The following is a 72,089-nucleotide window of genomic DNA, read 5'->3' as shown; positions in this document are numbered from 1 at the left end:
TATAACACTCAGTGATCTCTGTGCCAGGTAGTTACATTGTATAACACTCAGTGATCTCTGCGCCACGTAGTTACACTGTATAACACTCAGAGATCTCTGCGCCAGGGTGTTACACTGTATAACACTCAGTGATCTCTGCGCCAGGTAGTTACACTGTATAACACTCAGTGATCTCTGCGCCAGGTAGTTACACTGTATAACACTCAGTGTTCTCTGCGCCAGGTAGTTACACTGTATAACACTCAGTGATCTCTGCGCCAGGTAGTTACACTGTATAACACTCAGTGATCTCTGCGCCAGGTAGTTACACTGTATAACACTCAGTGATCTCTGCGCCACGTAGTTACACTGTATAACACTCAGTGTTCTCTGCGCCAGGTAGTTACACTGTATAACACTCAGTGATCTCTGCGCCAGGTAGTTACACTGTATAACACTCAGTGATCTCTGCGCCAGGTAGTTACACTGTATAACACTCAGTGATCTCTGCCCCAGGTAGTTACACTGTATAACACTCAGTGATCTCTGCCCCAGGTTGTTACTCTGTATAACACTCAGTGATCTCTGCGCCAGGTAGTTACACTGTATAACACTCAGTGATCTCTGCGCCAGGTAGTTACACTGTATAACACTCAGTGATCTCTGCGCCAGGTAGTTACACTGTATAACACTCAGTGATCTCTGCGCCAGGTAGTTACACTGTATAACACTCAGTGATCTCTGCGCCAGGTAGTTACACTGTATAACACTCAGTGATCTCTGCGCCAGGTAGTTACACTGTATAATACTCAGTGATGTCTGCGCCAGGTAGTTACACTGTATAACACTCAGTGATGTCTGCGCCAGGTAGTTACACTGTATAACACTCAGTGATCTCTGCACCAGGTAGTTACACTGTATAACACTCAGTGATCGCTGTACTAGGTAGTTACACTGTATAACACTCTGTGATCTCTGCGCCAGGTAGTTACACTGTATAACACTCTGTGATCTCTGCGCCAGGTAGTTACACTGTATAACACTCTGTGATCTCTGCGCCAGGTAGTTACACTGTATAACACTCTGTGATCTCTGCGCCAGGTAGTTACACTGTATAACACTCAGTGATCTCTGCACCAGGTAGTTACACTGTATAACACTCAGTGATCTCTGCATCAGGTAGTTACACTGTATAACACTCTGTGATCTCTGCACCAGGTAGTTACACTGTATAACACTCAGTGATCTCTGCATCAGGTTACACTGTATAACACTCAGTGATCTCTGCACCAGGTAGTTACACTGTATAACACTCAGTGATCTCTGCGCCACGTAGTTACACTGTATAACACTCAGTGATCTCTGCGCCACGTAGTTACACTGTATAACACTCAGTGATCTCTGCGCCACGTAGTTACACTGTATAACACTCAGTGATCTCTGCGCCAGGTAGTTACACTGTATAGCACTCAGTGATCTCTGCGCCAGGTAGTTACACTGTATAACACTCAGTGATCTCTGCATCAGGTAGTTACACTGTATAACACTCAGTGATCTCTGCATCAGGTTACACTGTATAACACTCAGTGATCTCTGCGCCAGGTAGTTACACTGTATAACACTCAGTGATCTCTGCATCAGGTTACACTGTATAACACTCAGTGATCTCTGCGCCAGGTAGTTACACTGTATAACACTCAGTGATCTCTGCGCCAGGTAGTTACACTGTATAACACTCAGTGATCGCTGCACTAGGTAGTTACACTGTATAACACTCAGTGATCTCTGCATCAGGTAGTTACACTGTATAACACTCAGTGATCTCTGCATCAGGTTACACTGTATAACACTCAGTGATCTCTGCGCCAGGTAGTTACACTGTATAACACTCAGTGATCTCTGCATCAGGTTACACTGTATAACACTCAGTGATCTCTGCATCAGGTTACACTGTATAACACTCAGTGATCTCTGCACCAGGTAGTTACACTGTATAACACTCAGTGATCTCTGCATCAGGTAGTTACACTGTATAACACTCAGTGATCTCTGCATCAGGTTACACTGTATAACACTCAGTGATCTCTGCGCCAGGTAGTTACACTGTATAACACTCAGTGATCTCTGCGCCAGGTAGTTACACTGTATAACACTCAGTGATCTCTGCATCAGGTTACACTGTATAACATTCAGTGATCTCTGCATCAGGTTACACTGTATAACACTCAGTGATCTCTGCATCAGGTTACACTGTATAACACTCAGTGATCTCTGCATCAGGTTACACTGTATAACACTCAGTGATCTCTGCATCAGGTTACACTGTATAACACTCAGTGATCTCTGCACCAGGTAGTTACACTGTATAACACTCAGTGATCTCTGCACCATGTAGTTACACTGTATAACACTCAGTGATCTCTGCACCAGGTTGTTACACTGTATAACACTCAGTGATCTCTGCACCAGGTAGTTACACTGTATAACACTCAGTGATCTCTGCATCAGGTAGTTACACTGTATAACACTCAGTGATCTCTGCGCCAGGTAGTTACACTGTATAACACTCAGTGATCTCTGCATCAGGTTAAACTGTATAACACTCAGTGAGCTCTGCACCAGGTAGTTACACTGTATAACACTCAGTGATCTCTGCACCAGGTAGTTACACTGTATAACACTCAGTGATCTCTGCATCAGGTAGTTACACTGTATAACACTCAGTGATCTCTGCGCCAGGTAGTTACACTGTATAACACTCAGTGATCTCTGCATCAGGTTAAACTGTATAACACTCAGTGAGCTCTGCACCAGGTAGTTACACTGTATAACACTCAGTGATCTCTGCGCCAGGAAGTTACACTGTATAACACTCAGTGATCTCTGCATCAGGTTACACTGTATAACACTCAGTGATCTCTGCATCAGGTTACACTGTATAACACTCAGTGATCTCTGCACCAGGTAGTTACACTGTATAACACTCAGTGATCTCTGCACCAGGTAGTTACACTGTATAACACTCAGTGATCTCTGCATCAGGTAGTTACACTGTATAACACTCAGTGATCTCTGCATCAGGTTACACTGTATAACACTCAGTGATCTCTGCGCCAGGTAGTTACACTGTATAACACTCAGTGATCTCTGCGCCAGGTAGTTACACTGTATAACACTCAGTGTTCTCTGCGCCAGGTAGTTACACTGTATAGCACTCAGTGATCTCTGCACCAGGTAGTTACACTGTATAACACTCAGTGATCTCTGCGCCAGGTAGTTACACTGTATAACACTCAGTGATCTCTGCGCCAGGTAGTTACACTGTATAACACTCAGTGATCGCTGCACTAGGTAGTTACACTGTATAACACTCAGTGATCTCTGCATCAGGTAGTTACACTGTATAACACTCAGTGATCGCTGCACTAGGTAGTTACACTGTATAACACTCAGTGATCTCTGCATCAGGTTACACTGTATAACACTCAGTGATCTCTGCGCCAGGTAGTTACACTGTATAACACTCAGTGATCTCTGCATCAGGTTACACTGTATAACACTCAGTGATCTCTGCATCAGGTTACACTGTATAACACTCAGTGATCTCTGCACCAGGTAGTTACACTGTATAACACTCAGTGATCTCTGCACCAGGTAGTTACACTGTATAACACTCAGTGATCTCTGCATCAGGTTACACTGTATAACACTCAGTGATCTCTGCGCCAGGTAGTTACACTGTATAACACTCAGTGATCTCTGCATCAGGTTACACTGTATAACATTCAGTGATCTCTGCATCAGGTTACACTGTATAACACTCAGTGATCTCTGCACCAGGTAGTTACACTGTATAACACTCAGTGATCTCTGCACCATGTAGTTACACTGTATAACACTCAGTGATCTCTGCACCAGGTTGTTACACTGTATAACACTCAGTGATCTCTGCACCAGGTAGTTACACTATATAACACTCAGTGATCTCTGCATCAGGTAGTTACACTGTATAACACTCAGTGATCTCTGCGCCAGGTAGTTACACTGTATAACACTCAGTGATCTCTGCATCAGGTTAAACTGTATAACACTCAGTGAGCTCTGCACCAGGTAGTTACACTGTATAACACTCAGTGATCTCTGCACCAGGTAGTTACACTGTATAACACTCAGTGATCTCTGCACCAGGTAGTTACACTGTATAACACTCAGTGTTCTCTGCGCCAGGTAGTTACACTGTATAACACTCAGTGATCTCTGCGCCAGGTAGTTACACTGTATAACACTCAGTGATCTCTGCGCCAGGTAGTTACACTGTATAACACTCAGTGTTCTCTGCGCCAGGTAGTTACACTGTATAGCACTCAGTGATCTCTGCACCAGGTAGTTACACTGTATAACACTCAGTGATCTCTGCGCCAGGTAGTTACACTGTATAACACTCAGTGATCTCTGCGCCAGGTAGTTACACTGTATAACACTCAGTGATCTCTGCGCCAGGTAGTTACACTGTATAACACTCAGTGATCTCTGCGCCAGGTAGTTACACTGTATAACACTCAGTGTTCTCTGCGCCAGGTAGTTACACTGTATAGCACTCAGTGATCTCTGCACCAGGTAGTTACACTGTATAACACTCAGTGATCTCTGCGCCAGGTAGTTACACTGTATAACACTCAGTGATCTCTGCGCCAGGTAGTTACACTGTATAACACTCAGTGATCTCTGCGCCAGGTAGTTACACTGTATAACACTCAGTGTTCTCTGCGCCAGGTAGTTACACTGTATAACACTCAGTGATCTCTGCGCCAGGTAGTTACACTATATAACACTTAGTGATCTCTGCGCCATGTAGTTACACTGTATAACACTCAGTGATCTCTGCGCCAGGTAGTTACACTGTATAACACTCAGTGATCTCTGCGCCAGGTAGTTACACTGTATAACACTCAGTGATCTCTGCGCCAAGTAGTTACACTGTATAACACTCAGTGATCTCTGCGCCAGGTAGTTACACTGTATAACACTCAGTGATCTCTGCGCCAGGTAGTTACACTGTATAACACTCAGTGATCTCTGCGCCAGGTAGTTACACTGTATAACACTCAGTGATCTCTGCGCCAGGTAGTTACATTGTATAACACTCAGTGATCTCTGCGCCACGTAGTTACACTGTATAACACTCAGAGATCTCTGCGCCAGGTAGTTACACTGTATAACACTCAGTGATCTCTGCGCCAGGTAGTTACACTGTATAACACTCAGTGATCTCTGCGCCAGGTAGTTACACTGTATAACACTCAGTGTTCTCTGCGCCAGGTAGTTACACTGTATAACACTCAGTGATCTCTGCGCCAGGTAGTTACACTGTATAACACTCAGTGATCTCTGCGCCAGGTAGTTACACTGTATAACACTCAGTGATCTCTGCGCCACGTAGTTACACTGTATAACACTCAGTGATCTCTGCGCCACGTAGTTACACTGTATAACACTCAGTGATCTCTGCGCCATGTAGTTACACTGTATAACACTCAGTGATCTCTGCGCCAGGTAGTTACACTGTATAACACTCAGTGATCTCTGCGCCAGGTAGTTACACTGTATAACACTCAGTGATCTCTGCCCCAGGTAGTTACACTGTATAACACTCAGTGATCTCTGCCCCAGGTTGTTACTCTGTATAACACTCAGTGATCTCTGCGCCAGGTAGTTACACTGTATAACACTCAGTGATCTCTGCGCCAGGTAGTTACACTGTATAACACTCAGTGATCTCTGCGCCAGGTAGTTACACTGTATAACACTCAGTGATCTCTGCGCCAGGTAGTTACACTGTATAACACTCAGTGATCTCTGCGCCAGGTAGTTACACTGTATAACACTCAGTGATCTCTGCGCCAGGTAGTTACACTGTATAACACTCAGTGATCTCTGCGCCAGGTAGTTACACTGTATAACACTCAGTGATCTCTGCGCCAGGTAGTTACACTGTATAACACTCAGTGATGTCTGCGCCAGGTAGTTACACTGTATAACACTCAGTGATCTCTGCGCCAGGTAGTTACACTGTATAACACTCAGTGATCGCTGTACTAGGTAGTTACACTGTATAACACTCTGTGATCTCTGCGCCAGGTAGTTACACTGTATAACACTCTGTGATCTCTGCGCCAGGTAGTTACACTGTATAACACTCTGTGATCTCTGCGCCAGGTAGTTACACTGTATAACACTCTGTGATCTCTGCGCCAGGTAGTTACACTGTATAACACTCAGTGATCTCTGCACCAGGTAGTTACACTGTATAACACTCAGTGATCTCTGCATCAGGTAGTTACACTGTATAACACTCTGTGATCTCTGCGCCAGGTAGTTACACTGTATAACACTCAGTGATCTCTGCATCAGGTTACACTGTATAACACTCAGTGATCTCTGCACCAGGTAGTTACACTGTATAACACTCAGTGATCTCTGCACCATGTAGTTACACTGTATAACACTCAGTGATCTCTGCGCCAGGTAGTTACACTGTATAACACTCAGTGATCTCTGCGCCAGGTAGTTACACTGTATAACACTCAGTGATCTCTGCGCCAGGTAGTTACACTGTATAACACTCAGTGATCTCTGCACCAGGTGGTTACACTGTATAACACTCAGTGATCTCTGCATCAGGTTACACTGTATAACACTCAGTGATCTCTGCACCAGGTAGTTACACTGTATAACACTCAGTGATCTCTGCGCCAGGTAGTTACACTGTATAACACTCAGTGATCTCTGCGCCAGGTAGTTACACTGTATAACACTCAGTGATCTCTGCGCCAGGTAGTTACACTGTATAACACTCAGTGATCTCTGCATCAGGTAGTTACACTGTATAACACTCAGTGATCTCTGCACCAGGTGGTTACACTGTATAACACTCAGTGATCGCTGTACTAGGTAGTTACACTGTATAACACTCTGTGATCTCTGCGCCAGGTAGTTACACTGTATAACACTCTGTGATCTCTGCGCCAGGTAGTTACACTGTATAACACTCTGTGATCTCTGCGCCAGGTAGTTACACTGTATAACACTCTGTGATCTCTGCGCCAGGTAGTTACACTGTATAACACTCAGTGATCTCTGCACCAGGTAGTTACACTGTATAACACTCAGTGATCTCTGCATCAGGTAGTTACACTGTATAACACTCTGTGATCTCTGCGCCAGGTAGTTACACTGTATAACACTCAGTGATCTCTGCATCAGGTTACACTGTATAACACTCAGTGATCTCTGCACCAGGTAGTTACACTGTATAACACTCAGTGATCTCTGCACCATGTAGTTACACTGTATAACACTCAGTGATCTCTGCGCCAGGTAGTTACACTGTATAACACTCAGTGATCTCTGCGCCAGGTAGTTACACTGTATAACACTCAGTGATCTCTGCGCCAGGTAGTTACACTGTATAACACTCAGTGATCTCTGCACCAGGTGGTTACACTGTATAACACTCAGTGATCTCTGCATCAGGTTACACTGTATAACACTCAGTGATCTCTGCACCAGGTAGTTACACTGTATAACACTCAGTGATCTCTGCGCCAGGTAGTTACACTGTATAACACTCAGTGATCTCTGCGCCAGGTAGTTACACTGTATAACACTCAGTGATCTCTGCGCCAGGTAGTTACACTGTATAACACTCAGTGATCTCTGCATCAGGTAGTTACACTGTATAACACTCAGTGATCTCTGCACCAGGTGGTTACACTGTATAACACTCAGTGATCTCTGCATCAGGTTACACTGTATAACACTCAGTGATCTCTGCACCAGGTAGTTACACTGTATAACACTCAGTGATCTCTGCGCCAGGTAGTTACACTGTATAACACTCAGTGATCTCTGCGCCAGGTAGTTACACTGTATAACACTCAGTGATCTCTGCATCAGGTTAAACTGTATAACACTCAGTGAGCTCTGCATCAGGTTAAACTGTATAACACTCAGTGAGCTCTGCACCAGGTAGTTACACTGTATAACACTCAGTGATCTCTGCGCCAGGTAGTTACACTGTATAACACTCAGTGATCTCTGCATCAGGTTACACTGTATAACACTCAGTGATCTCTGCATCAGGTTACACTGTATAACACTCAGTGATCTCTGCACCAGGTAGTTACACTGTATAACACTCAGTGATCTCTGCACCAGGTAGTTACACTGTATAACACTCAGTGATCTCTGCATCAGGTAGTTACACTGTATAACACTCAGTGATCTCTGCATCAGGTTACACTGTATAACACTCAGTGATCTCTGCGCCAGGTAGTTACACTGTATAACACTCAGTGATCTCTGCGCCAGGTAGTTACACTGTATAACACTCAGTGTTCTCTGCGCCAGGTAGTTACACTGTATAGCACTCAGTGATCTCTGCACCAGGTAGTTACACTGTATAACACTCAGTGATCTCTGCGCCAGGTAGTTACACTGTATAACACTCAGTGATCTCTGCGCCAGGTAGTTACACTGTATAACACTCAGTGATCGCTGCACTAGGTAGTTACACTGTATAACACTCAGTGATCTCTGCATCAGGTAGTTACACTGTATAACACTCAGTGATCGCTGCACTAGGTAGTTACACTGTATAACACTCAGTGATCTCTGCATCAGGTTACACTGTATAACACTCAGTGATCTCTGCGCCAGGTAGTTACACTGTATAACACTCAGTGATCTCTGCATCAGGTTACACTGTATAACACTCAGTGATCTCTGCATCAGGTTACACTGTATAACACTCAGTGATCTCTGCACCAGGTAGTTACACTGTATAACACTCAGTGATCTCTGCACCAGGTAGTTACACTGTATAACACTCAGTGATCTCTGCATCAGGTTACACTGTATAACACTCAGTGATCTCTGCGCCAGGTAGTTACACTGTATAACACTCAGTGATCTCTGCATCAGGTTACACTGTATAACATTCAGTGATCTCTGCATCAGGTTACACTGTATAACACTCAGTGATCTCTGCACCAGGTAGTTACACTGTATAACACTCAGTGATCTCTGCACCATGTAGTTACACTGTATAACACTCAGTGATCTCTGCACCAGGTTGTTACACTGTATAACACTCAGTGATCTCTGCACCAGGTAGTTACACTATATAACACTCAGTGATCTCTGCATCAGGTAGTTACACTGTATAACACTCAGTGATCTCTGCGCCAGGTAGTTACACTGTATAACACTCAGTGATCTCTGCATCAGGTTAAACTGTATAACACTCAGTGAGCTCTGCACCAGGTAGTTACACTGTATAACACTCAGTGATCTCTGCACCAGGTAGTTACACTGTATAACACTCAGTGATCTCTGCACCAGGTAGTTACACTGTATAACACTCAGTGTTCTCTGCGCCAGGTAGTTACACTGTATAACACTCAGTGATCTCTGCGCCAGGTAGTTACACTGTATAACACTCAGTGATCTCTGCGCCAGGTAGTTACACTGTATAACACTCAGTGTTCTCTGCGCCAGGTAGTTACACTGTATAGCACTCAGTGATCTCTGCGCCAGGTAGTTACACTGTATAACACTCAGTGATCTCTGCGCCAGGTAGTTACACTGTATAACACTCAGTGATCTCTGCGCCAGGTAGTTACACTGTATAACACTCAGTGATCTCTGCGCCAGGTAGTTACACTGTATAACACTCAGTGATCTCTGCGCCAGGTAGTTACACTGTATAACACTCAGTGTTCTCTGCGCCAGGTAGTTACACTGTATAGCACTCAGTGATCTCTGCACCAGGTAGTTACACTGTATAACACTCAGTGATCTCTGCGCCAGGTAGTTACACTGTATAACACTCAGTGATCTCTGCGCCAGGTAGTTACACTGTATAACACTCAGTGATCTCTGCGCCAGGTAGTTACACTGTATAACACTCAGTGTTCTCTGCGCCAGGTAGTTACACTGTATAACACTCAGTGATCTCTGCGCCAGGTAGTTACACTATATAACACTTAGTGATCTCTGCGCCATGTAGTTACACTGTATAACACTCAGTGATCTCTGCGCCAGGTAGTTACACTGTATAACACTCAGTGATCTCTGCGCCAGGTAGTTACACTGTATAACACTCAGTGATCTCTGCGCCAAGTAGTTACACTGTATAACACTCAGTGATCTCTGCGCCAGGTAGTTACACTGTATAACACTCAGTGATCTCTGCGCCAGGTAGTTACACTGTATAACACTCAGTGATCTCTGCGCCAGGTAGTTACACTGTATAACACTCAGTGATCTCTGCGCCAGGTAGTTACATTGTATAACACTCAGTGATCTCTGCGCCACGTAGTTACACTGTATAACACTCAGAGATCTCTGCGCCAGGTAGTTACACTGTATAACACTCAGTGATCTCTGCGCCAGGTAGTTACACTGTATAACACTCAGTGATCTCTGCGCCAGGTAGTTACACTGTATAACACTCAGTGTTCTCTGCGCCAGGTAGTTACACTGTATAACACTCAGTGATCTCTGCGCCAGGTAGTTACACTGTATAACACTCAGTGATCTCTGCGCCAGGTAGTTACACTGTATAACACTCAGTGATCTCTGCGCCACGTAGTTACACTGTATAACACTCAGTGATCTCTGCGCCACGTAGTTACACTGTATAACACTCAGTGATCTCTGCGCCATGTAGTTACACTGTATAACACTCAGTGATCTCTGCGCCAGGTAGTTACACTGTATAACACTCAGTGATCTCTGCGCCAGGTAGTTACACTGTATAACACTCAGTGATCTCTGCCCCAGGTAGTTACACTGTATAACACTCAGTGATCTCTGCCCCAGGTTGTTACTCTGTATAACACTCAGTGATCTCTGCGCCAGGTAGTTACACTGTATAACACTCAGTGATCTCTGCGCCAGGTAGTTACACTGTATAACACTCAGTGATCTCTGCGCCAGGTAGTTACACTGTATAACACTCAGTGATCTCTGCGCCAGGTAGTTACACTGTATAACACTCAGTGATCTCTGCGCCAGGTAGTTACACTGTATAACACTCAGTGATCTCTGCGCCAGGTAGTTACACTGTATAACACTCAGTGATCTCTGCGCCAGGTAGTTACACTGTATAACACTCAGTGATCTCTGCGCCAGGTAGTTACACTGTATAACACTCAGTGATGTCTGCGCCAGGTAGTTACACTGTATAACACTCAGTGATCTCTGCACCAGGTAGTTACACTGTATAACACTCAGTGATCGCTGTACTAGGTAGTTACACTGTATAACACTCTGTGATCTCTGCGCCAGGTAGTTACACTGTATAACACTCTGTGATCTCTGCGCCAGGTAGTTACACTGTATAACACTCTGTGATCTCTGCGCCAGGTAGTTACACTGTATAACACTCTGTGATCTCTGCGCCAGGTAGTTACACTGTATAACACTCAGTGATCTCTGCACCAGGTAGTTACACTGTATAACACTCAGTGATCTCTGCATCAGGTAGTTACACTGTATAACACTCTGTGATCTCTGCGCCAGGTAGTTACACTGTATAACACTCAGTGATCTCTGCATCAGGTTACACTGTATAACACTCAGTGATCTCTGCACCAGGTAGTTACACTGTATAACACTCAGTGATCTCTGCACCATGTAGTTACACTGTATAACACTCAGTGATCTCTGCGCCAGGTAGTTACACTGTATAACACTCAGTGATCTCTGCGCCAGGTAGTTACACTGTATAACACTCAGTGATCTCTGCGCCAGGTAGTTACACTGTATAACACTCAGTGATCTCTGCACCAGGTGGTTACACTGTATAACACTCAGTGATCTCTGCATCAGGTTACACTGTATAACACTCAGTGATCTCTGCACCAGGTAGTTACACTGTATAACACTCAGTGATCTCTGCGCCAGGTAGTTACACTGTATAACACTCAGTGATCTCTGCGCCAGGTAGTTACACTGTATAACACTCAGTGATCTCTGCGCCAGGTAGTTACACTGTATAACACTCAGTGATCTCTGCATCAGGTAGTTACACTGTATAACACTCAGTGATCTCTGCACCAGGTGGTTACACTGTATAACACTCAGTGATCGCTGTACTAGGTAGTTACACTGTATAACACTCTGTGATCTCTGCGCCAGGTAGTTACACTGTATAACACTCTGTGATCTCTGCGCCAGGTAGTTACACTGTATAACACTCTGTGATCTCTGCGCCAGGTAGTTACACTGTATAACACTCTGTGATCTCTGCGCCAGGTAGTTACACTGTATAACACTCAGTGATCTCTGCACCAGGTAGTTACACTGTATAACACTCAGTGATCTCTGCATCAGGTAGTTACACTGTATAACACTCTGTGATCTCTGCGCCAGGTAGTTACACTGTATAACACTCAGTGATCTCTGCATCAGGTTACACTGTATAACACTCAGTGATCTCTGCACCAGGTAGTTACACTGTATAACACTCAGTGATCTCTGCACCATGTAGTTACACTGTATAACACTCAGTGATCTCTGCGCCAGGTAGTTACACTGTATAACACTCAGTGATCTCTGCGCCAGGTAGTTACACTGTATAACACTCAGTGATCTCTGCGCCAGGTAGTTACACTGTATAACACTCAGTGATCTCTGCACCAGGTGGTTACACTGTATAACACTCAGTGATCTCTGCATCAGGTTACACTGTATAACACTCAGTGATCTCTGCACCAGGTAGTTACACTGTATAACACTCAGTGATCTCTGCGCCAGGTAGTTACACTGTATAACACTCAGTGATCTCTGCGCCAGGTAGTTACACTGTATAACACTCAGTGATCTCTGCGCCAGGTAGTTACACTGTATAACACTCAGTGATCTCTGCATCAGGTAGTTACACTGTATAACACTCAGTGATCTCTGCACCAGGTGGTTACACTGTATAACACTCAGTGATCTCTGCATCAGGTTACACTGTATAACACTCAGTGATCTCTGCACCAGGTAGTTACACTGTATAACACTCAGTGATCTCTGCGCCAGGTAGTTACACTGTATAACACTCAGTGATCTCTGCGCCAGGTAGTTACACTGTATAACACTCAGTGATCTCTGCGCCAGGTAGTTACACTGTATAACACTCAGTGATCTCTGCGCCAGGTAGTTACACTGTATAACACTCAGTGATCTCTGCGCCAGGTAGTTACAGTGTATAACACTCAGTGATCTCTGCGCCAGGTATTTACACTGTATAACACTCAGTGATCTCTGCGCCAGGTAGTTACAGTGTATAACACTCAGTGATCTCTGCGCCAGGTAGTTACACTGTATAACACTCAGTGATCTCTGCACCATGTAGTTACACTGTATAACACTCAGTGATCTCTGCATCAGGTTACACTGTATAACACTCAGTGAGCTCTGCACCAGGTAGTTACACTGTATAACACTCAGTGATCTCTGCACCAGGTAGTTACACTGTATAACACTCAGTGATCTCTGCACCAGGTAGTTACACTGTATAACACTCAGTGATCTCTGCGCCAGGTAGTTACACTGTATAACACTCAGTGATCTCTGCATCAGGTTACACTGTATAACACTCAGTGAGCTCTGCACCAGGTAGTTACACTGTATAACACTCAGTGATCTCTGCACCAGGTAGTTACACTGTATAACACTCAGTGATCTCTGCACCATGTAGTTACACTGTATAACACTCAGTGATCTCTGCATTAGGTTACACTGTATAACACTCAGTGTTCTCTGCGCCAGGTAGTTACACTGTATAACACTCAGTGATCTCTGCGCCAGGTAGTTACACTGTATAACACTCAGTGATCTCTGCGCCAGGTAGTTACACTGTATAACACTCAGGGATCTCTGCGCCAGGTAGTTACACTGTATAACACTCAGTGATCTCTGCGCCAGGTAGTTACACTGTATAACACTCAGTGATCTCTGCGCCAGGTAGTTACACTGTATAACACTCAGTGATCTCTGCGCCACGTAGTTACACTGTATAACACTCAGTGATCTCTGCGCCATGTAGTTACACTGTATAACACTCAGTGATCTCTGCGCCACGTAGTTACACTGTATAACACTCAGTGATCTCTGCGCCACGTAGTTACACTGTATAACACTCAGTGATCTCTGCGCCAGGTAGTTACACTGTATAACACTCAGTGTTCTCTGCGCCAGGTAGTTACACTGTATAACACTCAGTGATCTCTGCGCCAGGTAGTTACACTGTATAACACTCAGTGATCTCTGCGCCAGGTAGTTACACTGTATAACACTCAGTGATCTCTGCGCCACGTAGTTACACTGTATAACACTCAGTGATCTCTGCGCCACGTAGTTACACTGTATAACACTCAGTGATGTCTGCGCCACGTAGTTACACTGTATAACACTCAGTGATCTCTGCGCCAGGTAGTTACACTGTATAACACTCAGTGATCTCTGCCCCAGGTTGTTACTCTGTATAACACTCAGTGATCTCTGCCCCAGGTAGTTACACTGTATAACACTCAGTGATCTCTGCGCCAGGTAGTTACACTGTATAACACTCAGTGATCTCTGCGCCAGGTAGTTACACTGTATAACACTCAGTGATCTCTGCGCCAGGTAGTTACACTGTATAACACTCAGTGATCTCTGCATCAGGTAGTTACACTGTATAACACTCAGTGATCTCTGCGCCAGGTAGTTACACTGTATAACACTCAGTGATCTCTGCATCAGGTTAAACTGTATAACACTCAGTGAGCTCTGCACCAGGTAGTTACACTGTATAACACTCAGTGATCTCTGCACCAGGTAGTTACACTGTATAACACTCAGTGATCTCTGCACCAGGTAGTTACACTGTATAACACTCAGTGTTCTCTGCGCCAGGTAGTTACACTGTATAACACTCAGTGATCTCTGCGCCAGGTAGTTACACTGTATAACACTCAGTGATCTCTGCGCCAGGTAGTTACACTGTATAACACTCAGTGTTCTCTGCGCCAGGTAGTTACACTGTATAGCACTCAGTGATCTCTGCGCCAGGTAGTTACACTGTATAACACTCAGTGATCTCTGCGCCAGGTAGTTACACTGTATAACACTCAGTGATCTCTGCGCCAGGTAGTTACACTGTATAACACTCAGTGATCTCTGCGCCAGGTAGTTACACTGTATAACACTCAGTGATCTCTGCGCCAGGTAGTTACACTGTATAACACTCAGTGTTCTCTGCGCCAGGTAGTTACACTGTATAGCACTCAGTGATCTCTGCGCCAGGTAGTTACACTGTATAACACTCAGTGATCTCTGCGCCAGGTAGTTACACTGTATAACACTCAGTGATCTCTGCGCCAGGTAGTTACACTGTATAACACTCAGTGATCTCTGCGCCAGGTAGTTACACTGTATAACACTCAGTGTTCTCTGCGCCAGGTAGTTACACTGTATAACACTCAGTGATCTCTGCGCCAGGTAGTTACACTATATAACACTTAGTGATCTCTGCGCCATGTAGTTACACTGTATAACACTCAGTGATCTCTGCGCCAGGTAGTTACATTGTATAACACTCAGTGATCTCTGCGCCAGGTAGTTACACTGTATAACACTCAGTGATCTCTGCGCCAAGTAGTTACACTGTATAACACTCAGTGATCTCTGCGCCAGGTAGTTACACTGTATAACACTCAGTGATCTCTGCGCCAGGTAGTTACACTGTATAACACTCAGTGATCTCTGCGCCAGGTAGTTACACTGTATAACACTCAGTGATCTCTGCGCCAGGTAGTTACATTGTGTAACACTCAGTGATCTCTGCGCCACGTAGTTACACTGTATAACACTCAGAGATCTCTGCGCCAGGTAGTTACACTGTATAACACTCAGTGATCTCTGCGCCAGGTAGTTACACTGTATAACACTCAGTGATCTCTGCGCCAGGTAGTTACACTGTATAACACTCAGTGTTCTCTGCGCCAGGTAGTTACACTGTATAACACTCAGTGATCTCTGCGCCAGGTAGTTACACTGTATAACACTCAGTGATCTCTGCGCCAGGTAGTTACACTGTATAACACTCAGTGATCTCTGCGCCACGTAGTTACACTGTATAACACTCAGTGATCTCTGCGCCACGTAGTTACACTGTATAACACTCAGTGATCTCTGCGCCATGTAGTTACACTGTATAACACTCAGTGATCTCTGCGCCAGGTAGTTACACTGTATAACACTCAGTGATCTCTGCGCCAGGTAGTTACACTGTATAACACTCAGTGATCTCTGCGCCAGGTAGTTACACTGTATAACACTCAGTGATCTCTGCGCCAGGTAGTTACACTGTATAACACTCAGTGATCTCTGCCCCAGGTTGTTACTCTGTATAACACTCAGTGATCTCTGCGCCAGGTAGTTACACTGTATAACACTCAGTGATCTCTGCGCCAGGTAGTTACACTGTATAACACTCAGTGATCTCTGCGCCAGGTAGTTACACTGTATAACACTCAGTGATCTCTGCGCCAGGTAGTTACACTGTATAACACTCAGTGATCTCTGCGCCAGGTAGTTACACTGTATAACACTCAGTGATCTCTGCGCCAGGTAGTTACACTGTATAACACTCAGTGATCTCTGCGCCAGGTAGTTACACTGTATAACACTCAGTGATCTCTGCGCCAGGTAGTTACACTGTATAATACTCAGTGATGTCTGCGCCAGGTAGTTACACTGTATAACACTCAGTGATGTCTGCGCCAGGTAGTTACACTGTATAACACTCAGTGATCTGTGCACCAGGTAGTTACACTGTATAACACTCAGTGATCGCTGTACTAGGTAGTTACACTGTATAACACTCTGTGATCTCTGCGCCAGGTAGTTACACTGTATAACACTCTGTGATCTCTGCGCCAGGTAGTTACACTGTATAACACTCTGTGATCTCTGCGCCAGGTAGTTACACTGTATAACACTCTGTGATCTCTGCGCCAGGTAGTTACACTGTATAACACTCAGTGATCTCTGCACCAGGTAGTTACACTGTATAACACTCAGTGATCTCTGCATCAGGTAGTTACACTGTATAACACTCTGTGATCTCTGCGCCAGGTAGTTACACTGTATAACACTCAGTGATCTCTGCATCAGGTTACACTGTATAACACTCAGTGATCTCTGCACCAGGTAGTTACACTGTATAACACTCAGTGATCTCTGCACCATGTAGTTACACTGTATAACACTCAGTGATCTCTGCGCCAGGTAGTTACACTGTATAACACTCAGTGATCTCTGCGCCAGGTAGTTACACTGTATAACACTCAGTGATCTCTGCGCCAGGTAGTTACACTGTATAACACTCAGTGATCTCTGCACCAGGTGGTTACACTGTATAACACTCAGTGATCTCTGCATCAGGTTACACTGTATAACACTCAGTGATCTCTGCACCAGGTAGTTACACTGTATAACACTCAGTGATCTCTGCGCCAGGTAGTTACACTGTATAACACTCAGTGATCTCTGCGCCAGGTAGTTACACTGTATAACACTCAGTGATCTCTGCGCCAGGTAGTTACACTGTATAACACTCAGTGATCTCTGCGCCAGGTAGTTACACTGTATAACACTCAGTGATCTCTGCGCCAGGTAGTTACAGTGTATAACACTCAGTGATCTCTGCGCCAGGTATTTACACTGTATAACACTCAGTGATCTCTGCGCCAGGTAGTTACAGTGTATAACACTCAGTGATCTCTGCGCCAGGTAGTTACACTGTATAACACTCAGTGATCTCTGCACCATGTAGTTACACTGTATAACACTCAGTGATCTCTGCATCAGGTTACACTGTATAACACTCAGTGAGCTCTGCACCAGGTAGTTACACTGTATAACACTCAGTGATCTCTGCACCAGGTAGTTACACTGTATAACACTCAGTGATCTCTGCACCAGGTAGTTACACTGTATAACACTCAGTGATCTCTGCGCCAGGTAGTTACACTGTATAACACTCAGTGATCTCTGCATCAGGTTACACTGTATAACACTCAGTGAGCTCTGCACCAGGTAGTTACACTGTATAACACTCAGTGATCTCTGCACCAGGTAGTTACACTGTATAACACTCAGTGATCTCTGCACCATGTAGTTACACTGTATAACACTCAGTGATCTCTGCATCAGGTTACACTGTATAACACTCAGTGAGCTCTGCACCAGGTAGTTACACTGTATAACACTCAGTGATCTCTGCACCAGGTAGTTACACTGTATAACACTCAGTGATCTCTGCACCAGGTAGTTACACTGTATAACACTCAGTGATCTCTGCGCCAGGTAGTTACACTGTATAACACTCAGTGATCTCTGCATCAGGTTACACTGTATAACACTCAGTGAGCTCTGCACCAGGTAGTTACACTGTATAACACTCAGTGATCTCTGCGCCAGGTAGTTACACTGTATAACACTCAGTGATCTCTGCGCCAGGTAGTTACACTGTATAACACTCAGGGATCTCTGCGCCAGGTAGTTACACTGTATAACACTCAGTGTTCTCTGCGCCAGGTAGTTACACTGTATAACACTCAGTGATCTCTGCGCCAGGTAGTTACACTGTATAACACTCAGTGATCTCTGCGCCAGGTAGTTACACTGTATAACACTCAGTGATCTCTGCGCCACGTAGTTACACTGTATAACACTCAGTGATCTCTGCGCCATGTAGTTACACTGTATAACACTCAGTGATCTCTGCGCCACGTAGTTACACTGTATAACACTCAGTGATCTCTGCGCCACGTAGTTACACTGTATAACACTCAGTGATCTCTGCGCCAGGTAGTTACACTGTATAACACTCAGTGTTCTCTGCGCCAGGTAGTTACACTGTATAACACTCAGTGATCTCTGCGCCAGGTAGTTACACTGTATAACACTCAGTGATCTCTGCGCCAGGTAGTTACACTGTATAACACTCAGTGATCTCTGCGCCACGTAGTTACACTGTATAACACTCAGTGATGTCTGCGCCACGTAGTTACACTGTATAACACTCAGTGATCTCTGCGCCAGGTAGTTACACTGTATAACACTCAGTGATATCTGCCCCAGGTTGTTACTCTGTATAACACTCAGTGATCTCTGCCCCAGGTAGTTACACTGTATAACACTCAGTGATCTCTGCGCCAGGTAGTTACACTGTATAACACTCAGTGATCTCTGCGCCAGGTAGTTACACTGTATAACACTCAGTGATCTCTGCGCCAGGTAGTTACACTGTATAACACTCAGTGATCTCTATCTCTGCCCCAGGTTGTTACTCTGTATAACACTCAGTGATCTCTGCCCCAGGTAGTTACACTGTATAACACTCAGTGATCTCTGCGCCAGGTAGTTACACTGTATAACACTCAGTGATCTCTGCGCCAGGTAGTTACACTGTATAACACTCAGTGATCTCTGCGCCAGGTATTTACACTGTATAACACTCAGTGATCTCTGCGCCAGGTAGTTACACTGTATAACACTCAGTGATCTCTGCGCCAGGTAGTTACACTGTATAACACTCAGTGATCTCTGCGCCAGGTAGTTACACTGTATAACACTCAGTGATCTCTGCGCCAGGTAGTTACACTGTATAACACTCAGTGATCTCTGCGGCAGGTAGTTACACTGTATAACACTCAGTGATCTCTGCGCCAGGTAGTTACACTGTATAACACTCAGTGATCTCTGCGCCAGGTAGTTACAGTGTATAACACTCAGTGATCTCTGCGCCAGGTAGTTACACTGTATAACACTCAGTGATCTCTGCGCCAGGTAGTTACACTGTATAACACTCAGTGATCTCTGCGCCAGGTAGTTACACTGTATAACACTCAGTGATCTCTGTAGCCAGGTAGTTACACTGTATAACACTCAGTGATCTCTGCGCCAGGTAGTTACACTGTATAACACTCAGTGATCTCTGCGCCAGGTAGTTACACTGTATAACACTCAGTGATCTCTGCGCCAGGTAGTTACACTGTATAACACTCAGTGATCTCTGCGCCAGGTAGTTACACTGTATAACACTCAGTGATCTCTGCGCCAGGTAGTTACACTGTATAACACTCAGTGATCTCTGCGCCAGGTAGTTACACTGTATAACACTCAGTGATCTCTGCGCCAGGTAGTTACACTGTATAACACTCAGTGATCTCTGCGCCAGGTAGTTACACTGTATAACACTCAGTGATCTCTGCGCCAGGTAGTTACACTGTATAACACTCAGTGATCTCTGCGCCAGGTAGTTACACTGTATAACACTCAGTGATCTCTGCGCCACGTAGTTACACTGTATAACACTCAGTGATCTCTGCGCCACGTAGTTACACTGTATAACACTCAGTGATCTCTGCGCCACGTAGTTACACTGTATAACACTCAGTGATCTCTGCGCCACGGTAGTTACACTGTATAACACTCAGTGATCTCTGCGCCAGGTAGTTACACTGTATAACACTCAGTGTTCTCTGCGCCAGGTAGTTACACTGTATAACACTCAGTGATCTCTGCGCCAGGTAGTTACACTGTATAACACTCAGTGATCTCTGCGCCAGGTAGTTACACTGTATAACACTCAGTGATCTCTGCGCCAGCGTAGTTACACTGTATAACACTCAGTGATCTCTGCGCCAGCGTAGTTACACTGTATAACACTCAGTGATCTCTGCGACCAGGTAGTTACACTGTATAACACTCAGTGATCTCTGCCCCAGGTTGTTACTCTGTATAACACTCAGTGATCTCTGCGCCAGGTAGTTACACTGTATAACACTCAGTGATCTCTGCGCCAGGTAGTTACACTGTATAACACTCAGTGATCTCTGCGCCAGGTAGTTACACTGTATAACACTCAGTGATCTCTGCGCCAGGTAGTTACACTGTATAACACTCAGTGATCTCTGCGCCAGGTAGTTACACTGTATAACACTCAGTGATCTCTGCGCCAGGTAGTTACACTGTATAACACTCAGTGATCTCTGCGCCAGGTAGTTTATAACACTCAGTGATCTCTGCGCCAGGTAGTTACACTGTATAACACTCAGTGATCTCTGCGCCAGGTAGTTACACTGTATAACACTCAGTGATCTCTGCGCCAGGTAGTTACACTGTATAACACTCAGTGATCTCTGCGCCAGGTAGTTACACTGTATAACACTCAGTGATCTCTGCGCCAGGTAGTTACACTGTATAACACTCAGTGATCTCTGCGCCAGGTAGTTACACTGTATAACACTCAGTGATCTCTGCGCCAGGTAGTTACACTGTATAGCACTCAGTGATCTCTGCGCCAGGTAGTTACACTGTATAACACTCAGTGATCTCTGCGCCAGGTAGTTACACTGTATAACACTCAGTGATCTCTGCGCCAGGTAGTTACACTGTATAGCACTCAGTGATCTCTGCACTAGGTAGTTACACTGTATAGCACTCAGTGATCTCTGCACTAGGTAGTTACACTGTATAACACTCAGTGATCTCTGCGCCAGGTAGTTACACTGTATAACACTCAGTGATCTCTGCATCAGGTTACACTGTATAACACTCAGTGATCTCTGCATCAGGTTACACTGTATAACATTCAGTGATCTCTGCATCAGGTTACACTGTATAACACTCAGTGATCTCTGCACCAGGTAGTTACACTGTATAACACTCAGTGATCTCTGCATCAGGTTAAACTGTATAACACTCAGTGATCTCTGCGCCAGGTAGTTACACTGTATAACACTCAGTGATCTCTGCACCAGGTAGTTACACTGTATAACACTCAGTGATCTCTGCACCAGGTAGTTACACTGTATAACACTCAGTGATCTCTGCGCCAGGTAGTTACACTGTATAACACTCAGTGATCTCTGCGCCAGGTAGTTACACTGTATAACACTCAGTGATCTCTGCGCCAGGTAGTTACACTGTATAACACTCAGTGTTCTCTGCGCCAGGTAGTTACACTGTATAACACTCAGTGATCTCTGCGCCAGGTAGTTACACTGTATAACACTCAGTGATCTCTGCGCCAGGTAGTTACACTGTATAACACTCAGTGATCTCTGCGCCATGTAGTTACACTGTATAACACTCAGTGATCTCTGCGCCAGGTAGTTACACTGTATAACACTCAGTGATCTTTGCGCCAGGTAGTTACACTGTATAACACTCAGTGATCTCTGCGCCAAGTAGTTACACTGTATAAAACTCAGTGATCTCTGCGCCAGGTAGTTACACTGTATAACACTCAGTGATCTCTGCGCCAGGTAGTTACACTGTATAAAACTCAGTGATCTCTGCGCCAGGTAGTTACACTGTATAACACTCAGTGATCTCTGCGCCAGGTAGTTACACTGTATAACACTCAGTGATCTCTGCGCCAGGTAGTTACACTGTATAACACTCAGTGTTCTCTGCGCCAGGTAGTTACACTGTATAACACTCAGTGATCTCTGCGCCAGGTAGTTACACTGTATAACACTCAGTGATCTCTGCGCCAGGTAGTTACACTGTATAACACTCAGTGATCTCTGCGCCAGGTAGTTACACTGTATAACACTCAGTGATCTCTGCGCCAGGTAGTTACACTGTATAACACTCAGTGATCTCTGCGCCACGTAGTTACACTGTATAACACTCAGTGATCTCTGCGCCACGTAGTTACACTGTATAACACTCAGTGATCTCTGCGCCAGGTAGTTACACTGTATAACACTCAGTGATCTCTGCGCCAGGTAGTTACACTGTATAACACTCAGTGATCTCTGCGCCAGGTAGTTACACTGTATAACACTCAGTGTTCTCTGCGCCAGGTAGTTACACTGTATAACACTCAGTGATCTCTGCGCCAGGTAGTTACACTGTATAACACTCAGTGATCTCTGCGCCAGGTAGTTACACTGTATAACACTCAGTGATCTCTGCGCCAGGTAGTTACACTGTATAACACTCAGTGATCTCTGCGCCAGGTAGTTACACTGTATAATACTCAGTGATGTCTGCGCCAGGTAGTTACACTGTATAACACTCAGTGATGTCTGCGCCAGGTAGTTACACTGTATAACACTCAGTGATCTCTGCGCCAGGTAGTTACACTGTATAACACTCAGTGATCTCTGCGCCACGTAGTTACACTGTATAACACTCAGTGATCTCTGCGCCACGTAGTTACACTGTATAACACTCAGTGATCTCTGCGCCAGGTAGTTACTCTGTATAACACTCAGTGATCTCTGCGCCAGGTAGTTACACTGTATAACACTCAGTGATCTCTGCGCCAGGTAGTTACACTGTATAACACTCAGTGATCTCTGCGCCAGGTAGTTACACTGTATAACACTCAGTGATCTCTGCGCCAGGTAGTTACACTGTATAACACTCAGTGATCTCTGCACCATGTAGTTACACTGTATAACACTCAGTGATCTCTGCGCCAGGTAGTTACACTGTATAACACTCAGTGTTCTCTGCGCCAGGTAGTTACACTGTATAACACTCAGTGATCTCTGCACCAGGTAGTTACACTGTATAACACTCAGTGATCTCTGCACCATGTAGTTACACTGTATAACACTCAGTGATCTCTGCATCATGTAGTTACACTGTATAACACTCAGTGATCTCTGCACCATGTAGTTACACTGTATAACACTCAGTGATCTCTGCACCAGGTAGTTACACTGTATAACACTCAGTGATCTCTGCACCAGGTAGTTACACTGTATAACACTCAGTGATCTCTGCATCAGGTTAAACTGTATAACACTCAGTGAGCTCTGCACCAGGTAGTTACACTGTATAACACTCAGTGATCTCTGCACCAGGTAGTTACACTGTATAACACTCAGTGATCTCTGCGCCAGGTAGTTACACTGTATAACACTCAGTGATCTCTGCGCCAGGTAGTTACACTGTATAACACTCAGTGATCTCTGCGCCAGGTAGTTACACTGTATAACACTCAGTGTTCTCTGCGCCAGGTAGTTACACTGTATAACACTCAGTGATCTCTGCGCCAGGTAGTTACACTGTATAACACTCAGTGATCTCTGCGCCATGTAGTTACACTGTATAACACTCAGTGATCTCTGCGCCAGGTAGTTACACTGTATAACACTCAGTGATCTCTGCGCCAGGTAGTTACACTGTATAACACTCAGTGATCTCTGCGCCAAGTAGTTACACTGTATAACACTCAGTGATCTCTGCGCCAGGTAGTTACACTGTATAACACTCAGTGATCTCTGCGCCAGGTAGTTACACTGTATAACACTCAGTGATCTCTGCGCCACGTAGTTACACTGTATAACACTCAGTGATCTCTGCGCCATGTAGTTACACTGTATAACACTCAGTGATCTCTGCACCAGGTAGTTACACTGTATAACACTCAGTGATCTCTGCCCCAGGTTGTTACTCTGTATAACACTCAGTGATCTCTGCGCCAGGTAGTTACACTGTATAACACTCAGTGATCTCTGCGCCAGGTAGTTACACTGTATAACACTCAGTGATCTCTGCGCCAGGTAGTTACACTGTATAACACTCAGTGATCTCTGCGCCAGGTAGTTACACCTTATAACACTCAGTGATCTCTGCGCCAGGTAGTTACACTGTATAACACTCAGTGATCTCTGCGCCAGGTAGTTACACTGTATAACACTCAGTGATCTCTGCGCCAGGTAGTTACACTGTATAACACTCAGTGATCTCTGCGCCAGGTAGTTACACTGTATAACACTCAGTGATCTCTGCGCCAGGTAGTTACACTGTATAACACTCAGTGATGTCTGCGCCAGGTAGTTACACTGTATAACACTCAGTGATCTCTGCACCAGGTAGTTACATTGTATAACACTCAGTGATCTTGCATCAGGTTACACTGTATAACACTCAGTGATCTCTGCGCCAGGTAGTTACACTGTATAACACTCAGTGATCTCTGCATCAGGTTACACTGTATAACACTCAGTTATCTCTGTATCAGGTTACACTGTATAACACTCAGTGATCTCTGCACCAGGTAGTTACACTGTATAACACTCAGTGATCTCTGCACCATGTAGTTACACTGTATAACACTCAGTGATCTCTGCGCCAGGTAGTTACACTGTATAACACTCAGTGATCTCTGCGCCAGGTAGTTGCACTGTATAACACTCAGTGATCTCTGCGCCAGGTAGTTACACTGTATAACACTCAGTGATCTCTGCGCCAGGTAGTTACACTGTATAACACTCAGTGATCTCTGCATCAGGTTACACTGTATAACACTCAGTGATCTCTGCACCAGGTAGTTACACTGTATAACACTCAGTGATCTCTGCGCCAGGTAGTTACACTGTATAACACTCAGTGATCTCTGCGCCAGGTAGTTACTGTGTATAACACTCAGTGATCTCTGCGCCAGGTAGTTACACTGTATAACACTCAGTGATCTCTGCACCATGTAGTTACACTGTATAACACTCAGTGATCTCTGCACCATGTAGTTACACTGTATAACACTCAGTGATCTCTGCGCCAGGTAGTTACACTGTATAACACTCAGTGATCTCTGTGCCAGGTAGTTACACTGTATAACACTCAGTGATCTCTGCGCCAGGTAGTTACACTGTATAACACTCAGTGATCTCTGCGCCAGGTAGTTACACTGTATAACACTCAGTGATCTCTGCATCAGGTTACACTGTATAACACTCAGTGATCTCTGCACCAGGTAGTTACACTGTATAACACTCAGTGATCTCTGCGCCAGGTAGTTACACTGTATAACACTCAGTGATCTCTGCACCATGTAGTTACACTGTATAACACTCAGTGATCTCTGCATCAGGTTACACTGTATAACACTCAGTGATCTCTGCATCAGGTTACACTGTATAACACTCAGTGATCTCTGCATCAGGTTACACTGTATAACACTCAGTGATCTCTGCGCCAGGTATTTACACTGTATAACACTCAGTGATCTCTGCGCCAGGTAGTTACAGTGTATAACACTCAGTGATCTCTGCGCCAGGTAGTTACACTGTATAACACTCAGTGATCTCTGCGCCAGGTAGTTACACTGTATAACACTCAGTGATCTCTGCGCCAGGTAGTTACACTGTATAACACTCAGTGATCTCTGCGCCAGGTAGTTACACTGTATAACACTCAGTGTTCTCTGCGCCAGGTAGTTACACTGTATAACACTCAGTGATCTCTGCGCCAGGTAGTTACACTGTATAACACTCAGTGATCTCTGCGCCAGGTAGTTACACTGTATAACACTCAGTGATCTCTGCGCCAGGTAGTTACACTGTATAACACTCAGTGATCTCTGCGCCAGGTAGTTACACTGTATAACACTCAGTGTTCTCTGCGCCAGGTAGTTACACTGTATAACACTCAGTGATCTCTGCGCCAGGTAGTTACACTGTATGACACTCAGTGATCTCTGCGCCAGGTAGTTACACTGTATAACACTCAGTGATCTCTGCGCCAGGTAGTTACACTGTATAACACTCAGTGATCTCTGCGCCAGGTAGTTACACTGTATAACACTCAGTGATCTCTGCGCCAGGTAGTTACACTGTATAACACTCAGTGATCTCTGCGCCAGGTAGTTACACTGTATAACACTCAGTGATCTCTGCGCCAGGTAGTTACACTGTATAACACTCAGTGTTCTCTGCGCCAGGTAGTTACACTGTATAACACTCAGTGATCTCTGCGCCAGGTAGTTACACTGTATAACACTCAGTGATCTCTGCGCCAGGTAGTTACACTGTATAACACTCAGTGATCTCTGCGCCAGGTAGTTACACTGTATAACACTCAGTGATCTCTGCGCCAGGTAGTTACACTGTATAACACTCAGTGATCTCTGCGCCACGTAGTTACACTGTATAACACTCAGTGATCTCTGCGCCACGTAGTTACACTGTATAACACTCAGTGATCTCTGCGCCAGGTAGTTACACTGTATAACACTCAGTGATCTCTGCGCCACGTAGTTACACTGTATAACACTCAGTGATCTCTGCGCCACGTAGTTACACTGTATAACACTCAGTGATCTCTGCGCCACGTAGTTACACTGTATAACACTCAGTGATCTCTGCGCCAGGTAGTTACACTGTATAACACTCAGTGATCTCTGCCCCAGGTTGTTACTCTGTATAACACTCAGTGATCTCTGCGCCAGGTAGTTACACTGTATAACACTCAGTGATCTCTGCACCAGGTAGTTACACTGTATAACACTCAGTGATCTCTGCGCCAGGTAGTTACACTGTATAACACTCAGTGATCTCTGCGCCAGGTAGTTACACTGTATAACACTCAGTGATCTCTGCGCCAGGTAGTTACACTGTATAACACTCAGTGATCTCTGCGCCAGGTAGTTACACTGTATAACACTCAGTGATCTCTGCGCCAGGTAGTTACACTGTATAACACTCAGTGATCTCTGCACCAGGTAGTTACACTGTATAACACTCAGTGATCTCTGCGCCAGGTAGTTACACTGTATAACACTCAGTGATCTCTGCACCAGGTAGTTACACTGTATAACACTCAGTGATCTCTGCGCCAGGTAGTTACACTGTATAACACTCAGTGATCTCTGCGCCAGGTAGTTACACTGTATAACACTCAGTGATCTCTGCGCCAGGTAGTTACACTGTATAACACTCAGTGATCTCTGCGCCAGGTAGTTACACTGTATAACACTCAGTGATCTCTGCGCCAGGTAGTTACACTGTATAACACTCAGTGATCTCTGTGCCAGGTAGTTACACTGTATAACACTCAGTGATCTCTGCGCCAGGTAGTTACACTGTATAACACTCAGTGATCTCTGCACCAGGTAGTTACACTGTATAACACTCAGTGATGTCTGCGCCAGGTAGTTACACTGTATAACACTCAGTGATGTCTGCGCCAGGTAGTTACACTGTATAACACTCAGTGATCTCTGCACCAGGTAGTTACACTGTATAACACTCAGTGATCGCTGTACTAGGTAGTTACACTGTATTACTCTCAGTGATCTCTGCACCATGTAGTTACACTGTATAACACTCAGTGATCTCTGCACCATGTAGTTACACTGTATAACACTCAGTGATCTCTGCGCCAGGTAGTTACACTGTATAACACTCAGTGATCTCTGCGCCAGGTAGTTACACTGTATAACACTCAGTGATCTCTGCGCCAGGTAGTTACACTGTATAACACTCAGTGATCTCTGCGCCAGGTAGTTACACTGTATAACACTCAGTGATCTCTGCATCAGGTTACACTGTATAACTCAGTGATCTCTGCACCAGGTAGTTACACTGTATAACACTCAGTGATCTCTGCGCCAGGTAGTTACACTGTATAACACTCAGTGATCTCTGCGCCAGGTAGTTACAGTGTATAACACTCAGTGATCTCTGCGCCAGGTAGTTACACTGTATAACACTCAGTGATCTCTGCGCCAGGTAGTTACACTGTATAACACTCAGTGATCTCTGCATCAGGTTACACTGTATAACACTCAGTGAGCTCTGCACCAGGTAGTTACACTGTATAACACTCAGTGATCTCTGCACCAGGTAGTTACACTGTATAACACTCAGTGATCTCTGCACCAGGAAGTTACACTGTATAACACTCAGTGATCTCTGCGCCAGGTAGTTACACTGTATAACACTCAGTGATCTCTGCGCCAGGTAGTTACACTGTATAACACTCAGTGATCTCTGCGCCAGGTAGTTACACTGTATAACACTCAGTGATCTCTGCGCCAGGTAGTTACACTGTATAACACTCAGTGATCTCTGCGCCAGGTAGTTACACTGTATAACACTCAGTGAGCTCTGCACCAGGTAGTTACACTGTATAACACTCAGTGATCTCTGCACCAGGTAGTTACACTGTATAACACTCAGTGATCTCTGCGCCAGGTAGTTACACTGTATAACACTCAGTGATCTCTGCATCAGGTTACACTGTATAACACTCAGTGATCTCTGCGCCAGGTAGTTACACTGTATAACACTCAGTGATCTCTGCATCAGGTTACACTGTATAACACTCAGTTATCTCTGCATCAGGTTACACTGTACAACACTCAGTGATCTCTGCACCAGGTAGTTACACTGTATAACACTCAGTGATCTCTGCGCCAGGTAGTTACACTGTATAACACTCAGTGATCTCTGCGCCAGGTAGTTACACTGTATAACACTCAGTGATCTCTGCGCCAGGTAGTTACACTGTATAACACTCAGTGATCTCTGCGCCAGGTAGTTACACTGTATAACACTCAGTGATCTCTGCGCCAGGTAGTTACACTGTATAACACTCAGTGATCTCTACGCCAGGTAGTTACAGTGTATAACACTCAGTGATCTCTGCGCCAGGTAGTTACACTGTATAACACTCGGTGATCTCTGCACCATGTAGTTACACTGTATAACACTCAGTGATCTCTGCATCAGGTTACACTGTATAACACTCAGTGATCTCTGCACCATGTAGTTACACTGTATAACACTCAGTGATCTCTGCACCAGGTAGTTACACTGTATAACACTCAGTGATCTCTGCGCCAGGTAGTTACACTGTATAACACTCAGTGATCTCTGCGCCAGGTAGTTACACTGTATAACACTTAGTGATCTCTGCGCCAGGTAGTTACACTGTATAACACTCAGTGATCTCTGCATCAGGTTACACTGTATAACACTCAGTGATCTCTGCACCAGGTAGTTACACTGTAAAACACTCAGTGATCTCTGCGCCAGGTAGTTACAGTGTATAACACTCAGTGATCTCTGCGCCAGGTAGTTACACTGTATAACACTCAGTGATCTCTGCACCATGTAGTTACACTGTATAACACTCAGTGATCTCTGCACCAGGTAGTTACACTGTATAACACTCAGTGATCTCTGCATCAGGTTACACTGTATAACACTCAGTGATCTCTGCATCAGGTTACACTGTATAACACTCAGTGATCTCTGCGCCAGGTAGTTACACTGTATAACACTCAGTGATCTCTGCGCCAGGTAGTTACAGTGTATAACACTCAGTGATCTCTGCGCCAGGTAGTTACACTGTATAACACACAGTGATCTCTGCACCATGTAGTTACACTGTATAACACTCAGTGATCTCTGCATCAGGTTACACTGTATAACACTCAGTGATCTCTGCGCCAGGTAGTTACACTGTATAACACTCAGTGATCTCTGCGCCAGGTAGTTACACTGTATAACACTCAGTGATCTCTGCGCCAGGTAGTTACACTGTATAACACTCAGTGTTCTCTGCGCCAGGTAGTTACACTGTATAACACTCAGTGATCTCTGCGCCAGGTAGTTACACTGTATAACACTCAGTGATCTCTGCGCCACGTAGTTACACTGTATAACACTCAGTGATCTCTGCGCCACGTAGTTACACTGTATAACACTCAGTGATCTCTGCGCCACGTAGTTACACTGTATAACACTCAGTGATCTCTGCGCCAGGTAGTTACACTGTATAACACTCAGTGTTCTCTGCGCCAGGTAGTTACACTGTATAACACTCAGTGATCTCTGCGCCAGGTAGTTACACTGTATAACACTCAGTGATCTCTGCGCCAGGTAGTTACACTGTATAACACTCAGTGATCTCTGTGCCACGTAGTTACACTGTATAACACTCAGTGATCTCTGCGCCACGTAGTTACACTGTATAACACTCAGTGATCTCTGCGCCATGTAGTTACACTGTATAACACTCAGTGATCTCTGCGCCAGGTAGTTACACTGTATAACACTCAGTGATCTCTGCCCCAGGTTGTTTCTCTGTATAACACTCAGTGATCTCTGCGCCAGGTAGTTACACTGTATAACACTCAGTGATCTCTGCGCCAGGTAGTTACACTGTATAACACTCAGTGATCTCTGCGCCAGGTAGTTACACTGTATAACACTCAGTGATCTCTGCGCCAGGTAGTTACACTGTATAACACTCAGTGATCTCTGCGCCAGGTAGTTACACTGTATAACACTCAGTGATCTCTGCGCCAGGTAGTTACACTGTATAACACTCAGTGATATCTGCGCCAGGTAGTTACACTGTATAACACTCAGTGATCTCTGCGCCAGGTAGTTACACTGTATAACACTCAGTGATCTCTGCGCCTGGTAGTTACACTGTATAACACTCAGTGATGTCTGCGCCAGGTAGTTACACTGTATAACACTCAGTGATGTCTGCGCCAGGTAGTTACACTGTATAACACTCAGTGATGTCTGCGCCAGGTAGTTACACTGTATAACACTCAGTGATCTCTGTACTAGGTAGTTACACTGTATAACACTCAGTGTTCTCTGCGCCAGGTAGTTACACTGTATTACACTCAGTGATCTCTGCATCAGGTAGTTACACTGTATAACACTCAGTGATCTCTGCACCAGGTAGTTACACTGTATAACACTCAGTGATCTCTGCACCATGTAGTTACACTGTATAACACTCAGTGATCTCTGCGCCAGGTAGTTACACTGTATAACACTCAGTGATCTCTGCGCCAGGTAGTTACACTGTATAACACTCAGTGATCTCTGCGCCAGGTAGTTACACTGTATAACACTCAGTGATCTCTGCGCCAGGTAGTTACACTGTATAACACTCAGTGATCTCTGCGCCAGGTAGTTACACTGTATAACACTCAGTGATCTCTGCACCAGGTAGTTACACTGTATAACACTCAGTGATCTCTGCGCCAGGTAGTTACACTGTATAACACTCAGTGATCTCTGCGCCAGGTAGTTACACTGTATAACACTCAGTGATCTCTGCGCCAGGTAGTTACACTGTATAACACTCAGTGATCTCTGCGCCAGGTAGTTACACTGTATAACACTCAGTGATCTCTGCGCCAGGTAGTTACACTGTATAACACTCAGTGATCTCTGCGCCAGGTAGTTACACTGTATAACACTCAGTGAGCTCTGCACCAGGTAGTTACACTGTATAACACTCAGTGATCTCTGCACCAGGTAGTTACACTGTATAACACTCAGTGATCTCTGCACCAGGTAGTTACACTGTATAACACTCAGTGATCTCTGCACCAAGTAGTTACACTGTATAACACTCAGTGATCTCTGCGCCAGGTAGTTACACTGTATAACACTCAGTGATCTCTGCCCCAGGTAGTTACACTGTATAACACTCAGTGATCTCTGCGCCAGGTAGTTACACTGTATAACACTCAGTGATCTCTGCCCCAGGTAGTTACACTGTATAACACTCAGTGATCTCTGCACCAGGTTGTTACACTGTATAACACTCAGTGATCTCTGCACCAGGTAGTTACACTGTATAACACTCAGTGATCTCTGCACCAGGTAGTTACACTGTATAACACTCAGTGATCTCTGCATCAGGTTACACTGTATAACACTCAGTGATCTCTGCGCCAGGTAGTTACACTGTATAACACTCAGTGATCTCTGCGCCAGGTAGTTACACTGTATAACACTCAGTGATCTCTGCGCCAGGTAGTTACACTGTATAACACTCAGTGTTCTCTGCGCCAGGTAGTTACACTGTATAACACTCAGTGATCTCTGCGCCATGTAGTTACACTGTATAACACTCAGTGATCTCTGCGCCAGGTAGTTACACTGTATAACACTCACTGATCTCTGCGCCAGGTAGTTACACTGTATAACACTCAGTGATCTCTGCGCCAGGTAGTTACACTGTATAACACTCAGTGTTCTCTGCGCCAGGTAGTTACACTGTATAACACTCAGTGATCTCTGCGCCAGGTAGTTACACTGTATAACACTCAGTGATCTCTGCGCCAGGTAGTTACACTGTATAACACTCAGTGATCTCTGCGCCAGGTAGTTACACTGTATAACACTCAGTGATCTCTGCGCCAAGTAGTTACACTGTATAACACTCAGTGATCTCTGCGCCAGGTAGTTACACTGTATAACACTCAGTGATCTCTGCGCCAGGTAGTTACACTGTATAACACTCAGTGATCTCTGCGCCAGGTAGTTACACTGTATAACACTCAGTGATCTCTGCGCCAGGTAGTTACACTGTATAACACTCAGTGTTATCTGCGCCAGGTAGTAACACTGTATAACACTCAGTGATCTCTGCGCCAGGTAGTTACACTGTATAACACTCAGTGATCTCTGCGCCACGTAGTTACACTGTATAACACTCAGTGATCTCTGCGCCACGTAGTTACACTGTATAACACTCAGTGATCTCTGCGCCACGTAGTTACACTGTATAACACTCAGTGATCTCTGCGCCATGTAGTTACACTGTATAACACTCAGTGATCTCTGCCCCAGGTTGTTACTCTGTATAACACTCAGTGATCTCTGCGCCAGGTAGTTACACTGTATAACACTCAGTGATCTCTGCGCCAGGTAGTTACACTGTATAACACTCAGTGATCTCTGCGCCAGGTAGTTACACTGTATAACACTCAGTGATCTCTGCGCCAGGTAGTTACACTGTATAACACTCAGTGATCTCTGCGCCAGGTAGTTACACTGTATAACACTCAGTGATCTCTGCGCCAGGTAGTTACACTGTATAACACTCAGTGATCTCTGCGCCAGGTAGTTACACTGTATAACACTCAGTGATCTCTGCGCCAGGTAGTTACACTGTATAACACTCAGTGATCTCTGCGCCAGGTAGTTACACTGTATAACACTCAGTGATCTCTGCGCCAGGTAGTTACACTGTATAACACTCAGTGATCTCTGCGCCAGATAGTTACACTGTATAACACTCAGTGATGTCTGCGCCAGGTAGTTACACTGTATAACACTCAGTGATCTCTGCGCCAGGTAGTTACACTGTATAACACTCAGTGATCGCTGCACTAGGTAGTTACACTGTATAACACTCAGTGATCTCTGCACCAGGTAGTTACACTGTATAACACTCAGTGATCTCTGTACCAGGTAGTTACACTGTATAACACTCAGTGATCTCTGCACCAGGTAGTTACACTGTATAACACTCAGTGATCGCTGCACTAGGTAGTTACACTGTATAACACTCAGTGATCTCTGCCCCAGGTAGTTACATTGTACAATACTCAGTGATCTCTGCGCCAGGTAGTTACACTGTATAACACTCAGTGATCTCTGCGCCAGGTAGTTACACTGTATAACACTCAGTGATCTCTGCGCCAGGTAGTTACACTGTATAACACTCAGTGATCTCTGCACCAGGTAGTTACACTGTATAACACTCAGTGATCTCTGCGCCAGGTAGTTACACTGTATAACACTCAGTGATCTCTGCACCAGGTAGTTACACTGTATAACACTCAGTGATCTCTGCACCAGGTAGTTACACTGTATAACACTCAGTGATCTCTGCACCAGGTTACACTGTATAACACTCAGTGATCTGTGCACCAGGTAGTTACACTGTATAACACTCAGTGATCTCTGCGCCAGGTAGTTACACTGTATAACACTCAGTGATCTCTGCGCCAGGTAGTTACACTGTATAACACTCAGTGATCTCTGCGCCAGGTAGTTACACTGTATAACACTCAGTGTTCTCTGCGCCAGGTAGTTACACTGTATAACACTCAGTGATCTCTGCGCCAGGTAGTTACACTGTATAACACTCAGTGATCTCTGCGCCAGGTAGTTACACTGTATAACACTCAGTGTTCTCTGCGCCAGGTAGTTACACTGTATAACACTCAGTGATCTCTGCGCCAGGTAGTTACACTGTATAACACTCAGTGATCTCTGCGCCACGTAGTTACACTGTATAACACTCAGTGATCTCTGCGCCACGTAGTTACACTGTATAACACTCAGTGATCTCTGCGCCACGTAGTTACACTGTATAACACTCAGTGATCTCTGCGCCACGTAGTTACACTGTATAACACTCAGTGATCTCTGTACCAGGTAGTTACACTGTATAACACTCAGTGATCTCTGCACCAGGTAGTTACACTGTATAACACTCAGTGATCGCTGCACTAGGTAGTTACACTGTATAACACTCAGTGATCTCTGCCCCAGGTAGTTACATTGTATAATACTCAGTGATCTCTGCGCCAGGTAGTTACACTGTATAACACTCAGTGATCTCTGCGCCAGGTAGTTACACTGTATAACACTCAGTGATCTCTGCGCCAGGTAGTTACACTGTATAACACTCAGTGATCTCTGCACCAGGTAGTTACACTGTATAACACTCAGTGATCTCTGCGCCAGGTAGTTACACTGTATAACACTCAGTGATCTCTGCACCAGGTAGTTACACTGTATAACACTCAGTGATCTCTGCACCAGGTAGTTACACTGTATAATACTCAGTGATCTCTGCACCAGGTTACACTGTATAACACTCAGTGATCTCTGCACCAGGTAGTTACACTGTATAACACTCAGTGATCTCTGCGCCAGGTAGTTACACTGTATAACACTCAGTGATCTCTGCGCCAGGTAGTTACACTGTATAACACTCAGTGATCTCTGCGCCAGGTAGTTACACTGTATAACACTCAGTGATCTCTGCGCCAGGTAGTTACACTGTATAACACTCAGTGATCTCTGCGCCAGGTAGTTACACTGTATAACACTCAGTGATCTCTGCGCCAGGTAGTTACACTGTATAACACTCAGTGATCTCTGCGCCAGGTAGTTACACTGTATAACACTCAGTGATCTCTGCATCAGGTTTCACTGTATAACACTCAGTGAGCTCTGCACCAGGTAGTTACACTGTATAACACTCAGTGATCTCTGCACCAGGTAGTTACACTGTATAACACTCAGTGATCTCTGCACCAGGTAGTTACACTGTATAACACTCAGTGATCTCTGCGCCAGGTAGTTACACTGTATAACACTCAGTGATCTCTGCGCCAGGTAGTTACACTGTATAACACTCAGTGTTCTCTGCGCCAGGTAGTTACACTGTATAACACTCAGTGATCTCTGCGCCAGGTAGTTACACTGTATAACACTCAGTGATCTCTGCGCCAGGTAGTTACACTGTATAACACTCAGTGTTCTCTGCGCCAGGTAGTTACACTGTATAACACTCAGTGATCTCTGCGCCAGGTAGTTACACTGTATAACACTCAGTGATCTCTGCGCCACGTAGTTACACTGTATAACACTCAGTGATCTCTGCGCCACGTAGTTACACTGTATAACACTCAGTGATCTCTGCGCCACGTAGTTACACTGTATAACACTCAGTGATCTCTGCGCCACGTAGTTACACTGTATAACACTCAGTGATCTCTGCGCCAGGTAGTTACACTGTATAACACTCAGTGTTCTCTGCGCCAGGTAGTTACACTGTATAACACTCAGTGATCTCTGCGCCAGGTAGTTACACTGTATAACACTCAGTGATCTCTGCGCCAGGTAGTTACACTGTATAACACTCAGTGATCTCTGCGCCACGTAGTTACACTGTATAACACTCAGTGATCTCTGCGCCACGTAGTTACACTGTATAATACTCAGTGATCTCTGCGCCATGTAGTTACACTGTATAACACTCAGTGATCTCTGCGCCAGGTAGTTACACTGTATAACACTCAGTGATCTCTGCCCCAGGTTGTTACTCTGTATAACACTCAGTGATCTCTGCGCCAGGTAGTTACACTGTAGAACACTCTGTGATCTCTGCGCCAGGTAGTTACACTGTATAACACTCAGTGATCTCTGCGCCAGGTAGTTACACTGTATAACACTCAGTGATCTCTGCGCCAGGTAGTTACACTGTATAACACTCAGTGATCTCTGCGCCAGGTAGTTACACTGTATAACACTCAGTGATCTCTGCGCCAGGTAGTTACACTGTATAACACTCAGTGATCTCTGCGCCAGGTAGTTACACTGTATAACACTCAGTGATCTCTGCGCCTGGTAGTTACACTGTATAACACTCAGTGATCTCTGTACCAGGTAGTTACACTGTATAACACTCAGTGATCTCTGCACCAGGTAGTTACACTGTATAACACTCAGTGATCGCTGCACTAGGTAGTTACACTGTATAACACTCAGTGATCTCTGCCCCAGGTAGTTACATTGTATAATACTCAGTGATCTCTGCGCCAGGTAGTTACACTGTATAACACTCAGTGATCTCTGCGCCAGGTAGTTACACTGTATAACACTCAGTGATCTCTGCGCCAGGTAGTTACACTGTATAACACTCAGTGATCTCTGCACCAGGTAGTTACACTGTATAACACTCAGTGATCTCTGCGCCAGGTAGTTACACTGTATAACACTCAGTGATCTCTGCACCAGGTAGTTACACTGTATAACACTCAGTGATCTCTGCACCAGGTAGTTACACTGTATAATACTCAGTGATCTCTGCACCAGGTTACACTGTATAACACTCAGTGATCTCTGCACCAGGTAGTTACACTGTATAACACTCAGTGATCTCTGCGCCAGGTAGTTACACTGTATAACACTCAGTGATCTCTGCGCCAGGTAGTTACACTGTATAACACTCAGTGATCTCTGCGCCAGGTAGTTACACTGTATAACACTCAGTGATCTCTGCGCCAGGTAGTTACACTGTATAACACTCAGTGATCTCTGCGCCAGGTAGTTACACTGTATAACACTCAGTGATCTCTGCGCCAGGTAGTTACACTGTATAACACTCAGTGATCTCTGCGCCAGGTAGTTACACTGTATAACACTCAGTGATCTCTGCATCAGGTTTCACTGTATAACACTCAGTGAGCTCTGCACCAGGTAGTTACACTGTATAACACTCAGTGATCTCTGCACCAGGTAGTTACACTGTATAACACTCAGTGATCTCTGCACCAGGTAGTTACACTGTATAACACTCAGTGATCTCTGCGCCAGGTAGTTACACTGTATAACACTCAGTGATCTCTGCGCCAGGTAGTTACACTGTATAACACTCAGTGTTCTCTGCGCCAGGTAGTTACACTGTATAACACTCAGTGATCTCTGCGCCAGGTAGTTACACTGTATAACACTCAGTGATCTCTGCGCCAGGTAGTTACACTGTATAACACTCAGTGTTCTCTGCGCCAGGTAGTTACACTGTATAACACTCAGTGATCTCTGCGCCAGGTAGTTACACTGTATAACACTCAGTGATCTCTGCGCCACGTAGTTACACTGTATAACACTCAGTGATCTCTGCGCCAGGTAGTTACACTGTATAACACTCAGTGATCTCTGCGCCACGTAGTTACACTGTATAACACTCAGTGATCTCTGCGCCAGGTAGTTACACTGTATAACACTCAGTGTTCTCTGCGCCAGGTAGTTACACTGTATAACACTCAGTGATCTCTGCGCCAGGTAGTTACACTGTATAACACTCAGTGATCTCTGCGCCAGGTAGTTACACTGTATAACACTCAGTGATCTCTGCGCCACGTAGTTACACTGTATAACACTCAGTGATCTCTGCGCCACGTAGTTACACTGTATAATACTCAGTGATCTCTGCGCCATGTAGTTACACTGTATAACACTCAGTGATCTCTGCGCCAGGTAGTTACACTGTATAACACTCAGTGATCTCTGCCCCAGGTTGTTACTCTGTATAACACTCAGTGATCTCTGCGCCAGGTAGTTACACTGTAGAACACTCTGTGATCTCTGCGCCAGGTAGTTACACTGTATAACACTCAGTGTTCTCTGCGCCAGGTAGTTACACTGTATAACACTCAGTGATCTCTGCGCCAGGTAGTTACACTGTATAACACTCAGTGATCTCTGCGCCAGGTAGTTACACTGTATAACACTCAGTGTTCTCTGCGCCAGGTAGTTACACTGTATAACACTCAGTGATCTCTGCGCCAGGTAGTTACACTGTATAACACTCAGTGATCTCTGCGCCACGTAGTTACACTGTATAACACTCAGTGATCTCTGCGCCAGGTAGTTACACTGTATAACACTCAGTGATCTCTGCGCCAGGTAGTTACACTGTATAACACTCAGTGATCTCTGCGCCAGGTAGTTACACTGTATAACACTCAGTGATCTCTGCGCCAGGTAGTTACACTGTATAACACTCAGTGATCTCTGCGCCAGGTAGTTACACTGTATAACACTCAGTGATCTCTGCGCCAGATAGTTACACTGTATAACACTCAGTGATGTCTGCGCCAGGTAGTTACACTGTATAACACTCAGTGATCTCTGCGCCAGGTAGTTACACTGTATAACACTCAGTGATCGCTGCACTAGGTAGTTACACTGTATAACACTCAGTGATCTCTGCACCAGGTAGTTACACTGTATAACACTCAGTGATCTCTGTACCAGGTAGTTACACTGTATAACACTCAGTGATCTCTGCACCAGGTAGTTACACTGTATAACACTCAGTGATCGCTGCACTAGGTAGTTACACTGTATAACACTCAGTGATCTCTGCCCCAGGTAGTTACATTGTACAATACTCAGTGATCTCTGCGCCAGGTAGTTACACTGTATAACACTCAGTGATCTCTGCGCCAGGTAGTTACACTGTATAACACTCAGTGATCTCTGCGCCAGGTAGTTACACTGTATAACACTCAGTGATCTCTGCACCAGGTAGTTACACTGTATAACACTCAGTGATCTCTGCGCCAGGTAGTTACACTGTATAACACTCAGTGATCTCTGCACCAGGTAGTTACACTGTATAACACTCAGTGATCTCTGCACCAGGTAGTTACACTGTATAACACTCAGTGATCTCTGCACCAGGTTACACTGTATAACACTCAGTGATCTGTGCACCAGGTAGTTACACTGTATAACACTCAGTGATCTCTGCGCCAGGTAGTTACACTGTATAACACTCAGTGATCTCTGCGCCAGGTAGTTACACTGTATAACACTCAGTGATCTCTGCGCCAGGTAGTTACACTGTATAACACTCAGTGTTCTCTGCGCCAGGTAGTTACACTGTATAACACTCAGTGATCTCTGCGCCAGGTAGTTACACTGTATAACACTCAGTGATCTCTGCGCCAGGTAGTTACACTGTATAACACTCAGTGTTCTCTGCGCCAGGTAGTTACACTGTATAACACTCAGTGATCTCTGCGCCAGGTAGTTACACTGTATAACACTCAGTGATCTCTGCGCCACGTAGTTACACTGTATAACACTCAGTGATCTCTGCGCCACGTAGTTACACTGTATAACACTCAGTGATCTCTGCGCCACGTAGTTACACTGTATAACACTCAGTGATCTCTGCGCCACGTAGTTACACTGTATAACACTCAGTGATCTCTGTACCAGGTAGTTACACTGTATAACACTCAGTGATCTCTGCACCAGGTAGTTACACTGTATAACACTCAGTGATCGCTGCACTAGGTAGTTACACTGTATAACACTCAGTGATCTCTGCCCCAGGTAGTTACATTGTATAATACTCAGTGATCTCTGCGCCAGGTAGTTACACTGTATAACACTCAGTGATCTCTGCGCCAGGTAGTTACACTGTATAACACTCAGTGATCTCTGCGCCAGGTAGTTACACTGTATAACACTCAGTGATCTCTGCACCAGGTAGTTACACTGTATAACACTCAGTGATCTCTGCGCCAGGTAGTTACACTGTATAACACTCAGTGATCTCTGCACCAGGTAGTTACACTGTATAACACTCAGTGATCTCTGCACCAGGTAGTTACACTGTATAATACTCAGTGATCTCTGCACCAGGTTACACTGTATAACACTCAGTGATCTCTGCACCAGGTAGTTACACTGTATAACACTCAGTGATCTCTGCGCCAGGTAGTTACACTGTATAACACTCAGTGATCTCTGCGCCAGGTAGTTACACTGTATAACACTCAGTGATCTCTGCGCCAGGTAGTTACACTGTATAACACTCAGTGATCTCTGCGCCAGGTAGTTACACTGTATAACACTCAGTGATCTCTGCGCCAGGTAGTTACACTGTATAACACTCAGTGATCTCTGCGCCAGGTAGTTACACTGTATAACACTCAGTGATCTCTGCGCCAGGTAGTTACACTGTATAACACTCAGTGATCTCTGCATCAGGTTTCACTGTATAACACTCAGTGAGCTCTGCACCAGGTAGTTACACTGTATAACACTCAGTGATCTCTGCACCAGGTAGTTACACTGTATAACACTCAGTGATCTCTGCACCAGGTAGTTACACTGTATAACACTCAGTGATCTCTGCGCCAGGTAGTTACACTGTATAACACTCAGTGATCTCTGCGCCAGGTAGTTACACTGTATAACACTCAGTGTTCTCTGCGCCAGGTAGTTACACTGTATAACACTCAGTGATCTCTGCGCCAGGTAGTTACACTGTATAACACTCAGTGATCTCTGCGCCAGGTAGTTACACTGTATAACACTCAGTGTTCTCTGCGCCAGGTAGTTACACTGTATAACACTCAGTGATCTCTGCGCCAGGTAGTTACACTGTATAACACTCAGTGATCTCTGCGCCACGTAGTTACACTGTATAACACTCAGTGATCTCTGCGCCACGTAGTTACACTGTATAACACTCAGTGATCTCTGCGCCACGTAGTTACACTGTATAACACTCAGTGATCTCTGCGCCACGTAGTTACACTGTATAACACTCAGTGATCTCTGCGCCAGGTAGTTACACTGTATAACACTCAGTGTTCTCTGCGCCAGGTAGTTACACTGTATAACACTCAGTGATCTCTGCGCCAGGTAGTTACACTGTATAACACTCAGTGATCTCTGCGCCAGGTAGTTACACTGTATAACACTCAGTGATCTCTGCGCCACGTAGTTACACTGTATAACACTCAGTGATCTCTGCGCCACGTAGTTACACTGTATAATACTCAGTGATCTCTGCGCCATGTAGTTACACTGTATAACACTCAGTGATCTCTGCGCCAGGTAGTTACACTGTATAACACTCAGTGATCTCTGCCCCAGGTTGTTACTCTGTATAACACTCAGTGATCTCTGCGCCAGGTAGTTACACTGTAGAACACTCTGTGATCTCTGCGCCAGGTAGTTACACTGTATAACACTCAGTGATCTCTGCGCCAGGTAGTTACACTGTATAACACTCAGTGATCTCTGCGCCAGGTAGTTACACTGTATAACACTCAGTGATCTCTGCGCCAGGTAGTTACACTGTATAACACTCAGTGATCTCTGCGCCAGGTAGTTACACTGTATAACACTCAGTGATCTCTGCGCCAGGTAGTTACACTGTATAACACTCAGTGATCTCTGCGCCTGGTAGTTACACTGTATAACACTCAGTGATCTCTGTACCAGGTAGTTACACTGTATAACACTCAGTGATCTCTGCACCAGGTAGTTACACTGTATAACACTCAGTGATCGCTGCACTAGGTAGTTACACTGTATAACACTCAGTGATCTCTGCCCCAGGTAGTTACATTGTATAATACTCAGTGATCTCTGCGCCAGGTAGTTACACTGTATAACACTCAGTGATCTCTGCGCCAGGTAGTTACACTGTATAACACTCAGTGATCTCTGCGCCAGGTAGTTACACTGTATAACACTCAGTGATCTCTGCACCAGGTAGTTACACTGTATAACACTCAGTGATCTCTGCGCCAGGTAGTTACACTGTATAACACTCAGTGATCTCTGCACCAGGTAGTTACACTGTATAACACTCAGTGATCTCTGCACCAGGTAGTTACACTGTATAATACTCAGTGATCTCTGCACCAGGTTACACTGTATAACACTCAGTGATCTCTGCACCAGGTAGTTACACTGTATAACACTCAGTGATCTCTGCGCCAGGTAGTTACACTGTATAACACTCAGTGATCTCTGCGCCAGGTAGTTACACTGTATAACACTCAGTGATCTCTGCGCCAGGTAGTTACACTGTATAACACTCAGTGATCTCTGCGCCAGGTAGTTACACTGTATAACACTCAGTGATCTCTGCGCCAGGTAGTTACACTGTATAACACTCAGTGATCTCTGCGCCAGGTAGTTACACTGTATAACACTCAGTGATCTCTGCGCCAGGTAGTTACACTGTATAACACTCAGTGATCTCTGCATCAGGTTTCACTGTATAACACTCAGTGAGCTCTGCACCAGGTAGTTACACTGTATAACACTCAGTGATCTCTGCACCAGGTAGTTACACTGTATAACACTCAGTGATCTCTGCACCAGGTAGTTACACTGTATAACACTCAGTGATCTCTGCGCCAGGTAGTTACACTGTATAACACTCAGTGATCTCTGCGCCAGGTAGTTACACTGTATAACACTCAGTGTTCTCTGCGCCAGGTAGTTACACTGTATAACACTCAGTGATCTCTGCGCCAGGTAGTTACACTGTATAACACTCAGTGATCTCTGCGCCAGGTAGTTACACTGTATAACACTCAGTGTTCTCTGCGCCAGGTAGTTACACTGTATAACACTCAGTGATCTCTGCGCCAGGTAGTTACACTGTATAACACTCAGTGATCTCTGCGCCACGTAGTTACACTGTATAACACTCAGTGATCTCTGCGCCAGGTAGTTACACTGTATAACACTCAGTGATCTCTGCGCCACGTAGTTACACTGTATAACACTCAGTGATCTCTGCGCCAGGTAGTTACACTGTATAACACTCAGTGTTCTCTGCGCCAGGTAGTTACACTGTATAACACTCAGTGATCTCTGCGCCAGGTAGTTACACTGTATAACACTCAGTGATCTCTGCGCCAGGTAGTTACACTGTATAACACTCAGTGATCTCTGCGCCACGTAGTTACACTGTATAACACTCAGTGATCTCTGCGCCACGTAGTTACACTGTATAATACTCAGTGATCTCTGCGCCATGTAGTTACACTGTATAACACTCAGTGATCTCTGCGCCAGGTAGTTACACTGTATAACACTCAGTGATCTCTGCCCCAGGTTGTTACTCTGTATAACACTCAGTGATCTCTGCGCCAGGTAGTTACACTGTAGAACACTCTGTGATCTCTGCGCCAGGTAGTTACACTGTATAACACTCAGTGATCTCTGCGCCAGGTAGTTACACTGTATAACACTCAGTGATCTCTGCGCCAGGTAGTTACACTGTATAACACTCAGTGATCTCTGCGCCAGGTAGTTACACTGTATAACACTCAGTGATCTCTGCGCCAGGTAGTTACACTGTATAACACTCAGTGATCTCTGCGCCAGGTAGTTACACTGTATAACACTCAGTGATCTCTGCGCCTGGTAGTTACACTGTATAACACTCAGTGATGTCTGCGCCAGGTAGTTACACTGTATAACACTCAGTGATGTCTGCGCCAGGTAGTTACACTGTATAACACTCAGTGATCTCTGTACTAGGTAGTTACACTGTATAACACTCAGTGTTCTCTGCGCCAGGTAGTTACACTGTATTACACTCAGTGATCTCTGCACCAGGTAGTTACACTGTATAACACTCAGTGATCTCTGCACCATGTAGTTACAATGTATAACACTCAGTGATCTCTGCGCCAGGTAGTTACACTGTATAACACTCAGTGATCTCTGCGCCAGGTAGTTACACTGTATAACACTCAGTGATCTCTGCGCCAGGTAGTTACACTGTATAACACTCAGTGATCTCTGCGCCAGGTAGTTACACTGTATAACACTCAGTGATCTCTGCATCAGGTTACACTGTATAACACTCAGTGATCTCTGCACCAGGTAGTTACACTGTATAACACTCAGTGATCTCTGCGCCAGGTAGTTACACTGTATAACACTCAGTGATCTCTGCGCCAGGTAGTTACACTGTATAACACTCAGTGATCTCTGCGCCAGGTAGTTACACTGTATAACACTCAGTGATCTCTTCGCCAGGTAGTTACACTGTATAACACTCAGTGATCTCTGCGCCAGGTAGTTACACTGTATAACACTCAGTGATCTCTGCGCCAGGTAGTTACACTGTATAACACTCAGTGAGCTCTGCACCAGGTAGTTACACTGTATAACACTCAGTGATCTCTGCACCAGGTAGTTACACTGTATAACACTCAGTGATCTCTGCGCCAGGTAGTTACACTGTATAACACTCAGTGATCTCTGCACCAGGTAGTTACACTGTATAACACTCAGTGATCTCTGCACCAAGTAGTTACACTGTATAACACTCAGTGATCTCTGCGCCAGGTAGTTACACTGTATAACACTCAGTGATCTCTGCCCCAGGTAGTTACACTGTATAACACTCAGTGATCTCTGCGCCAGGTAGTTACACTGTATAACACTCAGTGATCTCTGCCCCAGGTAGTTACACTGTATAACACTCAGTGATCTCTGCACCAGGTTGTTACACTGTATAACACTCAGTGATCTCTGCACCAGGTAGTTACACTGTATAACACTCAGTGATCTCTGCACCAGGTAGTTACACTGTATAACACTCAGTGATCTCTGCACCAGGTAGTTACACTGTATAACACTCAGTGATCTCTGCCCCAGGTAGTTACACTGTATAACACTCAGTGATCTCTGCGCCAGGTAGTTACACTGTATAACACTCAGTGATCTCTGCGCCAGGTAGTTACACTGTATAACACTCAGTGTTCTCTGCGCCAGGTAGTTACACTGTATAACACTCAGTGATCTCTGCGCCATGTAGTTACACTGTATAACACTCAGTGATCTCTGCGCCAGGTAGTTACACTGTATAACACTCACTGATCTCTGCGCCATGTGGTTACACTGTATAACACTCAGTGATCTCTGCACCAGGTAGTTACACTGTATAACACTCAGTGTTCTCTGCGCCAGGTAGTTACACTGTATAACACTCAGTGATCTCTGCGCCAGGTAGTTACACTGTATAACACTCAGTGATCTCTGCGCCAGGTAGTTACACTGTATAACACTCAGTGATCTCTGCGCCAGGTAGTTACACTGTATAACACTCAGTGATCTCTGCGCCAGGTAGTTACACTGTATAACACTCAGTGATCTCTGCGCCAGGTAGTTACACTGTATAACACTCAGTGATCTCTGCGCCAAGTAGTTACACTGTATAACACTCAGTGATCTCTGCGCCAGGTAGTTACACTGTATAACACTCAGTGATCTCTGCGCCAGGTAGTTACACTGTATAACACTCAGTGATCTCTGCGCCAGGTAGTTACACTGTATAACACTCAGTGATCTCTGCGCCAGGTAGTTACACTGTATAACACTCAGTGTTATCTGCGCCAGGTAGTTACACTGTATAACACTCAGTGATCTCTGCGCCAGGTAGTTACACTGTATAACACTCAGTGATCTCTGCGCCAGGTAGTTACACTGTATAACACTCAGTGATCTCTGCGCCACGTAGTTACACTGTATAACACTCAGTGATCTCTGCGCCACGTAGTTACACTGTATAACACTCAGTGATCTCTGCGCCATGTAGTTACACTGTATAACACTCAGTGATCTCTGCCCCAGGTTGTTACTCTGTATAACACTCAGTGATCTCTGCACCAGGTAGTTACACTGTATAACACTCAGTGATCTCTGCGCCAGGTAGTTACACTGTATAACACTCAGTGATCTCTGCGCCAGGTAGTTACACTGTATAACACTCAGTGATCTCTGCGCCAGGTAGTTACACTGTATAACACTCAGTGATCTCTGCGCCAGGTAGTTACACTGTATAACACTCAGTGATCTCTGCGCCAGGTAGTTACACTGTATAACACTCAGTGATCTCTGCGCCAGGTAGTTACACTGTATAACACTCAGTGATCTCTGCGCCAGGTAGTTACACTGTATAACACTCAGTGATCTCTGTACCAGGTAGTTACACTGTATAACACTCAGTGATCTCTGCGCCAGGTAGTTACACTGTATAACACTCAGTGATCTCTGCGCCAGGTAGTTACACTGTATAACACTCAGTGATGTCTGCGCCTGGTAGTTACACTGTATAACACTCAGTGATCTCTGCGCCAGGTAGTTACACTGTATAACACTCAGTGATCGCTGCACTAGGTAGTTACACTGTATAACACTCAGTGATCTCTGCACCAGGTAGTTACACTGTATAACACTCAGTGATCTCTGTACCAGGTAGTTACACTGTATAACACTCAGTGATCTCTGCGCCAGGTAGTTACACTGTATAACACTCAGTGATCTCTGCACCAGGTAGTTACACTGTATAACACTCAGTGATCTCTGCGCCAGGTAGTTACACTGTATAACACTCAGTGATCGCTGCACTAGGTAGTTACACTGTATAACACTCAGTGATCTCTGCCCCAGGTAGTTACATTGTATAATACTCAGTGATCTCTGCGCCAGGTAGTTACACTGTATAACACTCAGTGATCTCTGCGCCAGGTAGTTACACTGTATAACACTCAGTGATCTCTGCATCAGGTTACACTGTATAACACTCAGTGATCTCTGCGTCAGGTTACACTGTATAACACTCAGTGATCTCTGCATCAGGTTACACTGTATAACACTCAGTGATCTCTGCATCAGGTTACACTGTATAACACTCAGTGATCTCTGCACCAGGTAGTTACACTGTATAACACTCAGTGATCTCTGCGCCAGGTAGTTACACTGTATAACACTCAGTGATCTCTGCACCAGGTAGTTACACTGTATAACACTCAGTGATCTCTGCACCAGGTAGTTACACTGTATAATACTCAGTGATCTCTGCACCAGGTAGTTACACTGTATAACACTCAGTGATCTCTGCGCCAGGTAGTTACACTGTATAACACTCAGTGATCTCTGCGCCAGGTAGTTACACTGTATAACACTCAGTGATCTCTGCGCCAGGTAGTTACACTGTATAACACTCAGTGATCTCTGCGCCAGGTAGTTACACTGTATAACACTCAGTGATCTCTGCGCCAGGTAGTTACACTGTATAACACTCAGTGATCTCTGCGCCAGGCAGTTACACTGTATAACACTCAGTGATCTCTGCGCCAGGTAGTTACACTGTATAACACTCAGTGATCTCTGCATCAGGTTACACTGTATAACACTCAGTGATCTCTGCGCCAGGTAGTTACACTGTATAACACTCAGTGATCTCTGCACCAGGTAGTTACACTGTATAACACTCAGTGATCTCTGCACCAGGTAGTTACACTGTATAACACTCAGTAATCTCTGCACCAGGTAGTTACACTGTATAACACTCAGTGATCTCTGCGCCAGGTAGTTACACTGTATAACACTCAGTGATCTCTGCATCAGGTTACACTGTATAACACTCAGTGATCTCTGCACCAGGTAGTTACACTGTATTACACTCAGTAATCTCTGCACCAGGTAGTTACATTGTATAATACTCAGATATCTCTGCACCAGGTAGTTACACTGTATAACACTCAGTGATCTCTGCACCAGGTAGTTACACTGTATTACACTCAGTAATCTCTGCACCAGGTAGTTACATTGTATAATACTCAGATATCTCTGCACCAGGTAGTTACACTGTATAACACTCAGTGATCTCTGCACCAGGTAGTTACACTGTATAACACTCAGTAATCTCTGCACCAGGTAGTTACATTGTATAATACTCAGATATCTCTGCGCCAGGTAGTTACACTGTATAACACTCAGTGATCTCTGCATCAGGTTACACTGTATAACACTCAGTGATCTCTGCACCAGGTAGTTACACTGTATAACACTCAGTGATCTCTGCGCCAGGTAGTTACACTGTATAACACTCAGTGATCTCTGCACCAGGTAGTTACACTGTATAACACTCAGTAATCTCTGCACCAGGTAGTTACACTGTATAACACTCAGTGATCTCTGCGCCAGGTAGTTACACTGTATAACACTCAGTGATCTCTGCGCCAGGTAGTTACACTGTATAACACTCAGTGATCTCTGCGCCAGGTAGTTACACTGTATAACACTCAGTGATCTCTGCATCAGGTTACACTGTATAACACTCAGTGATCTCTGCACCAGGTAGTTACACTGTATAACACTTAGTGATCTCTGCACCAGGTAGTTACACTGTATAACACTCAGTGATCTCTGCGCCAGGTAGTTACAGTGTATAACACTCAGTGATCTCTGCGCCAGGTAGTTACACTGTATAACACTCAGTGATCTCTGCGCCAGGTAGTTACACTGTATAACACTCAGTGAGCTCTGCACCAGGTAGTTACACTGTATAACACTCAGTGATCTCTGCACCAGGTAGTTACACTGTATAACACTCAGTGATCTCTGCACCAGGTAGTTACACTGTATAACACTCAGTGATCTCTGCCCCAGGTAGTTACACTGTATAACACTCAGTGATCTCTGCACCAGGTTGTTACACTGTATAACACTCAATGATCTCTGCACCAGGTAGTTACACTGTATAACACTCAGTGATCTCTGCACCAGGTAGTTACACTGTATAACACTCAGTGATCTCTGCGCCAGGTAGTTACACTGTATAACACTCAGTGTTCTCTGCGCCAGGTAGTTACACTGTATAACACTCAGTGATCTCTGCGCCAGGTAGTTACACTGTATAACACTCAGTGATCTCTGCGCCATGTAGTTACACTGTATAACACTCAGTGATCTCTGCACCAGGTAGTTACACTGTATAACACTCAGTGATCTCTGCGCCTTGTAGTTACACTGTATAACACTCAGTGATCTCTGCGCCAGGTAGTTACACTGTATAACACTCAGTGTTCTCTGCGCCAGGTAGTTACACTGTATAACACTCAGTGATCTCTGCGCCAGGTAGTTACACTGTATAACACTCAGTGATCTCTGCGCCAGGTAGTTACACTGTATAACACTCAGTGATCTCTGCGCCAAGTAATTACACTGTATAACACTCAGTGATCTCTGCGCCAGGTAGTTACACTGTATAACACTCAGTGATCTCTGCCCCAGGTAGTTACACTGTAAAACACTCAGTGATCTCTGCGCCAAGTAGTTACACTGTATAACACTCAGTGATGTCTGCACCAGGTATTTACACTGTATAACACTCAGTGATCTCTGCGCCAGGTAGTTACACTGTATAACACTCAGTGATCTCTGCGCCAGGTAGTTACACTGTATAACACTCAGTGATCTCTGCGCCAGGTAGTTACACTGTATAACACTCAGTGTTCTCTGCGCCTGGTAGTTACACTGTATAACACTCAGTGATCTCTGCGCCAGGTAGTTACACTGTATAACACTCAGTGATCTCTGCGCCATGTAGTTACACTGTATAACACTCAGTGATCTCTGCGCCATGTAGTTACACTGTATAACACTCAGTGATCTCTGCGCCATGTAGTTACACTGTATAACACTCAGTGATCTCTGCGCCATGTAGTTACACTGTATAACACTCAGTGATCTTTGCCCCAGGTTGTTACTCTGTATAACACTCAGTGATCTCTGCGCCAGGTAGTTACACTGTATAACACTCAGTGATCTCTGCGCCAGGTAGTTACACTGTATAACACTCAGTGATCTCTGCGCCAGGTAGTTACACTGTATAACACTCAGTGATCTCTGCGCCAGGTAGTTACACTGTATAACACTCAGTGATCTCTGCGCCAGGTAGTTACACTGTATAACACTCAGTGATGTCTGCACCAGGTAGTTACACTGTATAACACTCAGTGATCTCTGCACCAGGTAGTTACACTGTATAGCACTCAGTGATCGCTGCACTAGGTTGTTACACTGTATAACACTCAGTGATCTCTGCATCAGGTAGTTACACTGTATAACACTCAGTGATCTCTGCACCAGGTAGTTACACTGTATAGCACTCAGTGATCGCTGCACTAGGTAGTTACACTGTATAACACTCAGTGATCTCTGCATCAGGTAGTTACACTGTATAACACTCAGTGATCTCTGCGCCAGGTAGTTACACTGTATAACACTCAGTGATCTCTGCGCCAATTAGTTACACTGTATAACACTCAGTGATCTCTGCATCAGGTTACACTGTATAACACTCAGTGATCTCTGCACCAGGTAGTTACACTGTATAACACTCAGTGATCTCTGCGCCAGGTAGTTACACTGTATAACACTCAGTGATCTCTGCGCCAGGTAGTTACACTGTATAACAGTCAGTGATCTCTGCGCCAGGTAGTTACACTGTATAACACTCAGTGATCTCTGCGCCATGTAGTTACACTGTATAACACTCAGTGATCTCTGCGCCAGGTAGTTACACTGTATAACACTCAGTGATCTCTGCGCCAGGTAGTTACACTGTATAACACTCAGTGTTATCTGCGCCAGGTAGTTACACTGTATAACACTCAGTGATCTCTGCGCCAGGTAGTTACACTGTATAACACTCAGTGATCTCTGCGCCACGTAGTTACACTGTATAACACTCAGTGATCTCTGCGCCACGTAGTTACACTGTATAACACTCAGTGATCTCTGCGCCACGTAGTTACACTGTATAACAATCAGTGATCTCTGCGCCATGTAGTTACTCTGTATAACATTCAGTGATCTCTGCGCCAGGTAGTTACACTGTATAACACTCAGTGATCTCTGCGCCAGGTAGTTACACTGTATAACACTCAGTGATCTCTGCGCCAGGTAGTTACACTGTATAACACTCAGTGATCTCTGCGCCAGGTAGTTACACTGTATAACACTCAGTGATCTCTGCGCCAGGTAGTTACACTGTATAACACTCAGTGATCTCTGCGCCAGGTAGTTACACTGTATAACACTCAGTGATCTCTGCGCCAGGTAGTTACACTGTATAACACTCAGTGATCTCTGCGCCAGGTAGTTACACTGTATAACACTCAGTGATGTCTGCGCCAGGTAGTTACACTGTATAACACTCAGTGATCTCTGCACCAGGTAGTTACACTGTATAACACTCAGTCTGCACTAGGTAGTTACATTGTATAATACTCAGTGATCTCTGCGCCAGGTAGTTACACTGTATAACACTCAGTGATCTCTGCGCCAGGTAGTTACACTGTATAACACTCAGTGATGTCTGCGCCAGGTAGTTACACTGTATAACACTCAGTGATCTCTGCACCAGGTAGTTACACTGTATAACACTCAGTGATCGCTGCACTAGGTAGTTACATTGTATAATACTCAGTGATCTCTGCACCAGGTAGTTACACTGTATAACACTCAGTGATCTCTGCACCAGGTAGTTACATTGTATAATACTCAGTGATCTCTGCGATAGGTAGTTACACTGTATAACACTCAGTGATCTCTGCATCAGGTAGTTACACTGTATAACACTCAGTGATCTCTGCATCAGGTTACACTGTATAACACTCAGTGATCTCTGCGCCAGGTAGTTACACTGTATAACACTCAGTGATCTCTGCATCAGGTTACACTGTATAACACTCAGTGATCTCTGCGCCAGGTAGTTACACTGTATAACACTCAGTGATCTCTGCATCAGGTAGTTACACTGTATATCACTCAGTGATCTCTGCATCAGGTTACACTGTATAACACTCAGTGATCTCTGCGCCAGGTAGTTACACTGTATAACACTCAGTGATCTCTGCATCAGGTTACACTGTATAACACTCAGTGATCTCTGCATCAGGTTACACTGTATAACACTCAGTGATCTCTGCACCATGTAGTTACACTGTATAACACTCAGTGATCTCTGCCCCAGGTAGTTACACTGTATAACACTCAGTGATCTCTGCACCATGTAGTTACACTGTATAACACTCAGTGATCTCTGCACCAGGTAGTTACACTGTATAACACTCAGTGATCTCTGCGCCAGGTAGTTACACTGTATAACACTCAGTGATCTCTGCACCAGGTAGTTACACTGTATAACACTCAGTGATCTCTGCGCCAGGTAGTTACACTGTATAACACTCAGTGATCTCTGCACCAGGTAGTTACACTGTATAACACTCAGTGATCTCTGCGCCAGGTAGTTACACTGTATAACACTCAGTGATCTCTGCGCCAGGTAGTTACACTGTATAACACTCAGTGATCTCTGCACCAGGTAGTTACACTGTATAACACTCAGTGATCTCTGCATCAGGTTACACTGTATAACACTCAGTGATCTCTGCACCAGGTAGTTACACTGTATAACACTCAGTGATCTCTGCGCCAGGTAGTTACACTGTATAACACTCAGTGATCTCTGCGCCAGGTAGTTACACTGTATAACACTCAGTGATCTCTGCGCCAGGTAGTTACACTGTATAACACTCAGTGATCTCTGCATCAGGTTACACTGTATAACACTCAGTGATCTCTGCGCCAGGTAGTTACACTGTATAACACTCAGTGATCTCTGCGCCAGGTAGTTACACTGTATAACACTCAGTGATCTCTGCGCCAAGTAGTTACACTGTATAACACTCAGTGATCTCTGCGCCAGGTAGTTACACTGTATAACACTCAGTGATCTCTGCGCCAGGTAGTTACACTGTATAACACTCAGTGATCTCTGCGCCAGGTAGTTACACTGTATAACACTCAGTGATGTCTGCGCCAGGTAGTTACACTGTATAACACTCAGTGATGTCTGCGCCAGGTAGTTACACTGTATAACAATCAGTGATCTCTGCGCCAGGTAGTTACACTGTATAACACTCAGTGATCTCTGCGCCAGGTAGTTACATTGTATAATACTCAGTGATCTCTGCGCCAGGTAGTTACACTGTATAACACTCAGTGATCTCTGCGCCAGGTAGTTACACTGTATAACACTCAGTGATGTCTGCGCCAGGTAGTTACACTGTATAACACTCAGTGATCTCTGCACCAGGTAGTTACACTGTATAACACTCAGTGATCTCTGCGCCATGTAGTTACACTGTATAACACTCAGTGATCTCTGCATCAGGTAGTTACACTGTATAACACTCAGTGGTCTCTGCATCAGGTTACACTGTATAACACTCAGTGATCTCTGCGCCAGGTAGTTACACTGTATAACACTCAGTGATCTCTGCATCAGGTTACACTGTATAACACTCAGTGATCTCTGCATCAGGTTACACTGTATAACACTCAGTGATCTCTGCGCCAGGTAGTTACACTGTATAACACTCAGTGATCTCTGCATCAGGTTACACTGTATAACACTCAGTGATCTCTGCATCAGGTTACACTGTATAACACTCAGTGATCTCTGCATCAGGTTACACTGTATAACACTCAGTGATCTCTGCACCATGTAGTTACACTGTATAACACTCAGTGATCTCTGCACCAGGTAGTTACACTGTATAACACTCAGTGATCTCTGCGCCAGGTAGTTACACTGTATAACACTCAGTGATCTCTGCGCCAGGTAGTTACACTGTATAACACTCAGTGATCTCTGCGCCAGGTAGTTACACTGTATAACACTCAGTGATCTCTGCACCAGGTAGTTACACTGTATAACACTCAGTGATCTCTGCACCAGGTAGTTACACTGTATAACACTCAGTGATCTCTGCATCAGGTTACACTGTATAACACTCAGTGATCTCTGCACCAGGTAGTTACACTGTATAACACTCAGTGATCTCTGCGCCAGGTAGTTACACTGTATAACACTCAGTGATCTCTGCGCCAGGTAGTTACACTGTATAACACTCAGTGATCTCTGCGCCAGGTAGTTACACTGTATAACACTCAGTGATCTCTGCGCCAGGTAGTTACACTGTATAACACTCAGTGATCTCTGCACCAGGTAGTTACACTGTATAACACTCAGTGTTCTCTGCGCCAGGTAGTTACACTGTATAACACTCAGTGATCTCTGCACCAGGTAGTTACACTGTATAACACTCAGTGATCTCTGCATCAGGTTACACTGTATAACATTCAGTGATCTCTGCGCCAGGTAGTTACACTGTATAACACTCAGTGATCTCTGCACCAGGTAGTTACACTGTATAACACTCAGTGATCTCTGCACCAGGTAGTTACACTGTATAACACTCAGTGATCTCTGCGCCAGGTAGTTACACTGTATAACACTCAGTGATCTCTGCATCAGGTTACACTGTATAACACTCAGTGATCTCTGCGCCAGGTAGTTACACTGTATAACACTCAGTGATCTCTGCGCCAGGTAGTTACACTGTATAACACTCAGTGATCTCTGCGCCAGGTAGTTACACTGTATAACACTCAGTGTTCTCTGCATCAGGTTACACTGTATAACACTCAGTGATCTCTGCACCAGGTAGTTACACTGTATAACACTCAGTGATCTCTGCGCCAGGTAGTTACACTGTATAACACTCAGTGATCTCTGCGCCAGGTAGTTACACTGTATAACACTCAGTGATCTCTGCGCCAGGTAGTTACACTGTATAACACTCAGTGATCTCTGCGCCAGGTAGTTACACTGTATAACACTCAGTGATCTCTGCATCAGGTTACACTGTATAACACTCAGTGATCTCTGCGCCAGGTAGTTACACTGTATAACACTCAGTGATCTCTGCACCAGGTAGTTACACTGTATAACACTCAGTAATCTCTGCACCAGGTAGTTACACTGTATAACACTCAGTGATCTCTGCGCCAGGTAGTTACACTGTATAACACTCAGTGATCTCTGCATCAGGTTACACTGTATAACACTCAGTGATCTCTGCGCCAGGTAGGTACACTGTATAACACTCAGTGATCTCTGCGCCAGGTAGTTACACTGTATAACATTCAGTGATCTCTGCACCAAGTAGTTACACTGTATAACACTCAGTGATCTCTACATCAGGTTACACTGTATAACATTCAGTGATCTCTGCACCAGGTAGTTACACTGTATAACACTCAGTGATCTCTGCATAAGGTTACACTGTATAACACTCAGTGATCTCTGCACCAGGTAGTTACACTGTATAACACTCAGTAATCTCTGCACCAGGTAGTTACATTGTATAATACTCAGATATCTCTGCACCAGGTAGTTACACTGTATAACACTCAGTGATCTCTGCACCAGGTAGTTACACTATATAACACTCAGTAATCTCTGCACCAGGTAGTTACATTGTATAATACTCAGATATCTCTGCGCCAGGTAGTTACACTGTATAACACTCAGTGATCTCTGCATCAGGTTACACTGTATAACACTCAGTGATCTCTGCACCAGGTAGTTACACTGTATAACACTCAGTAATCTCTGCACCAGGTAGTTACATTGTATAATACTCAGATATCTCTGCACCAGGTAGTTACACTGTATAACACTCAGTAATCTCTGCACCAGGTAGTTACATTGTATAATACTCAGATATCTCTGCGCCAGGTAGTTACACTGTATAACACTCAGTGATCTCTGCATCAGGTTACACTGTATAACACTCAGTGATCTCTGCACCAGGTAGTTACACTGTATAACACTCAGTGATCTCTGCGCCATGTAGTTACATTGTATAACACTCAGTAATCTCTGCACCAGGTAGTTACACTGTATAACACTCAGTGATCTCTGCGCCAGGTTGTTACACTGTATAACACTCAGTGATCTCTGCGCCAGGTAGTTACACTGTATAACACTCAGTGATCTCTGCACCAGGTAGTTACACTGTATAACACTCAGTGATCTCTGCATCAGGTTACACTGTATAACACTCAGTGATCTCTGCACCAGGTAGTTACACTGTATAACACTCAGTGATCTCTGCGCCAGGTAGTTACACTGTATAACACTCAGTGATCTCTGCGCCAGGTAGTTACAGTGTATAACACTCAGTGATCTCTGCGCCAGGTAGTTACACTGTATAACACTCAGTGATCTCTGCGCCAGGTAGTTACACTGTATAACACTCAGTGATCTCTGCGCCAGGTAGTTACACTGTATAACACTCAGTGATCTCTGCGCCAGGTAGTTACACTGTATAACACTCAGTGATCTCTGCGCCAGGTAGTTACACTGTATAACACTCAGTGATCTCTGCGCCATGTATTTACACTGTATAACACTCAGTGATCTCTGCACCAGGTAGTTACACTGTATAACACTCAGTGATCTCTGCACCAGGTAGTTACACTGTATAACACTCAGTGATCTCTGCACCAGGTAGTTACACTGTATAACACTCAGTGATCTCTGCACCAGGTAGTTACACTGTATAACACTCAGTGATCTCTGCACCAGGTAGTTACACTGTATAACACTCAGTGATCTCTGCCCCAGGTAGTTACACTGTATAACACTCAGTGATCTCTGCACCAGGTAGTTACACTGTATAACACTCAGTGATCTCTGCACCAGGTAGTTACACTGTATAACACTCAGTGATCTCTGCACCAGGTAGGTACACTGTATAACACTCAGTGATCTCTGCATCAGGTTACACTGTATAACACTCAGTGAGCTCTGCACCAGGTAGTTACACTGTATAACACTCAGTGATCTCTGCGCCAGGTAGTTACACTGTATAACACTCAGTGATCTCTGCGCCAGGTAGTTACACTGTATAACACTCAGTGTTCTCTGCGCCAGGTAGTTACACTGTATAACACTCAGTGATCTCTGCGCCAGGTAGTTACACTGTATAACACTCAGTGATCTCTGCGCCATGTAGTTACACTGTATAACACTCAGTGATCTCTGCACCAGGTAGTTACACTGTATAACACTCAGTGATCTCTGCGCCATGTAGTTACACTGTATAACACTCAGTGATCTCTGCGCCAGGTAGTTACACTGTATAACACTCAGTGATCTCTGCGCCAGGTAGTTACACTGTATAACACTCAGTGATCTCTGCCCCAGGTAGTTACACTGTATAACACTCAGTGATCTCTGCGCCAAGTAGTTACACTGTATAACTCTCAGTGATCTCTGCGCCAGGTAGTTACACTGTATAACACTCAGTGATCTCTGCGCCAGGTAGTTACACTGTATAACACTCAGTGATCTCTGCGCCAGGTAGTTACACTGTATAACACTCAGTGTTCTCTGCGCCTGGTAGTTACACTGTATAACACTCAGTGATCTCTGCGCCAGGTAGTTACACTGTATAACACTCAGTGATCTCTGCGCCATGTAGTTACACTGTATAACACTCAGTGATCTCTGCGCCATGTAGTTACACTGTATAACACTCAGTGATCTCTGCGCCATGTAGTTACACTGTATAACACTCAGTGATCTCTGCGCCATGTAGTTACACTGTATAACACTCAGTGATCTCTGCGCCATGTAGTTACACTGTATAACACTCAGTGATCTCTGCGCCATGTAGTTACACTGTATAACACTCAGTGATCTCTGCGCCATGTAGTTACACTGTATAACACTCAGTGATCTCTGCGCCAGGTAGTTACACTGTATAACACTCAGTGATCTCTGCGCCAGGTAGTTACACTGTATAACACTCAGTGATCTCTGCGCCAGGTAGTTACACTGTATAACACTCAGTGATCTCTGCGCCAGGTAGTTACACTGTATAACACTCAGTGATCTCTGCGCCAGGTAGTTACACTGTATAACACTCAGTGATCTCTGCGCCAGGTAGTTACACTGTATAACACTCAGTGATCTCTGCGCCAGGTAGTTACACTGTATAACACTCAGTGATCTCTGCGCCAGGTAGTTACACTGTATAACACTCAGTGATCTCTGCGCCAGGTAGTTACACTGTATAACACTCAGTGATCTCTGCGCCAGGTAGTTACACTGTATAACACTCAGTGATCTCTGCGCCAGGTAGTTACACTGTATAACACTCAGTGATCTCTGCGCCAGGTAGTTACACTGTATAACACTCAGTGTTCTCTGCGCCTGGTAGTTACACTGTATAACACTCAGTGATCTCTGCGCCAGGTAGTTACACTGTATAACACTCAGTGATCTCTGCGCCATGTAGTTACACTGTATAACACTCAGTGATCTCTGCGCCATGTAGTTACACTGTATAACACTCAGTGATCTCTGCGCCATGTAGTTACACTGTATAACACTCAGTGATCTCTGCGCCATGTAGTTACACTGTATAACACTCAGTGATCTCTGCGCCAGGTAGTTACACTGTATAACACTCAGTGATCTCTGCGCCAGGTTGTTACTCTGTATAACACTCAGTGATCTCTGCGCCAGGTAGTTACACTGTATAACACTCAGTGATCTCTGCGCCAGGTAGTTACACTGTATAACACTCAGTGATCTCTGCGCCAGGTAGTTACACTGTATAACACTCAGTGATCTCTGCGCCAGGTAGTTACACTGTATAACACTCAGTGATCTCTGCGCCAGGTAGTTACACTGTATAACACTCAGTGATCTCTGCGCCAGGTATTTACACTGTATAACACTCAGTGTTATCTGCGCCAGGTAGTAACACTGTATAACACTCAGTGATCTCTGCGCCAGGTAGTTACACTGTATAACACTCAGTGATCTCTGCGCCACGTAGTTACACTGTATAACACTCAGTGATCTCTGCGCCACGTAGTTACACTGTATAACACTCAGTGATCTCTGCGCCACGTAGTTACACTGTATAACACTCAGTGATCTCTGCGCCATGTAGTTACACTGTATAACACTCAGTGATCTCTGCCCCAGGTTGTTACTCTGTATAACACTCAGTGATCTCTGCGCCAGGTAGTTACACTGTATAACACTCAGTGATCTCTGCGCCAGGTAGTTACACTGTATAACACTCAGTGATCTCTGCGCCAGGTAGTTACACTGTATAACACTCAGTGATCTCTGCGCCAGGTAGTTACACTGTATAACACTCAGTGATCTCTGCGCCAGGTAGTTACACTGTATAACACTCAGTGATCTCTGCGCCAGGTAGTTACACTGTATAACACTCAGTGATCTCTGCGCCAGGTAGTTACACTGTATAACACTCAGTGATGTCTGCGCCAGGTAGTTACACTGTATAACACTCAGTGATCTCTGCACCAGGTAGTTACACTGTATAACACTCAGTGATCGCTGCACTAGGTAGTTACACTGTATAACACTCAGTGATCTCTGCACCAGGTAGTTACACTGTATAACACTCAGTGATCTCTGTACCAGGTAGTTACACTGTATAACACTCAGTGATCTCTGCACCAGGTAGTTACACTGTATAACACTCAGTGATCGCTGCACTAGGTAGTTACACTGTATAACACTCAGTGATCTCTGCCCCAGGTAGTTACACTGTATAACACTCAGTGATCTCTGCGCCAGGTAGTTACACTGTATAACACTCAGTGATCTCTGCGCCAGGTAGTTACACTGTATAACACTCAGTGTTCTCTGCGCCTGGTAGTTACACTGTATAACACTCAGTGATCTCTGCGCCAGGTAGTTACACTGTATAACACTCAGTGATCTCTGCGCCATGTAGTTACACTGTATAACACTCAGTGATCTCTGCGCCATGTAGTTACACTGTATAACACTCAGTGATCTCTGCGCCAGGTAGTTACACTGTATAACACTCAGTGATCTCTGCGCCAGGTAGTTACACTGTATAACACTCAGTGATCTCTGCGCCAAGTAGTTACACTGTATAACACTCAGTGATCTCTGCGCCAGGTAGTTACACTGTATAACACTCAGTGATCTCTGCGCCAGGTAGTTACACTGTATAACACTCAGTGATCTCTGCGCCAGGTAGTTACACTGTATAACACTCAGTGATCTCTGCGCCAGGTAGTTACACTGTATAACACTCAGTGTTATCTGCGCCAGGTAGTAACACTGTATAACACTCAGTGATCTCTGCGCCAGGTAGTTACACTGTATAACACTCAGTGATCTCTGCGCCACGTAGTTACACTGTATAACACTCAGTGATCTCTGCGCCACGTAGTTACACTGTATAACACTCAGTGATCTCTGCGCCACGTAGTTACACTGTATAACACTCAGTGATCTCTGCGCCATGTAGTTACACTGTATAACACTCAGTGATCTCTGCCCCAGGTTGTTACTCTGTATAACACTCAGTGATCTCTGCGCCAGGTAGTTACACTGTATAACACTCAGTGATCTCTGCGCCAGGTAGTTACACTGTATAACACTCAGTGATCTCTGCGCCAGGTAGTTACACTGTATAACACTCAGTGATCTCTGCGCCAGGTAGTTACACTGTATAACACTCAGTGATCTCTGCGCCAGGTAGTTACACTGTATAACACTCAGTGATCTCTGCGCCAGGTAGTTACACTGTATAACACTCAGTGATCTCTGCGCCAGGTAGTTACACTGTATAACACTCAGTGATGTCTGCGCCAGGTAGTTACACTGTATAACACTCAGTGATCTCTGCACCAGGTAGTTACACTGTATAACACTCAGTGATCGCTGCACTAGGTAGTTACACTGTATAACACTCAGTGATCTCTGCACCAGGTAGTTACACTGTATAACACTCAGTGATCTCTGTACCAGGTAGTTACACTGTATAACACTCAGTGATCTCTGCACCAGGTAGTTACACTGTATAACACTCAGTGATCGCTGCACTAGGTAGTTACACTGTATAACACTCAGTGATCTCTGCCCCAGGTAGTTACATTGTACAATACTCAGTGATCTTCTGCGCCAGGTAGTTACACTGTATAACACTCAGTGATCTCTGCGCCAGGTAGTTACACTGTATAACACTCAGTGATCTCTGCGCCAGGTAGTTACACTGTATAACACTCAGTGATCTCTGCGCCAGGTAGTTACACTGTATAACACTCAGTGATCTCTGCGCCAGGTAGTTACACTGTATAACACTCAGTGTTCTCTGCGCCAGGTAGTTACACTGTATAACACTCAGTGATCTCTGCGCCAGGTAGTTACACTGTATAACACTCAGTGATCTCTGCGCCATGTAGTTACACTGTATAACACTCAGTGATCTCTGCACCAGGTAGTTACACTGTATAACACTCAGTGATCTCTGCGCCATGTAGTTACACTGTATAACACTCAGTGATCTCTGCGCCAGGTAGTTACACTGTATAACACTCAGTGATCTCTGCGCCAGGTAGTTACACTGTATAACACTCAGTGATCTCTGCCCCAGGTAGTTACACTGTATAACACTCAGTGATCTCTGCGCCAAGTAGTTACACTGTATAACTCTCAGTGATCTCTGCGCCAGGTAGTTACACTGTATAACACTCAGTGATCTCTGCGCCAGGTAGTTACACTGTATAACACTCAGTGATCTCTGCGCCAGGTAGTTACACTGTATAACACTCAGTGTTCTCTGCGCCTGGTAGTTACACTGTATAACACTCAGTGATCTCTGCGCCAGGTAGTTACACTGTATAACACTCAGTGATCTCTGCGCCATGTAGTTACACTGTATAACACTCAGTGATCTCTGCGCCATGTAGTTACACTGTATAACACTCAGTGATCTCTGCGCCAGGTAGTTACACTGTATAACACTCAGTGATCTCTGCGCCAGGTAGTTACACTGTATAACACTCAGTGATCTCTGCGCCAAGTAGTTACACTGTATAACACTCAGTGATCTCTGCGCCAGGTAGTTACACTGTATAACACTCAGTGATCTCTGCGCCAGGTAGTTACACTGTATAACACTCAGTGATCTCTGCGCCAGGTAGTTACACTGTATAACACTCAGTGATCTCTGCGCCAGGTAGTTACACTGTATAACACTCAGTGTTATCTGCGCCAGGTAGTAACACTGTATAACACTCAGTGATCTCTGCGCCAGGTAGTTACACTGTATAACACTCAGTGATCTCTGCGCCACGTAGTTACACTGTATAACACTCAGTGATCTCTGCACCACGTAGTTACACTGTATAACACTCAGTGATCTCTGCGCCACGTAGTTACACTGTATAACACTCAGTGATCTCTGCGCCATGTAGTTACACTGTATAACACTCAGTGATCTCTGCCCCAGGTTGTTACTCTGTATAACACTCAGTGATCTCTGCGCCAGGTAGTTACACTGTATAACACTCAGTGATCTCTGCGCCAGGTAGTTACACTGTATAACACTCAGTGATCTCTGCGCCAGGTAGTTACACTGTATAACACTCAGTGATCTCTGCGCCAGGTAGTTACACTGTATAACACTCAGTGATCTCTGCGCCAGGTAGTTACACTGTATAACACTCAGTGATCTCTGCGCCAGGTAGTTACACTGTATAACACTCAGTGATCTCTGCGCCAGGTAGTTACACTGTATAACACTCAGTGATGTCTGCGCCAGGTAGTTACACTGTATAACACTCAGTGATCTCTGCACCAGGTAGTTACACTGTATAACACTCAGTGATCGCTGCACTAGGTAGTTACACTGTATAACACTCAGTGATCTCTGCACCAGGTAGTTACACTGTATAACACTCAGTGATCTCTGTACCAGGTAGTTACACTGTATAACACTCAGTGATCTCTGCACCAGGTAGTTACACTGTATAACACTCAGTGATCGCTGCACTAGGTAGTTACACTGTATAACACTCAGTGATCTCTGCCCCAGGTAGTTACATTGTACAATACTCAGTGATCTCTGCGCCAGGTAGTTACACTGTATAACACTCAGTGATCTCTGCGCCAGGTAGTTACACTGTATAACACTCAGTGATCTCTGCGCCAGGTAGTTACACTGTATAACACTCAGTGATCTCTGCACCAGGTAGTTACACTGTATAACACTCAGTGATCTCTGCGCCAGGTAGTTACACTGTATAACACTCAGTGATCTCTGCACCAGGTAGTTACACTGTATAACACTCAGTGATCTCTGCACCAGGTTACACTGTATAACACTCAGTGATCTGTGCACCAGGTAGTTACACTGTATAACACTCAGTGATCTCTGCGCCAGGTAGTTACACTGTATAACACTCAGTGATCTCTGCGCCAGGTAGTTACACTGTATAACACTCAGTGATCTCTGCGCCAGGTAGTTACACTGTATAACACTCAGTGATCTCTGCGCCAGGTAGTTACACTGTATAACACTCAGTGATCTCTGCGCCAGGTAGTTACACTGTATAACACTCAGTGATCTCTGCGCCAGGTAGTTACACTGTATAACACTCAGTGATCTCTGCGCCAGGTAGTTACACTGTATAACACTCAGTGATCTCTGCATCAGGTTACACTGTATAACACTCAGTGATCTCTGCGCCAGGTAGTTACACTGTATAACACTCAGTGATCTCTGCGCCAGGTAGTTACAGTGTATAACACTCAGTGATCTCTGCGCCAGGTAGTTACACTGTATAACACTCAGTGATCTCTGCACCATGTAGTTACACTGTATAACACTCAGTGATCTCTGCATCAGGTTACACTGTATAACACTCAGTGAGCTCTGCACCAGGTAGTTACACTGTATAACACTCAGTGATCTCTGCACCAGGTAGTTACACTGTATAACACTCAGTGATCTCTGCGCCAGGTAGTTACACTGTATAACACTCAGTGATCTCTGCACCAGGTAGTTACACTGTATAACACTCAGTGATCTCTGCGCCAGGTAGTTACACTGTATAACACTCAGTGATCTCTGCGCCAGGTAGTTACACTGTATAACACTCAGTGTTCTCTGCGCCAGGTAGTTACACTGTATAACACTCAGTGATCTCTGCGCCAGGTAGTTACACTGTATAACACTCAGTGATCTCTGCGCCAGGTAGTTACACTGTATAACACTCAGTGTTCTCTGCGCCAGGTAGTTACACTGTATAACACTCAGTGATCTCTGCGCCAGGTAGTTACACTGTATAACACTCAGTGATCTCTGCGCCACGTAGTTACACTGTATAACACTCAGTGATCTCTGCGCCACGTAGTTACACTGTATAACACTCAGTGATCTCTGCGCCACGTAGTTACACTGTATAACACTCAGTGATCTCTGCGCCACGTAGTTACACTGTATAACACTCAGTGATCTCTGTACCAGGTAGTTACACTGTATAACACTCAGTGATCTCTGCACCAGGTAGTTACACTGTATAACACTCAGTGATCGCTGCACTAGGTAGTTACACTGTATAACACTCAGTGATCTCTGCCCCAGGTAGTTACATTGTATAATACTCAGTGATCTCTGCGCCAGGTAGTTACACTGTATAACACTCAGTGATCTCTGCGCCAGGTAGTTACACTGTATAACACTCAGTGATCTCTGCGCCAGGTAGTTACACTGTATAACACTCAGTGATCTCTGCACCAGGTAGTTACACTGTATAACACTCAGTGATCTCTGCGCCAGGTAGTTACACTGTATAACACTCAGTGATCTCTGCACCAGGTAGTTACACTGTATAACACTCAGTGATCTCTGCACCAGGTAGTTACACTGTATAATACTCAGTGATCTCTGCACCAGGTTACACTGTATAACACTCAGTGATCTCTGCACCAGGTAGTTACACTGTATAACACTCAGTGATCTCTGCGCCAGGTAGTTACACTGTATAACACTCAGTGATCTCTGCGCCAGGTAGTTACACTGTATAACACTCAGTGATCTCTGCGCCAGGTAGTTACACTGTATAACACTCAGTGATCTCTGCGCCAGGTAGTTACACTGTATAACACTCAGTGATCTCTGCGCCAGGTAGTTACACTGTATAACACTCAGTGATCTCTGCGCCAGGTAGTTACACTGTATAACACTCAGTGATCTCTGCGCCAGGTAGTTACACTGTATAACACTCAGTGATCTCTGCATCAGGTTACACTGTATAACACTCAGTGATCTCTGCGCCAGGTAGTTACACTGTATAACACTCAGTGATCTCTGCGCCAGGTAGTTACAGTGTATAACACTCAGTGATCTCTGCACCAGGTAGTTACACTGTATAACACTCAGTGATCTCTGCACCATGTAGTTACACTGTATAACACTCAGTGATCTCTGCATCAGGTTACACTGTATAACACTCAGTGAGCTCTGCACCAGGTAGTTACACTGTATAACACTCAGTGATCTCTGCACCAGGTAGTTACACTGTATAACACTCAGTGATCTCTGCACCAGGTAGTTACACTGTATAACACTCAGTGATCTCTGCGCCAGGTAGTTACACTGTATAACACTCAGTGATCTCTGCGCCAGGTAGTTACACTGTATAACACTCAGTGTTCTCTGCGCCAGGTAGTTACACTGTATAACACTCAGTGATCTCTGCGCCAGGTAGTTACACTGTATAACACTCAGTGATCTCACTGCGCCAGGTAGTTACACTGTATAACACTCAGTGTTCTCTGCGCCAGGTAGTTACACTGTATAACACTCAGTGATCTCTGCGCCAGGTAGTTACACTGTATAACACTCAGTGATCTCTGCGCCACGTAGTTACACTGTATAACACTCAGTGATCTCTGCGCCACGTAGTTACACTGTATAACACTCAGTGATCTCTGCGCCAGCGTAGTTACACTGTATAACACTCAGTGATCTCTGCGCCACGTAGTTACACTGTATAACACTCAGTGATCTCTGCGCCAGGTAGTTACACTGTATAACACTCAGTGTTCTCTGCGCCAGGTAGTTACACTGTATAACACTCAGTGATCTCTGCGCCAGGTAGTTACACTGTATAACACTCAGTGATCTCTGCGCCAGGTAGTTACACTGTATAACACTCAGTGATCTCTGCGCCACGTAGTTACACTGTATAACACTCAGTGATCTCTGCGCCACGGTAGTTACACTGTATAATACTCAGTGATCTCTGCGCCATGTAGTTACACTGTATAACACTCAGTGATCTCTGCGCCAGGTAGTTACACTGTATAACACTCAGTGATCTCTGCGCCCAGGTTGTTACTCTGTATAACACTCAGTGATCTCTGCGCCAGGTAGTTACACTGTAGAACACTCTGTGATCTCTGCGCCAGGTAGTTACACTGTATAACACTCAGTGATCTCTGCGCCAGGTAGTTACACTGTATAACACTCAGTGATCTCTGCGCCAGGTAGTTACACTGTATAACACTCAGTGATCTCTGCGCCAGGTAGTTACACTGTATAACACTCAGTGATCTCTGCGCCAGGTAGTTACACTGTATAACACTCAGTGATCTCTGCGCCAGGTAGTTACACTGTATAACAATCAGTGATCTCTGCTCCTGGTAGTTACACTGTATAACACTCAGTGATGTCTGCGCCAGGTAGTTACACTGTATAACACTCAGTGATGTCTGCGCCAGGTAGTTACACTGTATAACACTCAGTGATCTCTGTACTAGGTAGTTACACTGTATAACACTCAGTGTTCTCTGCGCCAGGTAGTTACACTGTATTACACTCAGTGATCTCTGCACCAGGTAGTTACACTGTATAACACTCAGTGATCTCTGCACCATGTAGTTACAATGTATAACACTCAGTGATCTCTGCGCCAGGTAGTTACACTGTATAACACTCAGTGATCTCTGCGCCAGGTAGTTACACTGTATAACACTCAGTGATCTCTGCGCCAGGTAGTTACACTGTATAACACTCAGTGATCTCTGCGCCAGGTAGTTACACTGTATAACACTCAGTGATCTCTGCAGCAGGTTACACTGTATAACACTCAGTGATCTCTGCACCAGGTAGTTACACTGTATAACACTCAGTGATCTCTGCGCCAGGTAGTTACACTGTATAACACTCAGTGATCTCTGCGCCAGGTAGTTACACTGTATAACACTCAGTGATCTCTGCGCCAGGTAGTTACACTGTATAACACTCAGTGATCTCTGCGCCAGGTAGTTACACTGTATAACACTCAGTGATCTCTGCACCAGGTAGTTACACTGTATAACACTCAGTGATCTCTGCGCCAGGTAGTTACACTGTATAACACTCAGTGAGCTCTGCACCAGGTAGTTACACTGTATAACACTCAGTGATCTCTGCACCAGGTAGTTACACTGTATAACACTCAGTGATCTCTGCACCAGGTAGTTACACTGTATAACACTCAGTGATCTCTGCACCAAGTAGTTACACTGTATAACACTCAGTGATCTCTGCGCCAGGTAGTTACACTGTATAACACTCAGTGATCTCTGCACCAGGTAGTTACACTGTATAACACTCAGTGATCTCTGCAGCCAGGTAGTTACACTGTATAACACTCAGTGATCTCTGCACCAGGTAGTTACACTGTATAACACTCAGTGATCTCTGCCCCAGGTAGTTACACTGTATAACACTCAGTGATCTCTGCGCCAGGTAGTTACACTGTATAACACTCAGTGATCTCTGCGCCAGGTAGTTACACTGTATAACACTCAGTGTTCTCTGCGCCAGGTAGTTACACTGTATAACACTCAGTGATCTCTGCGCCATGTAGTTACACTGTATAACACTCAGTGATCTCTGCGCCAGGTTATGTATAACACTCACTGATCTCTGCGCCATGTGGTTACACTGTATAACACTCAGTGATCTCTGCACCAGGTAGTTACACTGTATAACACTCAGTGTTCTCTGCGCCAGGTAGTTACACTGTATAACACTCAGTGATCTCTGCGCCAGGTAGTTACACTGTATAACACTCAGTGATCTCTGCGCCAGGTAGTTACACTGTATAACACTCAGTGATCTCTGCGCCAGGTAGTTACACTGTATAACACTCAGTGATCTCTGCGCCAGGTAGTTACACTGTATAACACTCAGTGATCTCTGCGCCAGGTAGTTACACTGTATAACACTCAGTGATCTCTGCGCCAAGTAGTTACACTGTATAACACTCAGTGATCTCTGCGCCAGGTAGTTACACTGTATAACACTCAGTGATCTCTGCGCCAGGTAGTTACACTGTATAACACTCAGTGATCTCTGCGCCAGGTAGTTACACTGTATAACACTCAGTGATCTCTGCGCCAGGTAGTTACACTGTATAACACTCAGTGTTATCTGCGCCAGGTAGTTACACTGTATAACACTCAGTGATCTCTGCGCCAGGTAGTTACACTGTATAACACTCAGTGATCTCTGCGCCACGTAGTTACACTGTATAACACTCAGTGATCTCTGCGCCACGTAGTTACACTGTATAACACTCAGTGATCTCTGCGCCACGTAGTTACACTGTATAACACTCAGTGATCTCTGCGCCATGTAGTTACACTGTATAACACTCAGTGATCTCTGCCCCAGGTTGTTACTCTGTATAACACTCAGTGATCTCTGCACCAGGTAGTTACACTGTATAACACTCAGTGATCTCTGCGCCAGGTAGTTACACTGTATAACACTCAGTGATCTCTGCGCCAGGTAGTTACACTGTATAACACTCAGTGATCTCTGCGCCAGGTAGTTACACTGTATAACACTCAGTGATCTCTGCGCCAGGTAGTTACACTGTATAACACTCAGTGATCTCTGCGCCAGGTAGTTACACTGTATAACACTCAGTGATCTCTGCGCCAGGTAGTTACACTGTATAACACTCAGTGATCTCTGCGCCAGGTAGTTACACTGTATAACACTCAGTGATCTCTGTACCAGGTAGTTACACTGTATAACACTCAGTGATCTCTGCGCCAGGTAGTTACACTGTATAACACTCAGTGATCTCTGCGCCAGGTAGTTACACTGTATAACACTCAGTGATGTCTGCGCCTGGTAGTTACACTGTATAACACTCAGTGATCTCTGCGCCAGGTAGTTACACTGTATAACACTCAGTGATCGCTGCACTAGGTAGTTACACTGTATAACACTCAGTGATCTCTGCACCAGGTAGTTACACTGTATAACACTCAGTGATCTCTGTACCAGGTAGTTACACTGTATAACACTCAGTGATCTCTGCGCCAGGTAGTTACACTGTATAACACTCAGTGATCTCTGCGCCAGGTAGTTACACTGTATAACACTCAGTGATCTCTGCGCCAGGTAGTTACACTGTATAACACTCAGTGATCTCTGCACCAGGTAGTTACACTGTATAACACTCAGTGATCTCTGCATCAGGTTACACTGTATAACACTCAGTGATCTCTGCATCAGGTTACACTGTATAACACTCAGTGATCTCTGCATCAGGTTACACTGTATAACACTCAGTGATCTCTGCATCAGGTTACACTGTATAACACTCAGTGATCTCTGCACCAGGTAGTTACACTGTATAACACTCAGTGATCTCTGCGCCAGGTAGTTACACTGTATAACACTCAGTGATCTCTGCACCAGGTAGTTACACTGTATAACACTCAGTGATCTCTGCACCAGGTAGTTACACTGTATAATACTCAGTGATCTCTGCACCAGGTAGTTACACTGTATAACACTCAGTGATCTCTGCGCCAGGTAGTTACACTGTATAACACTCAGTGATCTCTGCGCCAGGTAGTTACACTGTATAACACTCAGTGATCTCTGCGCCAGGTAGTTACACTGTATAACACTCAGTGATCTCTGCGCCAGGTAGTTACACTGTATAACACTCAGTGATCTCTGCGCCAGGTAGTTACACTGTATAACACTCAGTGATCTCTGCGCCAGGTAGTTACACTGTATAACACTCAGTGATCTCTGCGCCAGGTAGTTACACTGTATAACACTCAGTGATCTCTGCATCAGGTTACACTGTATAACACTCAGTGATCTCTGCGCCAGGTAGTTACACTGTATAACACTCAGTGATCTCTGCACCAGGTAGTTACACTGTATAACACTCAGTGATCTCTGCACCAGGTAGTTACACTGTATAACACTCAGTAATCTCTGCACCAGGTAGTTACACTGTATAACACTCAGTGATCTCTGCGCCAGGTAGTTACACTGTATAACACTCAGTGATCTCTGCATCAGGTTACACTGTATAACACTCAGTGATCTCTGCGCCAGGTAGTTACACTGTATAACACTCAGTGATCTCTGCACCAGGTAGTTACACTGTATAACACTCAGTGATCTCTGCACCAGGTAGTTACACTGTATTACACTCAGTAATCTCTGCACCAGGTAGTTACATTGTATAATACTCAGATATCTCTGCACCAGGTAGTTACACTGTATAACACTCAGTGATCTCTGCACCAGGTAGTTACACTGTATAACACTCAGTAATCTCTGCACCAGGTAGTTACATTGTATAATACTCAGATATCTCTGCGCCAGGTAGTTACACTGTATAACACTCAGTGATCTCTGCACCAGGTAGTTACACTGTATAACACTCAGTGATCTCTGCGCCAGGTAGTTACACTGTATAACACTCAGTGATCTCTGCACCAGGTAGTTACACTGTATAACACTCAGTAATCTCTGCACCAGGTAGTTACACTGTATAACACTCAGTGATCTCTGCGCCAGGTAGTTACACTGTATAACACTCAGTGATCTCTGCGCCAGGTAGTTACACTGTATAACACTCAGTGATCTCTGCGCCAGGTAGTTACACTGTATAACACTCAGTGATCTCTGCATCAGGTTACACTGTATAACACTCAGTGATCTCTGCACCAGGTAGTTACACTGTATAACACTTAGTGATCTCTGCACCAGGTAGTTACACTGTATAACACTCAGTGATCTCTGCGCCAGGTAGTTACAGTGTATAACACTCAGTGATCTCTGCGCCAGGTAGTTACACTGTATAACACTCAGTGATCTCTGCGCCAGGTAGTTACACTGTATAACACTCAGTGAGCTCTGCACCAGGTAGTTACACTGTATAACACTCAGTGATCTCTGCACCAGGTAGTTACACTGTATAACACTCAGTGATTTCTGCACCAGGTAGTTACACTGTATAACACTCAGTGATCTCTGCCCCAGGTAGTTACACTGTATAACACTCAGTGATCTCTGCACCAGGTTGTTACACTGTATAACACTCAATGATCTCTGCACCAGGTAGTTACACTGTATAACACTCAGTGATCTCTGCACCAGGTAGTTACACTGTATAACACTCAGTGATCTCTGCGCCAGGTAGTTACACTGTATAACACTCAGTGTTCTCTGCGCCAGGTAGTTACACTGTATAACACTCAGTGATCTCTGCGCCAGGTAGTTACACTGTATAACA

The sequence above is a fragment of the Taudactylus pleione genome, unplaced genomic scaffold (assembly GCF_031769625.1).
Source record: "Taudactylus pleione unplaced genomic scaffold, aTauple2 ptg000754l, whole genome shotgun sequence".
In the NCBI taxonomy this organism is placed as follows: domain Eukaryota; kingdom Metazoa; phylum Chordata; class Amphibia; order Anura; family Myobatrachidae; genus Taudactylus; species Taudactylus pleione.
This window is presented reverse-complemented; position numbering follows the sequence as displayed.